The sequence below is a fragment of the Symphalangus syndactylus genome, chromosome 1, assembly GCF_028878055.3.
Source record: "Symphalangus syndactylus isolate Jambi chromosome 1, NHGRI_mSymSyn1-v2.1_pri, whole genome shotgun sequence".
NCBI classification, from domain to species: Eukaryota; Metazoa; Chordata; class Mammalia; order Primates; family Hylobatidae; genus Symphalangus; species Symphalangus syndactylus.
In genome coordinates this window covers 30,448,055-30,520,143 of record NC_072423.2, presented here as the reverse complement: position 1 = coordinate 30,520,143, position 72,089 = coordinate 30,448,055, and the positions used below count along the sequence as shown (strand labels likewise).

The 72,089-nt window shown below is 39.0% G+C and overlaps 3 long non-coding RNA genes and 1 other non-coding gene across 5 annotated transcripts in view; 1 reads left to right on the top strand and 3 right to left on the bottom strand.

Annotated features, from left to right (window-relative positions):
• LOC129492856 (uncharacterized) overlaps positions 1-4,368 on the bottom strand; it is a 12,226-nt gene extending 7,858 nt beyond the window's left edge. Inside the window, exons 1-2 of the long non-coding RNA XR_008660979.2 lie at positions 4,248-4,368; positions 3,224-3,334 (exon numbers count right to left, since the gene is read on the bottom strand). This is a non-coding gene — a long non-coding RNA (uncharacterized lncRNA). The remainder of the gene's footprint in view (positions 1-3,223; positions 3,335-4,247) is intronic.
• An 8,128-nt stretch (positions 4,369-12,496) lies between these two features.
• Positions 12,497-57,244, bottom strand: LOC129492851 (uncharacterized). Of its 2 annotated transcripts, XR_008660971.2 has the most exons (9): positions 57,129-57,244; positions 54,688-54,872; positions 44,715-44,792; positions 40,733-40,903; positions 34,359-34,421; positions 33,613-33,741; positions 32,570-32,678; positions 28,713-28,814; positions 12,497-12,669 (listed from the first exon to the last, which is right to left on the bottom strand). It is a non-coding gene; the product is annotated as an uncharacterized lncRNA (long non-coding RNA). The 2 variants fall into 2 exon arrangements; XR_010114763.1 differs by lacking the exons at positions 44,715-44,792; positions 57,129-57,244 and having other exon boundaries at positions 54,688-54,769.
• Positions 17,730-65,822, top strand: LOC129492860 (uncharacterized). Its single transcript, XR_008660983.1, has 4 exons — positions 17,730-17,796; positions 22,615-22,712; positions 57,909-58,077; positions 65,582-65,822. It is a non-coding gene; the product is annotated as an uncharacterized lncRNA (long non-coding RNA).
• Positions 48,873-49,073, bottom strand: LOC129461461 (small nucleolar RNA SNORA73 family). The gene has a single exon (XR_008650559.1). It is a non-coding gene; the product is annotated as a small nucleolar RNA SNORA73 family (small nucleolar RNA).
• Positions 65,823-72,089: the final 6,267 nt, after the last annotated feature.

Genomic DNA, 72,089 nt, shown 5'->3' with positions numbered 1-72,089 from the left:
GATCACCTGAGGTCAGGAGTTCGAGAGCAGCCTAGCCAACATGGTGAAACCCTGTCTCTGCTAAAAATACAAAAAGTAGCCGGGCATAGTGGCAGATGCTAATAATCCCAGCTACTCTGGAGGCTGAGACAGGAGAATTGCTTGAACCTGGGAGCGGAGGTTGCAGTGAGCTGAGATCACGCCACTTCACTTCAGCCTAAGTGACAGAGTGAAATTCCATCTTAAAAAAAAAAGGGGGGGGGAAAAGAGAAAAGGCAGCAAAGATAATTTTTTGGCAAGATTATTAGCCAATTTTAAGAGCTATTATTACATTTCGAATGTGATTTTAAATTCTCAAAGTTGGACAGATAGCCGGCAAAGAATGGTCACAGACCTTTTCCCTAATATTTTAAGTTGCTTCAAACCAGTTATTAAATCTTATATGTATTCTTTAAAGATTTATTCCACATGGGTTTGATTAATTTACACAGACTTCTTCCAAAACTGTATCTAAACCACATTGTTGATATCTAAGAAACTCTATGAGCTTCTTCAAAAGCCCTCTTAAAAATACAACAAAATCATGTTAGCAACTCCAGATTCCAAGTTGAAATCCTCCCACTTTAGTATAAGAACCATCAGTTTTGAATGAGTCTGGATACGAAAACTTATTTTCCCATTTTGAGGAGAAAATACCTTTTTAGAGACTCTTTCTTGAATGGATATTTGTTATAACATATTTGGGCTTAGGGCTAAAACCTTTGGTTTGTAAGCTGAGGTTTTCATTTGCACTTACCATCAACAGCGTATAAGCTGAAAAGAATCTCAGGTCTGGTTGCTATCCTGAGCTACTGCAAAGAAGAAACCACTGAGAACAAGAGCATTTAAATTATTGTACATCGCATTTGCTATTTGCTGCCATTATTCTTCTATTAAAGGAGGATAATCAACTGATATGATATTGTAGATCACAGTGCCTAGTGCATTGCAGGTCCTCAATATATGTTGATTCCTCTTTTCTTTACATATTTCTGAGGTACAGAAAGAAGTTCTTAAAATGGTTTTTATCTGTAATCATTTTGGAAAATTCGCTATGAAGATGGAAATTTGTGAACAAAGGAGAACTTGCAAATGCCATTTTACTGAGCATGTTACTGAATGGTTATATAAGGAGTAAATATTCTCTCAGCATTAATAAGTAAATATGAACCAATAAGAACACAGGTGAGGACTCTTTTCCTAACCAGGATAGATGGCTAAGGTTTATAGGGCAATAAATTAGACTATTTGTATCCAAAGCAATATTGTTGTCACCACCAATTGTAATAAGCATTTTTATAATTTATGCCTTTAATGTGTTTATTATGAAAAAGCTTCAAAGTATATTGCACAAGTGGTAGTCTGCTCCAGAAGTGGAAATTTGGGAAACTTGGTTTTTGGACTCAGCCTATTCACTATTATTTGGTTGATGGGTTTATTATTATTATTATTATTATTATTTAAAGGCCTGAGACAGTAGAGACTTTCTAATAAAATATGCTGCAGTGATGAAAATTATGCCATGTCTTTTGTCTTAATATCTATAAGAACACTGAAAATTGGCCTGACAATGAGTTACAGGATAATTTGTAAAAATGCATAGTGGGTTTACTATAAATATAGTTTACTTCAAAACCACAGAGATTGCTCACAATCATTGCTCTATGTAACTAGGCAAAGCAATTTAGCAGCAAATAGATGACAAGAGTCATGAAAAATATTTTTTGGACTTGTTAAGTGAGAGCAAAGAACAAACAGGGGGGATTTAAGTGAGTTAAGAAATGGTTTTCCAGTTCTTACATTAATTTATTCAGGATGTGAAAGTGAAAAAGCATTCAAAACCTTTGCATCTAAATCTTAATCTGGTGAAATTTCTTCTTTCAATTACAGTTCAAAGGCAGTTATTAACTACTCATTGTGTGAGGGACACAGGAAAAAGAGTATACAATCTTTAATGGGAATAAGCTTCCATTTTACTTACTTTGGAGGCAAAAATATGCAGAAACAGTTTAAGTACAATCTCCTAAGAATAAAAATGAATACAATATTTCCCAACATGAAGTTGTCAGGAAACAACTGATTCCAAGTATTACCTACCCGTCCCAGGTGTCATGTGAGGTCACACTTCCTTTGATGCCCAAATCACATTAGACTGAACTCCCACTATACCTCACCAAAGGATGCACAGGACCCGTCCTCCACATGTTTCTAAGGATCCCCAGGGAGTGCTTTCGGGATTCTGGTTTTTGCTGGATTTTGCTGTTTTTAAATTAATTCATTTGTTTATTTTGGTCGGGTGCATTTCCCTTTAGCACAATCCACTGGAACAAAATAATATATGACATCAATACATAACCCTAAATCTAGGTTATTCAGGATTCCAAAACACTGCAGAAGGACTTTAGCAGAACAGCAAGTGTTGCTTCCAGGCATCCCAGCAAGGACAGTGCCTCCCCCATAATATGAATTGGTAAATATATGCTTCCATGTCACAACTACAGCCTTCCAGTAACTATTGGACAGGGAGTGTTTAGTAAAGAACAAATATACATCTCTCAAGAAAAAAACTAATATTTATAAAACATCTTTCCAGAAAGAATTATGATCCATAGAGATGCAATTCTACCCACCAGACAAAACAAAACAAAAACAAAAAGCCTATCTTTTACACAATATGTGTAAAGAGTAAGACCTTTCAGTTTTACTTTTGGTGGACAAAAATGCCCATCAAATGATTTCCTACAAACCAAATAGCAGTTACCCCAAAGGTTAATTCAGATCTCTCTGGAGAAACTGAAACGAGCCTTAAAATGTGAATTTTCCTTTTTGATTTTGCAGTAATCAAGGTTTAAAAAACATTAGGGTTCAGATTCATCCAGAATATGCCATTCCCCAAGAAAACAAAGGGGTAGACACTCTAGAGGAAGATGGAAAATATTGTATCAGATGAGCAGGGTTAATCCCTTCCCAAGCCATTAACAATCTCCATGGGTCTGTGAATATCGCTCCACTGACCCCCAGTTTCCCCACTTGTACTTTAATAATAATCTTATTTTACAGGGTTTTATAAAAATTAAATGAGAAGAATGCATGTGAAAATGCCTAACATGGTGTTTGGCACTGTATCAGTCTGTTTTCGTGCTGTTTATAAAGACATACCCAAGACTGAGCAATTTACAAAAGAAAAAAGTTTAACTGGACTCACAGTTCCACGTGGCTCGGGAGGCCTCACAATCATGGCAGAAGGCGATGGAGGAGCAAGTCACATCTTAAGTGGATGGCAGCAGACAAAGAGAGAGCTCATGCAGAGAAACTCCTGTTTTCAAAAACCATCAAATCTTGTGAGACCCATTTACTATCAGAAGAACAGCACCAGAAAGACCAACCTCCATGATTCAATCATCTCCCACCAGGTCCCTCCCACAAATCCTGGGAATCATGGGAGCTACAAGATGAGATTTGGGTGGGGACATAGAGCCAAACTATATCAGGCACATAGCTGATGTTCTCCTTCTTTAATAGGGTAGAATACGGTGTATGTTGCATCATTCAGTACTGAAAGAGCTCAAAATGACATTGTTTAACCCATGGTATTTGCCACCTCCAATCCAAGGAGCCATATTCCAGAGTTACAAGAGAAAGAGAAAACATTTCAAGTTGATGCCTGCATTTCTAGGTAGAACCACATGATGACTTCCTTCCCGTTATTATAGCCCTGGCTCCCTGTTAGTCAGGGAAGATGAACCTAGAGGAAGTAGAAGGAAGAAGAGTGGCATGCAGGAAGCTTCCCTAGAAACATTCTCATTAGCCTTCGTTGGGTCGGTGCCTCAATACACCAGCCCATCATCATCATGATCATCAACACCATTATCATCATTATTGTGCTCTGTAGCAGCCACAGACCTGGCAGTTCTCGATGGCCATTTACAGAGTGCCCACATGTGCTGGGCTCTGTGAGAGACTATACAGACACCGGAAAATCAAGTGAAGAGTCATTCTGCTTGCAAATGGGCAGTGAAGAGAGTGCTTCCCATCCCTTCATATTTGCCTTCGATGGCTAAGAATGAGGTACATTGTTGCCTGTGGAGTTAGGAAAACAACTGCATGACCCACTTTCCCATATCTCTTAGCTATTGCAGGTCATACAATCTCAGGGCTGGAAAAGATCCTAGAAATGATCAGACTCACTTTGCAAAAGGACATGAAAGTCCAGAGAAGCTGTGACTCACCTGAAGTCAGGGTACTCATCAATGAGAACAGGAACAGGAGCGTGGGTTGCCTACTTTCAAGCCCAGCAGACTTTCCAGCATACCACCATGCCTCTCTTCTTGAATAATTTCCCAAAGTTCTAAGAAACATGAGTAAAATATACCTGATGCTAAAACAGTATAAGTATTTCTGGTAGAAGTAGTAAATTGCCTGTTTCTACATTAGAACATTGATTTTATAAAGGTTATTATTACTAAGAAGACAAAGAGAATATTTCCAAAATGTCGACAGTTGGTGTACTTTTCTGGAATTCCAATTTGCTTTCATGGTTAAATTTTGGAGTCTCAAATTTTATTATTAAATTATCATATCTTTAACTATTAAATGGTATCTAATTTCATGATTGAAGACAGTAAAGGTGCTAGGTATAAAAAGGCAGCATAATCTTTCTAATAGTGTCATGGAAGGGCCCTTTTGAAGCCAAAGTCTTCAAATGTAATTCAGCCAGAATGTACTATGGTATTATGTGTGCCTTTTCTTGATTTTTTTTCCCATTAAAGAATGTTGAATTTGAATGTTTTGTTTTAGACACTCCCAATTTTGGTGTGGGGGCATAGGACTTGAACAGACTGGCTCTAATTCTTTATAAGAAAAAGTAATGTATAACCTAGTAGAGAGCATAGGCTTTGGAGTCCAAAGATTTGAGTTCAAATTCCAAATTATTCAGTCTCTCTAGACTTTAGTGTGCCATATGATAAATGGTGATAAGAATTCTTTCTGTGGATACTATCTGGGATTAGTACATGTAAAGTGTCTGGGACACATGGGCTGTCATTAAATGATAGCTAATTTTAAAGCTGCTAAAGGAACATTTTATGTAGACCAAATGCTTCTGATATATTGTCTCACTTCACCTCACAGTTCCACAGCAAGGAAACTCAGGCTGAGAGAATTTGGGCCATTGGCCCAGAGCATCCCACAGGACCAGGTCATAAAATGGCAGGGACTAAATTAAGATGGGCCTGACTCTCAAATCTTGGGTATTTGTACTACTTTTGGAAACACTGAAATGGCTAAGAGGGTGGGAAGAGGAGGTATGGTAGTGAATGTCTGTAGGCCCTTAGCTTTGCAAAGACACAATCCCCTTCCTCCCCCATTCTTTTGTAATTCCAAGATAGAATACTTTGGAAATCTTTGTTCATCCAATGTGCATCCGCTTTTCCATATGACTCTGTATTTCTGAGCAGACTGTAAGTAACTCATTCCAAGCTCAAACCACACACCCTGAGAACAGCACTAAGAAGAATTCAATTGATTGCTGGGGACAGGGGTAGTCTTCCTGCTAACAGCCCCTCTCCCCTACCTTCCTGCCTGCTTGCTGGCTGTTAGCATGTTTGTCTTTTGCAAAGGCATCCAAGTTGACAGGTTGGTGAGGTAATAGGAGAGAGAGCAGATGATTATCACGGGCACAGAAGGCAAAGGTTATCACTACATGTTTTAACTTCTGTTAAAATTTTATGGGACCTGTAGGAGGAATGGTGAGTACAAAATAATTTGCTGGAAAATCCAGAACTAATTAATCTATTACCATATTCCATTATAATACATTTAAACAAGGCACCTACTTCCATTTGTAAAAGTCATGCATCCAATTCTAACAAGCTGTTGTCCCCTTTGCAATGTGAAAAAATTTTCTTTCTACTATGCTGAAAATTAAATTGGCCATGTGCACAAAAAATCAGACAATAAAGGCCTATGGCACTAAAATCTCATTAAGATTTTTTTTTGGTGACAGTGCACAAAATATTATAAAATAATGTGAAATCCAAGTATTCTTAAATAATCTAAAACTGAATGAGATGGAATAGACCCTTTCAGTACCAGAATTATACTTCCTTCAGAAATCCTCTGTTATGGTTAAATTTAGGACCAGGTTTGCCGCACATGTTGATCTAGGTTATATATTATAATTTGTGGAGCGTTCATTCAGTCATAAGAAATACAAAGCTACGTTAGCTTTCAGATAATACTAGTAACATTCAGAATATTGTCTTAAACAGTTAAATATCACTACAGAGTCTTCCAAAAAGACTTTTTTTTCCCTTGATTTATGCGACTCAAATGTGAAGAGCCCTAATGAGCCTTAGCCACATTTATTTGGCTAGTTAAAATACTCAGCTTGGTGAATGATCTGGGAGTGGTAACAAGATAAGAAACCAGCATTTTGTTTCATATTAACATTCAAAGGTTTGCCTTAAGGTCATCAATCTGATTTATTAAATTTCTTCATGAGAAAACCCAAGGCAATTCCACCTGCCATGCAGAATTGGCCTTACTCTTAGACAGAGTCAGTTTTTGCTATGAAATGATTTTTAAGTTAAGATGTTAGTTTTGTTAACATGGCAAGTGCTCCTCAGGCCTGTGAGCTTATGGGTTTATAGCTAAGATATCATCTTGATGAGCATTAGTTGTTTTGGGGGCACGTTGAGGCTTAAGTTTAGAATGCAGAGAAGAAGAAAGTTTCTTTGGAGACTAAAGTAGAGATCTGTTCTGCTCATCCAGAATCAATCCTTGGCCCTCTGATAACAGCTCCACTGTCCCCCTTTTGGGGATTCTTTCCCCCATTGCAAATACTCCTGGTGAAACTGTAAATTGAGATATTCTGCCCTTATCAGGCCAGGAATGGGCAAATAACATTAGCCAACATATAAGCCTCTTTCTGGAATTTGAACATTAAGCCGCATGACAATAATTTTTTTAAATTATTGCTATTGATTCATCCCAGTGGTGGCATACTGAAAAGACTGTCCCTTAGTTCCTGCCACTTAGATCTCTAGAGCTACTCATGATTCCAAGGTCTATTTTCTCCATTTTTTAAAATTTTATTTTAGGAACTACTCCATACCTTATCCATCAATTAAATTTCTTTCATTTAGAAGTAGTCACAGTTATTTTCTGTTGCTAACAACAAAGAATTGTAACCAGCACAGATATTCCTAAGGAGATGTACACAATATGGATCATTGAGAGCCTGAGAAGAAGCTCTACCCAGACAAGGGCAAGAGGTGCACAGTGAGGTGGCTGAAGACAGCAATATACAGCCTTCAGCCCTGCACAGGCTGGTCTACCTTTGATGAAGGTAAAGCCACTCTAATAACATAGACTTCTGCTTTTCACAACGTTCAGTGCCTTCTATAAACTTATCTTTTCTCATTTTTTTTAGAAAAGCCATAGACCATTTTCAAAGTCTACAGTGGAAATATTTCCTTTCTCAGAGACCTTGAAAGCCCAAATAAAATGAGTTTGAGTGTTCTGAATCCTCCAACTATGAGGGTCTAGAGGCAGGAAAAAGAGAAAAGACTTCATCTTCCTCATAACCGTAATCTTCCCAATTCCTAGGTGAATTTGTATCTACAGTAAATCTCAGGAGTTCTCTTAGATGTCCTGTCACCAGGAAAGTGATCTAGTTAAAACCTTGGGATAGTGTGTGTATTAGTCCTTCTCACACTGCTATGAAAAAATACCCAAGACTGGGTAATTTAGAAAGGAAAGAGGTTTAATTGATTCACAGTTCCACAGGGCTAGGGAGGCCTCAGGAAACTTACAATCATGGCAGAAGGGGAAGCAAACACAACCTTCTTCATGGGGCAGCAGGAGAGAAAAGTGCTGAGCAAAAGGAGGAAAAGTCCCTCATAAAACCATCTGATCTCGTCAGAACTCACTATCATGAGAACAGCTGCATGGGGTAACTCTCCCCATGATTCAATTACCTCCCACCAGGTCCCTCCCACAACACATGGGTATTATGGGAACTAAAATTCAAGATGAGATTTGGGTTGGGACACAGCCGAATCATATTCCACCCTGGCCCCTCCCAAATCTCATGTCCTCATATTTGAAAACACATTCATACCTTCCTAACAGTCCCTCAAAATCTTAACTGATTCCAGCATTAACCCAAAAGTCCAAGTCCAAAGTCTCATCTGAGACAAGGCAAATTCCTTCTGCCTCTAAGCCTGTAAAATTGAAAGCAAGTTAGTTACTTCCTAGATACAATGGGGATACAGGCATTAGGTAAATACACCCATTCCAAATGGGAGACATCGGTCAAAGCAAAGGGGCTACAGGCCCCATCCAAGTCCAAAATCCAGGGGGGCAATCATTAAACTTTAAAGTTACAGAACAATCTCCTTTGACTCCATGTCTCACATCCAGGGCACCCTGATGCAAGAGGTGGGCTCCCATGGCCTTGGGAAGCTCTGGTCCTTTGCCTTTGCAGAGTACAACCCCAATCCCCCCTTCTTTCATGGGCTAGTGTTGAGTGCCAGTGGCTTTTCTAGGCTCATGGTGCAAGCTGTCAGTGGATCTACCATTCTGGAGCCTGGAGGATGATGGCTCTATTCCCACAGCTCCACTCGGCAGTACCCCAGTGGGAACTCTCTGTAGGGGCTCCAACCCCACATTTCTCTTCTGCACTGCCCTAGCAGAGGTTCTTCATGAGGGCTCTGCCCCTGCAGCAAACTTCTGCCTGGACATCCAGGCATTTCCATACATCCTCTGAAAGCTAGGCAGAGTTTGCAAACCTCAATTCCTGCAGGACCAACACCAGATGGAAGCTGCAAAGGCTTGGGGCTTGCACCCTCTGAAGTAATGGCCCGAGCTGTATGTTGGCCCCTTTTAGCCATAGCTGGATCTGAAGCAGCAGGGACACGGGGCACCATGTCCTGTGGCTGCACAGAGCAGAGGGGCATTAGGCCCAGTACACAACAGCACTTTTTCCTCCTAGGTCTCCATGCCTCTCATGGAAGGGGCTGCTATGAAGGTGTCTGACATGCCCTGGAGACATTTTCCCCATTGTCTTGGTGATTAACATTTAGCCCCTTATTACTGGCACAGACTTCTGCAGCTGGCTTGAATTTCTCTCTGGAAAATGGGCTTTTCTTTTCTATCACACTTCAGGCTGCAAATTTTCTGAACTTTTATTCTCTGCTTCCTCTTTAACACTTTGCCACTTAGAAATTTCTTCTGCCAGATACCCTAAATCATCTCCCTCAAGTTCAAAGCTCCACAGATCTCTAGGGCAGGGGCAAAATGCCGCCAGTCCCTTTGCACAGCAAGAGTGACCTTTACTCCAGTTCCCAACAAGTTTCTCATCTTTATCTGAGACCACCTCAGCCTGGATTTTGTTGTCCCTATTTTTATCAGCATTTTGGTCCAAGCTATTCAACAAGTCTCTAGGAAGTTCCAAACTTTCCCTCATCTTCCTCTCTTCTGAGCCCTCCAAGTCTCTAGGAATTCCAAACTTTCCCACATTTTTCTGTCTTCTTCTGACAGAAGTCGCTTCCACATTTTTGTGGACTATGTTACCCAGTTCCAAAGTCGCTTCCACATTTTTGTGGAATATGTCTTATATATCTTAATAGCTGGGCCCCACTCTCTATGGTACCAATTTATTGTATTAGTCTGTTCTCACACTGCTAATAAAGACATACCTGAGAGTGGACAATTTACAAAGAAAAGAGATTTAATCAACTCACAGTTCTACAGGGCTGTGAAGGCATCAGGAAACTTACAATCATGGCAGACAGGGAAACAAACATGTCCTTTTTCACATGGTGGTAGGAGAGAAAAGTGCTGAGCAAAAGTGGGGAAGGCCCCTTATAAAACCATCAGATCTTTTGAGAATGAATTCACTATCAGGAGAACAGCAGCATGGGGGTGCCCCCATGATTCAATTATCTCCCACCAGGTTCCTCCTACGACACATAAGGATTATGGGAACTACAATTCAAGATGAGATTTGGGTGGGGACACAACCAAACTATATCAGTGTGGCTCAGTGTTTCCCAGACATTAGACTTCACATGCCAGTAAAGGTTAAAAAAATTAGACTGACTTGCAATTGCTATTTTTTTGTTATACCATGTAAGAATATTAAACTAAAAGAAATCACCAAATACCATTACCACTGATACTTAAAGATAAATTTAAAAATAAAAAGCAAGCAGTATATACATTCACACACACACACACACACACACGCACGCACACACCACACAAAATCAATTAAATGAGCTCTAGGAAAATCCTGATTTATATTGTCCTTATTTCCCTAAGTTCACTGTATAAAAACAAGCCCTGGCTCAAGAAATGGCCAATAGTTGCATGCCTCTGAGCAGCACCCTTGAGGCAGAAGTCTCTCACCTTGAGATTAACCAGATGATACACAAAAGTTTAGCTTTCTTCTTTTCAGACTCACTTTTTCTGGAGACTGACCACAACTATCATCACTGATCCAAGGGCTGAGAAAGATTTTGTTTATGTAAACACGTAATCATGCTGGACTGATTAGGGACTGAACTGGCTTGGTGTTCTTAACAGAAACTTCCACACCCAAGGGCAAAACCATGAGCATATTATACAATGCCCTGGGGTCAAGGCTGGAGAGTCCCTAGGAAACTCTCTTGGCACCCTTTTCCAGCTCCTTCTGGCCTCTGGTCTCTAGTTTCTCTTTCATATCTGACCTTCACCCCTCTGCTCAGTGTGTTTAAATAGGTGCTTGGTTTTATCCCTAGATAGAGCCCCAAGCCATGGTTCTATCTGCTGTAGATCTTTAGCCAACTCAGCAATACCCTTAACCCTATCCTAAGTTCCAGGAACCTCTGCCCATTTCTGTTATGCCCAGGCCTACATTTTCAGAAGGGATTTTGGACAATCCCTTCTGGCCATGACAGATTGTGAGCTCAATTTGATTGTCTTAGTCCATTTGGGTTGCTATAACAAAATACCATAGACCGAGTAATTTATAAACAACAAAAATTTATTGCTAACAGTTCTGGAGCCTGGGAAGGCCAAGGCACTGGCAGATTCAGTATCTGGTAAGAGCTTTGTAGATGGTGACTTGTTGTTTTGGTCTCACATGGGGGAAGGGCAAGGCAGCTTCTAGAATCTCTTTTATATGGGATTAGTGCTTTCTCCTCATAACCTAGTCAACTCCCAAAGCCTTACCTCTTGATAACTTCACATTGGTGGTTAAGATTTCAACATATGAATTTAGGGGGAACACACACATTCAGACATAACAATGACCATACTACCACCATGCTCTATTCATGTATTCTAGTTTAAGTCAGCTAATCCTTCATATTAGGTCTCTGAATCCTTTCCTTATGGGAGTCAGGAGGGAAAAAGACTGCTAAGCAAATACTGGAAGCATGCATAGGTGGTCACACAGGTAGGAGAAAAGGTATACACCAGTAGCTTTAAATGCAAGAGTAATGTCAGATGAATGCTTGTTGCAAACTTCTGTAGGTCAATTCAAGGAAGCATGTGCAAGCAGAAGAGAAGAGCCAAGAGTAGCAGAAACTAGCAGAAACTAAAGACCAACCCTCTTATCATTACTTGTTCAGAATACTGGGTTGCCATTGCCTATGTTAAAGTAGTCAGAATTTAAAAGTCTATATTATCTTAAACATGAGCTATGATTTATATTAGCCATCTTAAATTATTCTGCAGTAATAAATTATCCCCTAATCTTTGTGGCTGACAACAGTAACAGTTTAATTCTTCTCCTATTACATCGTCATTGCATGTTGGCTGCAGCTCTGCTTTATGTGTCTTCATTCCAGGACCCAGATTGATACAGCAGCCCCTATCTGGTATATTATTGGTCTCATGGCAGAAAGAACATGGCAGAATCACACAGTGGCTTTTAAAGCTCATGCTGGGAATTGGCATGTGACACTTCCACTCACATTTCATTGGCCAACCACATCACATGGCCAAGCCTAATGTCAATGAGGTAGGGTCAAAGCATGTTTTTAATAATACAATAGACCCCGTGAGTACTCTGTTTTATCTTTCTCATTAAATATCTCCTAACAAGTGCCAACAGTCTCCACAAATCCTATTACTCTGAAATTATCAGTAGCACGATATCCAGACCACACTCTTCATAACTCCTTAAGTCTCCGAATCTCTTCCAAGTATACTGCCAATCTTTCAGTGCTCCTCTGTTCTTCAGGGGAGCCTGCTTACAAAATGGCAGACATGCTCAAATGTCTGTCAGTGTTTAGAGCTGATAATGCAAGCACAGCATTTCACCACAGCCCTGGTGGCTGAGTTGCAAAATTATTTATGGCTTTCCCATTTATGGCATGCTGCTCAGTTTCCCATGAGTTGCTAGGAAAAATTCCTGATAGCTACTATGAGCCATTGAAACCTATGAGACTTCATTTATTATGGCATAATATACACATTACCTCACTTGTGTTAGACCATATGGAGAGCTCTCTGTTGAATTTGGCATGGTTACTGGGGTGAAACGGGAACGGATTCTGTTCCTAGTCCTCTTCAGTTATGCTGTATGTTGGATCAGGCAGCCAACTTCAACAGACATCTGGGCATAGCAATCAGTCCTCAGGACAACATCACTGCCTTCACCTATGCCAATGAAGAATAATAAATGTGACATTGAAGAGTGTCTGAGTGGCAGAGAATAGCAAGATCCCAAGAGTGGATCAATAGGGTGCCCTGCTGAAAGCCTTTGTGTGTGGGAGTTGAAGAAGCAGGGCACCCCTTTGTCACTCATTCTGGGACAGGATTTGGAAGGAGAGGCAAGAAGCTCAAGAAAACCTGAAAAGCATAGCTAGTTCTAAGCCCAAATGAGCAACTAGCCACAATTCCTTAAATGGAGAAAGGTCCACCCGTGGGTAAAGCCGTAGTACACAATCTGCCATGCCAATTTTCCTCTTGCTTAAATAAAGGAACAAATGAACACTTGGTCTCTGTAGGCATTGAGGGAGGGAATGTTAATCCCCATAATGTAGATTTAAGGAGGAAAGTGGCCAATATGTGGATATTTTCATGTATTTTTGGCAAATCTGGGGCTGGTTTATATGATCCACAGTAGGCTTTGTTTGTTTTGTTGTACACATGATTGGAATTCCTTTGGGAGGCCTTTTCTACTTGGATGGTAGGGGGAACACTAACCGTTTTAGTAATTGATCAGACATTTTACTAATTATTACAATGATTTATCTAATGTAAAAGCAACCACATAAAAATTGGTCTGGAAATTAATATGATAACCTGTGAAAACAATCCTAATAATTTTCTCCTTTTACAATTAAAATCTTAAAAATTGTTCTGCACTTTTCCTGTTTACATTGTCACTCCATCTGTCTATGTCTGTGAATCTCTCTGTCTTTCGCTCTCTCTTTCTCCCTCAAACACACACATTGACCTAAAAGGCAAAGCAAAACTCTTCAATAAGTAAGAAGAGTTAGCAAGTACTTTAAGAGACTTAGTGTGTAACCACAATCCTTCCCCATCTTTCTTTTTCCACATGGCATCTCCTATGCTTCTCATCTTTATTGAAATGGAACATTAATACTTGAAGAGTTCCCATTGCAAGATATTATCACTAATAATGAGCTGTGGGTGAAACAGACCCCTCGCTTCCAAAGACAGTTCTAACTTTGCTGATGGTTGGGTATTTGAAATAAAACCAAAAGATTGGTGCCCATCCCCCCAAAAAAGTCTAATTAGTGTTCGTCTATTGGAGAGGAAGCTGAGCATGCTGCTCCACCACTGCCAAATGAAATTAAGGCCCAATTATTGATAAATGAAGAGTGGTTTGTGCTGGAGCCTGGCCTGGAGTCGCAGAAATACATCTGTCATTTGGCCTGCGCAGGAGTCATTCATGTGTGACATAGCATCCTGTGCATTTATCACGCATCTGTAGATTTTTGTTTTAATTCAGTTAGCTGTCTAACTAGATTCGGTGCTGGATGCCTCGAATGGAGTCAGGATTTGGACTGACAGATGCAATTCTAGTCTGAAATGGTGTGTGACAGGACTAGCTATCCTGCATATTAATTATTATTGAAACCATTATAGGCAGCGCTTTTGCACAAATGGTCCATTCGGTTATCTGTTTTGTGGCTTCTATAGTTAACAATTGCCCAGTTGCTCCAGGGCAGGTAGGAGACATGCTGGATCAATGAACCATTGTTGTTAAGTGCACTTACTATTACCATGAAAATTAGAATGGAGGTGTTTGAAAGGCAAGACTGAAAATGCCCCTGTCTTACCATTATGCAAATTACAAATTCTATAAATGAGATAAGTGGGGAGAGAAACACTTTTCATAAATCTTAACTAGGTAAAAGAGTTTATTAAGTCCATTGTCAAAAACAAATTGAAAACAAACATTTGTTAAATTGATAAAAAAAGAAAAAAGAAAAAAAGGGAAAGCAAGAAAAGAAACATCTGCCGGGCTATTCCCAACCCAGCCCCTCTACACAATGCTTAGTTTGGTAGCATGCTAAGGTTTAATTTAAAGTTCTTGTCATTTTATCATTCAGTTGCATAAAATGTTGGAAATAACCATTACCTTCAAAAAGAAGCCAGTAATGCAATTCTTATCCAAAGTTCTGAGAAAATATTGTCTGAGGAGGACTTTAATGAGACCAGTTCCAAGGAAGGACAACCATCCTGTCTCAACCTCCGTGGTTTTCCTTTGTTTTTTACATATTTTACATATATCCTAGTTATTCCCCCAACTCTTTCTTATTTCAGTCATCCAGTGAACTTTGATAAGCCCTGCAAAAAACATTCCCATCACAGAGGATTGATTGAGGTAAATGTTGCTGAAACATACAGTGTTCCTTGCCATTTGCTTATCAACCTCATGTATATGAATTATGTGATCGCAAACTGTGAGTTCTGTTTCTGGCACAGCACAAATTACACACTTTCACTCCTTAAAGAACTTATAAAGTTGCTGAGGATTTTGATAGAGCAAAATACAAAATGGTAGCATAATGAAATGTACTATTTTGCATTAAAGTGAAAATTAATGGTGGAGTTAAACTAAGAATGATGAATTTGCATCTTTTAAAAAAAATTCATATTTGTTAAGGGACATTTCATTTTGGTATTTCAGGTCCAAAGAAGCTTCTACTTTCTTAAATAATTAAAAATTTGCATCGTAGAATAAATGCTTTTTCATCTGATGTTTAAAACTGAGGTGCTTAAAAAGAACCTGGCTTCAATTTAAAAGTTCAATGGCTTGATTATGATACTGGGTTACAAGATTTTCGCTGTTAAAGATCATCTTGAATAAAAGAGCAAATTAGAAAGCAATGATATATCTTGGTATAAATAGATCTTAAAATATTAATAGTCATAATCAGGAAATATAAGTAAATTTTGACTACAGTTTGGAAGCTATTATCATTTTTGTGTGATTAGCTACTGCAACTTATAATGTTTGCTTCACTGCTTTATTTCTTTCAATAGCTTTTTTTTTTAATGAGACTCCAAAAACTTAATTATGGCTTATGCAAATATCATTTGAGGGAAAAGAGGGTAATATTAAATCTTTAAAAGCATTGTTAGGTTAAATGCTAGGAAATTCGTTGTAGGTATTAAATGGCATTCAGAGGGAAAATTGAATGGAGGTGAGGGGGGCTTCTGGAGAGCTTCCTCATCCTTGCTTAAAATCACCTATGTGGATCAGTTCTTTCCAACTTTTGTTTTTTTTGTTTTTTTGAGATGGAGTCTTGCTCTGTCACCGAGGCTGGAGTGCAGTGGTGTGATATCAGCTCATTGCAAGCTCCGCCTCCCGTGTTCACGCCATTCTCCTGCCTCAGCCTCCCGAGTAGCTGGGACTATAGGCGCCCGCCACCGAGCCCGGCTAATTTTTTTTTTTGTATTTTTAGTAGAGACGGGGTTTCACCATGGTCTCGATCTCTTGACCTCGTGATCCACCCGCCTCGGCCTCCCAAAGTGCTGAGATTACAGGCGTGAGCCACCGCGCCCGGTCAGTTCTTTCCAACTTTTTAATCAAAGATTAATATTTTCCAAACCTGGAGGGAAAAAAAGAGTTAAAAGAGAGTTTTTGCCTGTGACTTATGTGCAGATCAGAAGTCAAATTAAGCCCATTCTTTGCCAAAACTGCTGTAAATGAATACTTGAAGTATGTGGCTACTCTTTTAACAGGCATAATGCAAAACTTCTTTCTATTCTTTTATTGAATCATCTACTTTTTTTCTATATTGACTGGATCTCCAATAGTGTGTAAAACCTACAGAAAAATACACAGGTGAATTGGAGTAACCATCAGGTTTAACTAAGATGCTAAAATTAAAATGTTTTTCTGGGAAGATATGAAGTTAAAAATCCGCTACGTATTTTTAAAGTACCCATAGCCTACTGAGCACTGCACTTGAAGAATGCTTAATATTATGAAGTTGCCAAATGATACAAATAAAAATAATGTTTGAGAAGGATGGGAATAAAATGGCAGGAAGAAGGGGATGACAGAGTCAGGAAGGAAGCAGACAGAAAAGGACAGATTGGATTATATGCCTCTAGAGCAGTGATTCCCCAGCTGTCTGACTTTGGACCACTACTAGCCTATGAGCATTCACTGGCCTGCTGCTAAAAGAAATAAAAGTTTGGAGAAGGAAAAACTTTTTCTCTACTTTCTTAAGTTCAGTATCTGGAGGCCTGTGAATTAAACTTACAAAAGACAAATTAATAGGAGAAAAAGAACACAATTTGTATTAATATTTACAGGCATGAGAGTTCACATACAAAAAAAAAATGCAAAGAAGTGATTAGACTCGGGAGCTTATATACCATTTTAACAAAGGAAAGGAGTGTGAGCCTCAAGTGACATTAAGTTGTGGAGAAGTGACTAGGAAACATGGGGAGGAACTAATGGAAGATAAGATTTTAGTAAGATCTGTTTGTGTAAACTCACCTTAATGTTAACTCTGGTCTTTCATGTTAAGAGCTGCTATTCTTTCTATTGGGTAAGAGAGAACCTTCTTCAAAGGGAAATTTACGTACAGCTTTTAGGCAGAAAAGGAGAGGACAGTAAGCTCTTCCTGCACTTCTTGATTCTTACTTGGCTTCAGCTCACAATAATCCTTATGCCAAAGTGGCATATTTGAGGGTGAGATATTCTGATCTCCTTCAAAATATAATATTCTGTTTTAAAAAATGATGATAAATACTTTCAGTTAAGTTAGCTGTCTTTTAGTCTCAGAGTTTGTTTTCTACATTTTCAGCTTTTAAAAAACCTTTCTTTCATGGAAACGTGTCTGTAATCAGTGGTATTCTTTTTCTCTAATGTTTTTACTAGGCAAGGTAAAACCCTGGTGACTTTAATACATTCCTTTGATTTATTTTATTTTATTTTATTTTTTATTTCAATAGTCCATGATTTCTCAAACAGTTGGTGCAATGGTTTAAATGTTTGTCCTCTCTCTAACACACGTTAAAATTTAATTGCCATTGTCACAGTGTTAAGAGAAAGGACCTTTAACAAGTGATTAGGCCATGGGGGTTCTTCTCTCATTAATAGATCAATGCTATTATCCTGGAAGTGGGTTTGTTATTGCAGGAGTAGGTTCCTTACAAAAGGATGAGTTCAGCCCCCTTTTGCCTCTTTCTCTCCCTCACTCTCTTTTTGCCCTTCTTTCATGGGATGATGCAGCAAGAAGGCCCTTGCCAGATGCCAGCACCTTGATATTGAACTTCTCATCCTCCAGAACAGTGAGTCAATAAATGCCTGTTCATTATGAATTACTCAGCCTGTGGTATTCTGTTATAACAGCACAAAATGGATGGAGACACTTGGAAACAGTGTTCTAAGGCAGTGTCTCCAGAGGAAATATTAATAATAGCCATCTTTATTGAGTCCTTGCTATGCTTCAGACAATATGCAGAGAGTTCCATGTATTCTCTTTAACATTAATACTGATCCTAACAGATAGACAGTGTTGTCCTGATTTAATAAATGAAGAAAGCATGGCTGACAGAAGTTAAGTTGCTTGCCCATGGTGACATAACCATAGGATGACCTTATAATCTACCATTTAAACTGCACACCTTTTAAAGTGAAAGAGGGCAATATTAACAATTACACCAGGATAACAGATATAGCAAGGTCTTTCCAGGACAACATAGCACATACGGTCATCCTACAGAGCTACCGTATAAGCCAGAATTTAAATCAGATTGCATCTAAAGCCCATAGTGCTCTTCCCATGTTTTAATCTGCCTCTGGAAGTTTCTGTATTTAAATAAAAAAAATAAAGAGACCTATTTTGAAGAAACTGAATTCATAGAACTTTATGATACCAAGATACACAAAATAATAATTCAGTCAACAATCCAAGATGATTTGTACCACAGAATGTCTACCACCAATGGTGGTTTTACGGGTGGTGTAAGAATGAAAGGAGGTAATGTGTGTGGGACACGGGCTTGTATCAGAACTATGTGTTAATGCCTGCTCTTAAGAGAGGAATTCATTTTCCATATGCAGAAGTTAAATGAATGTAATGGTTTTGTGAGATTCTGACTTCATCTAATGGTGCAGCCAGGACAAAGATAGGGATAGATTCCCTGATGGTGAGTTACAGCAGCCAGCAACGCAACCCCAGAAATGGGTCTGGGACTAAAAGAGTCTAGCACTATCAAAAAGAAATAGAAAGTTTGGCAATTATTTGCCTTGAATAGGAGCCCTAATATATACTGTAGTTCATACTGTGTTCTTAACTTTCCCTCTGTTATCTGTGAAAAATGCAGGCAAAAACTGTGTGTCCCAAATAGATCAAGATGATTGTTGGCAACAGAGCTTAATTCCACTAAATCAAAATGATGCCTCATCATTTCCATCTCCGCAATGTTGTAATGAATGAGTGCCATTAAACTTCGAGGTCTACTCCCAATTCTCCCACCTGCACTGTGACCTATAACTTTTTAATTTTGAGAGAAAGTCTCTTCCCTTGCCAGAAAGTGCTTTCTGTTTGTGAAAGAGTATGTAAAACAGCACCAGGTGAAGAACGACTTTTTCACCCAGTCTTGAAACCATCACAAAGAGACAAATTTTGCTGCTTTTGCTTGGTGTGTGAATTTTTTTTTCCACACAGCTCTATTCATTGCCTAAAACAATGGGGCCAGTGTTGGCCAGCAAAGAATAGTGCTATTCATGCACCCTGTACCCTGCACAGTGCCTACACTTGTTAGTCTTGGCTGCCCTGTGCGGCTGGCTGCTGGCAAGAAAGTCGGGTCTATGTTGTTGGATGGCGTAGCAGATCAGAGAACGAACACTGGCAGCCAGATTCCCAGATAACCTCAGCTCCTCTAGAAAACTCTTGTTGACATAAGCCTGTGCTTTGAGGGGTGTCTTGGAATTCCAAGAACTTGGGCCAGGTGTGAGGCCAGGTGGTTGTGGTCCCATTCCAGCCATTCCCATCCTCCTGCTACAACCAAAGCAATTTCGTTAGGGGTCAAATGCCTGGTTTACGAATCAGACACCTGACTTGAATTCTGGCTCCAGGGCTGACTGGCAATAGGACCATAAGCAAGTCTCTTAACTTCTCTGAATCTCTATTCCATCATCTACAGAGAGGGCATATCAATGCCACCTACCTCATGGGGTACCGTGAAATTCAATGACATAGTATTATGCTATGATTAACATGCAATAAATGTTAGCTATTATTGTCATTAATAAGAGACTGATGTAGTGAATACTGTCACTAATGAAAGATTGGTTTAGGGCATCCTCTGTCTTGGTGGAAAATTAACCACTGTGAAATCATGGGCAACATCACTGAAGTGATGAGTGAATGGAGGGAGGGGAGAAAGAAGACGAGCCTCAGAAGCAGGCTGCGCTTGTAGTGCCAAAGTAAAATGTTTTACACAGAGAAGAAAGTGTACACTGGCAGAGGCCACTCTGTTTGTCTCAAGGATTGAACAGAACACTAATTTGCTTTCATGTAGCTTATTCCAGAAGGACAGTTCCATAAATGTATGCTAGAGATGGTCTCATCAGCCTCTTCTCTATCTTTCCAACCTAGAGTGAGTGCAGCAGAAAACCTGGACCCTATCCTTTGTGTGTGTGTGTGTGTGTGTGTGTGTGTGTGTGTGTGTGTGTGTGTTTTAAGTGAGAAAGTCTCATAGCTCCTGTTTGATTTCTGTGGGGAGGCACACTGCCAAATTCAGGCAACCTGTGGAAAACTTGCAGAGGCTATGGTAGATTCTGGGATCGTCAAGGGCAGGATGCCTGCCTACCCTTCTCTAGAATCACCCCAATGCAGAGCCTGGCAGACTGCTGGAATTGAAATGTGTTATCAAGATTAGTGCTGCAAAGGAAATGCAATTCCAAATCAAATAAAGTCTAAGAGGGATGTAGGGCTGGAAAGAGACCATCTTTCAAGTTCTTTCCAACCCAAGATGTTGTGATTTTTGAAGCTTTCCTTGCAATAGATGTTGTTTAACTACCTTGTGTCTCCTGTGAAGTTGCCACCATGAAAGCTGGACATGTTTGGCACCCATTTCCCTTGGCACAGTTTATATACTTGTTATAGTATCAGCGCTCTAGATTCTGTTAATGCATGATAGGAAGCATAAAGATACTAATCACAAGGGCAATTTTCCAGGTTGTATGTACTATAGAGAAAAGATCATATATACTTGGTAATTATCTTTTCTCCATAGCATGTATAACCTGGAAAATATATACTTGGTAATCTAAAATATATACTTGTTAATTTTAGACATTTTAACCATTACTTCTATGAACAGCAGACTTCACTTGTTATAATCACATAATTAGAAGACATTATTGCAGTTCATAAATGAAATTAATTATAATTTTAATTAATTTTTCAAAAGATAATCTAATAAAAGTAGGATTGATTAGAAAATTATCAATGAATTTAAAGATTCATTTAAGACATTTGTCTCTGTCACTTTTAAATTTCATTGAAATCTGTTAAAAGCGATGGTAGGTATGCCCACAGTAACATTTCAATAGTCACCATATTGTTTCAAGGGGTAAACAATACCTAAGATGTGTCTTGGTATCTTTCACTGAGTAGTGAATTTTATCAGTCAACTCCTTTGAACATTGCCTTGAAATAAATTGACAGAAAAATAAGACCTGTCCATTGTTCATTTTGAAATCAAAGTCTTGTCTATTTGGCCAATTACATTTTTCTTGAAAATGGATTTGGATTTCAGATCAAATGTATGGCTGAGGTAAATTTATTGATGGCCTATTTGAGGGTCAGTCACGAAACTGATATAGAGCAATTCTAAATCCTAGCAGAAGCTGAAAAATGTGTGCAACATTTGTGTCTAAAATAAAAGCTTTGGGGCAGGAAGAAGACCTAGTACACATGCTGGATCTGTTGCTTACAAAATGTGGTTAATATTTACATTAGACCCACTTTAGCGGTAGCAGCAAAACTTGCATAGTTTTCATAGTGTTTGATAATTTTCATTTCCCAAATGGAAATAACATCATCAAGAAGGAGGGCCTGTAAATCATGCATTCATTCATTCACTCATTCATTTATTCCACGAATACAAAGCGAGACCCTCTATGCAGGATTTGGTTATAAAAGTTATGAAATAGAGTGATAAGATATAAAACTAAGATGACACTAAAATGTTGGACCAAATAGCATGTAAGAAGGAGGGGATGGTCAGAGTTAAAGTGCTCTAAAGTACTTGCCATATTAGAGCAGAATAAAAAGATCGGTTAAACTTAGACCTTGTTAGGTCAGGAGACATGTTAAAAAATTAGAAATAATAACTAAAATAATGGAAATAGAATGTATCTCTTCAAAACCAGTAGAGGAAAACATGATAATAAAGAAAACTCAATCACTTCAAAATAAGTTAGAAAAGAAAAAAGGAATAATATAATATGATAAGAATGCAAAAAATAAAGTAGAAAAATATGAAATACATGTGCAATTATAGTAAATCTAAACTGAGCAGTGGCAGAAAAATATACTTAATCTGAAAAATTAGGGGATAGCTAGATTAGATAGTCAGCTAACGCAGTAGATTAGAAGGCCCCTGACAAGTGTAAAATTTATCATTATATATTTTTATGTGTCTATATGAACATTTATATTAATATCTAATATTTGTTTATATATTTTATGCAAATTAAGCAGGCACTAGATGTTACCATTTCTCAGTGTGGGAAATCAATGTGTCCTAAGGATATGGGTCTGCAGAAAGATTAGCCCAGCAGTAAGTTGGCCCAACCACCGGTAGAGGGTCCTTCAATGTAGAAATCAATGTAAAAACAGTTTGAGATGTTGACTAGGAGTACAACTTATTAGAACTGCACATTTTAAAGAAACAGAAGAATAGGGAGATGAGTCGAGGTCAAAGCAGTAAAACAAATAAACAAACAGACAAATAAACTAAGAAGTGCCTATAAAAGAGAGAGGAGTTTCACCTTCAGAAGAGCTCTGGGTAGAAAAATGCATCAACAGTGCCCTGTATCTCTTTTTCCAATCCAGAGACATTTTGGAAATACTTTGAAATCTGTTTCCCCAGGTTTGTTTTTCCTCTCTGTTATACCTCAAGAGGAACACAAAGAATGATGGCCTGTCACTCTGATGCCTCTCTCTACTCAAATGGCAGAAACCAACCAGGTGAGTTGTCATAACTTAGATGAGGCTGGGATAAAAATACACCTTGGAGAGCTAGCTTACTGATGACAGACTGAGAGTTGCTCTTTTTGATTTGAGTGAATTGGAGCTTAAATTCTGTGCCAGCCCATACGAGTGTCTCAAGATGCTTGGGTTAGAAAAGAGATTGTATCAGGATTATAAGGTCTTTTGCCTGTCTTCCCTCAGAATTGTCTTTGATTGATAGATGAGTGACCCTGTCCAGCATACTGATTTAAAACTGTAAGTGAAAAAAACAAAACAAAACAAACAACCAAACAAAAAAAGTTGAATCTTTCATTCAGTATTCACTTTGGATTTACCTATAAAGCAGCTCAACCATTGCAGAGTTAAACCTCCTAGTTAATTACATCGTCTGAGAATGCAGCTATTTCATGCATTAATTTAATCTTTTTGTTTTTCATTAAAAGTCAAAAACCCTTCCTTGGTTTCAAAACATAACAATTTTAAAATCCTTAATCCTAAACCTCAGATCTTGATCTTCAATTGGAGTAACTTATACAAACTACTTTGTAGGGTAGGTCTCTCAGCCTAGCCTCTCCCAACCTGCTCAAAGAGGCCCTCCAGCAGGCAATTGGGGTATACTACAGAGCCAACCAACAGAAACGCAAAGCTGTCTCCACCGTGCTACAAATGATATCACAATGAAGCATGCATCTGCTTTGCTGAGGATATCTGTGATTGTTAATAAAGTAAGTGGTAGGAGTGGGGCAGTTTTTCTCTACCTTTTATGGTATCTTTCAGTAATAATGACATTGAGCTCCTCACAGGTCATGTCTGTTCACGGCTGACGTTTGTTGTTCTGTTCTGATTGGATGATAACCTTGTCTCAGTTTATAAAAGTTTTGAAAATCATCCTAGTCTGAGAAATATTGATGTAATACTATTGTTTTGTTTGTTTTCAATTTTCAGCAAAGCAACTATTTGAGTTTTATTTATAGCTTTATTTATTTATAGCTTCCCCTCACCCCAAGACCAAGGAGTGAGTCCACGGGATTGATTATAAAGTAGATTTGAGTGATTTAAAATCATTTCCTCCTGGCCGGGCACGGTGGCTCATGCTTGTAATCCCAGCACTTTGGGAGGCCGAGGCGGGCGGATCACGAGGTCAGGAGATCGAGACCACAGTGAAACCCCATCTCTACTAAAAAATACAAAAAATTAGCTGGGCGTGGTGGCGGGTGCCTGTAGTCCCAGCTACTCGGAGAGGCTGAGGCAGGAGAATGGCGTGAACCCGGGAGGTGGAGCTTGCAGTGAGCCGAAATTGCGCCACTGCACTCCAGCCTGGGCGACAGAGCAAGACTCCGTCTCCAAAAAAAAAAAAAAAAAAAGATCATTTCCTCCTGAAGTCATGAAACCTTTTACTTTCTTACTTTCTTTTAATGGTGTTCAATGCATTGTTCTGATCTCATTCTTACCTTAGAATGAACAATTTCCCTGGATACTTTATATTTCCCATAAGGGTGACTTTACTCAACATTTTGCCACATATACATAATCATGTCTGTATCTCAGCTTTGGCTCAAGCAAAGACTTTGAAACACTAATGAAAAATATTAATAAGTGCCTATTGTATGCTGAGCACTTGCTATTTCATGTAATTCTTACAAGACATCTTTTACAGGAGAATATCACACAGTGCTCAGATTCAAACTGAAGTCGAAGGCATCCAAAAGCCCGAGCACTATCTTCATACTCTCTAGACAGATTCTCTCCTTCTTCTTGGATGAGGCTGTCAAAGGACTGGGGAGTTGGGGGATATTCAGACCACATCTTTCACGTTCACGAGAATATCTTCACGTTTTGGAGTGTTAAGATGGATAGCATCACTTCTAGCCATGGAACTCTTCCAGAAGTTTGAGAACCTGTGAGATTCTTGAGCGACTTGGGACACTCAGAAGGGCCAGGATGAGGTTCAGGGTTGAGCCACTGAGAGCTGGCTGTTCTGAGCTTGATTTTAAGGGAAAGAAGGAGTTGAATTCAAGGTTGCCAAGACCTGGTTTCTTCTGTATTCTATCTGCTTTCAATTTGTCCATCTTTATTTATGTAGTGACTAGAGTTATCCTTTTTAGAAACAAACGTAATCATACTATTTTCACACTTAATGACTTCTTTTTGAAGTCCTTACTCTGATCTTGAATGTTCAGCTGAACTGGCTTCTTTAGCTTTAGCCCCAGTCATTCTTCTTCCCCTCCAACCTCCAACATGCCTTCAGAACTCTGAACATATCTAGAACTTCCATGCCTTGGGGTCACTGCATGTGACATGTCTTCTGCACACCATTTTCCCCCACTATTCTGTCTCACTATATTATCCTGGACATTTTTTACACCATGTTTCTACAATGTATAATTGCTTATTTATTTTCCATTTCCTCCATCAACTGCAAGCTACATAGGACAGAGACCATTACTCCTTAATTCATCATGCTTACCCAGAGGCTGCACTGTGCTCGGCACGTTGTGAACACTCAGTAAAAACTTGTTGATTGTGTAAGCTAATGAGCTATGCTTAAGAACACTGGTGTCCACAGTTGGACCAAGGTGCAAGGGTCAAATAGAATTGAGCTTTCCAAGTTTTCACAAACATGCCAATATTAATAAGTAAACTGATTTCCATTCTGAGTTTTATCTAATTTTTCATAAACCACTGCTCCCTGTTAATACCTATCTATTCTGGAGTTTATTGCCAGATGATATGTTATTTAATATGAAGTTGATATTTGTTTATCATAGGTATAATAAATGAATCAATATTAAAAAAATATCTCATAGTGTTCCATAAAGACATGGCGACTTCTTTCTGTCCCTCCACCTGAAGAATTTTGAGAACTGCTGGCCTGTGTCACTCATCTGTTACTCCATCACTTCACGCTTTACAATAGCTTAAGTGTTTATTCTTATTTTGTTTAAATTTTGTCTAATGGCCTTAAGCACACAACTTGATAGTAAGCATCTTGAAGTGAAAAGTCACAGCTAGCTTTTCTTCCGTCCTCTGAATCCCCCACAGTACCATCCCAGTATCTTGTCATGGAAGACGTTTCACGAATGGGCATTGATTGATTACTTCTCCTTTTCATAATCAGAACATTGTGGCTTGGCTGGGAAGCACAGTGGAACACCGCCCTCTGTCATTTATTTTTTGTGAGGCAAAATTTATATGACATAAAATAAAAGATTTTAAAGATAGCAATGCAATGACTTTCAGCACATTCACAATGTTGTATGATCATTACCTGCTTTCCCTTCCAAAACATTTCCATTATCCCAAAAGGAAACGCCTTGCCAATTACCCAGTCACTCCCTTCAGTTCTTGTCAACCACTAGTCTGCTTTCTGTCTCTATGGATTGCCCTATTCTGGATACTTCAGGTAAATGGGGTCATACAGTATGTGACCTTTTGAGTCTGACTTCCTTCACTTAGCATAATGTCTTCAAGGTTTGTCTGCATTGTAGCAGGTGCCAATACTTCATTCATTGCTATGGCTGAATAATATTTCATTGTATGAATATACCGCATTTTGTTTATCCACTCATCTTGATGAACATTGGAGTTGCATCCAGCTTCTGTCTATTTTGCACTTTCTGTCTTCATCCACCCTACTCTTTTCCATTTGTACTGGAGTTACCTCAGGGAGCAAAACCCTGCAGAAGTCTGGGAGCTATGAATGCTGTCTGCGAACAGACTTCAAATGCTTCCTGAAATTGTAGTGCTTTTTAATTATCAAAAACATAGTGCTTATCAATTTTAGTACTTATTCAGGCTGATACCCTTCTGGAAAAGCCAACCTAAGAAATGAGTTCATTAATGACTTCCACATATACTTTACTTCATCTGCTTCTATGCTACCCCTAAAATAGTCCTAAGAGATGAAGTAAGTGTTACTATTGCATAGGTAACAATTCCCTAGAGTAAGGCCAGGCCTAAGGACAGTTAGTTAAACTTGGCCTCATGGGGACAGGCTACACTCTCACATATATAGACTTATATTCTGGAAATGTTCAAACATGCATACAAATATAAAGGCTAGTTCAATAGACTCCCACACATCTGTCACCTAGTTTCAATAATCCGCATCTGCTGTTCTTATTTTATCGATGCCCTACCATCACATTTTAAAAAATTGTATTTGTTGTTCTTATTTATTTATTTATTTATTTATTTATTTATTTATTTATTTGTTGCTGGGATATTTTAAAGTTAATTCTAGACATACTATCATTTCACTCATATGTATTTCAGTCTAAATATCATATGTATTTCAGTCTAAATATCTAGTTTTATTTTTTGAACATAATCACAAAATCATTATCAAGGCCTTCAAACCTCGACAATTCCCCAGTATCATCAATTTGTGTTCAATTTTTCATGATTGTCCCAATCATATCCTTTTTTAATTGTTGGTTTGTGCAGTTCAGAATCCAGACAAGATTCTAGGAATATTGCCTATGGTTAACATGTTCTTATATTTCCTTTAATTTGCAACTGTTTCCTCTGTTTGGTACATTTATAGAAGAAATTGAGAAATGGGCCTATTGTCTTGTAGAATGATTGGTTTTGCCTGATTACATCTTTTTAGTGTCATTTAATATGTTTCTCTATCCCTACAAAAATCAGTAGTTAGAACTAGAGGCCTGATTAGATTAAAGTTGATTTGGTGGTGTGGGGTAGAGGGATTTCATAGGTGGTATTGCCTCATATTCTAGTCATCTCATATAAAGGCATATCAGGGATCATGTATTTATCCCATTTTCCTTAATATTAAGATTACTCCATTATTTAGTGTTGTGGGTAGTTGAAAAATGGTCCCCCAAACCAAAAGATATCCACATTTTAATCCCTAAAACCTACAAATATTAACTTATATGGAGAAAAGGAGGCTGAGTCTTTGTAGTTGTGACTAAATTAAGGGTTTTGAGATGCAGAGATTATCCTGCATTATCTGGATACCAGATCTGGGACTCAGAGGTCATCACCTGTGTCCTTTGTGAAAGGAAAATATCTTGGGCCCCTGCAAGCTGGGAACCGCACAGGGCAAATCTGCCTCCCATTCTACTCAAAGTCATCCCTCTGCTCACAGAGATAGACGCATATTCTGATTGCCTCTTTTGGAAAGACTTATAAGAAACTTAAAAGAATGCAACCATCTGTCTCTCACCTACCTGTGACCTGAAAGTCCCCAGTGGGGGGGACTTGCTTTGAGTTGACTCCACCTTTCTGCATGGAACTACTGTACTTCTTACATATGTTGATTGATGTCTCATGTCTCCCTAAAATCTATAAAAGCAAGCTGTGCCCTGACCACCTTGGGCACCTGTCATCACGACTTCCTGAGGTTGTGTCATGGGTGTGTCCTCAACTTGGCAAAATAAACTTTCTAAATTAACTGAGACTTGTCTCAGATTTTCTGGTTTCACAACTTGTAAGTGGGAGGCAGAGGGAGATTACAAAGACACACAGAAGAGAAGACAGTGTGACCACTGAGGCAGAGATTACAGTGATGCAGCCACAAACGGAGGGAAGCCTGCAGCCAGCAGCAAATGAAAGAGTGGAGGGAACACCCAGAGGGAATGCAGCCCTGTCAGCACCTTGATGAAGCTGAGTGAAACTGATCTTGGATGTCTGGCCTCCAGAACTGTGAGAAAATAAACTGCTGTTCAAAGCCGCCATGTCTGTGGTAATTTGTTATAGACGCTGTAGGAAACTAGAGTTGACCCTTGAACAATGCAGGAATTGGGGCGCTAACCCCTCTGCACTTGAAAATCCAAGTCTACAACTTTTAACTCTCTAAATACTTAATTACTAAGAGCCCACTGTTGAAATTATTAAGAACCCATATTAAGAACCCAAATATATAAATAGCCCATTTACACATATTTTGTATGTTACATGTATTATATACTCTATTCTTATAGTAAAGACAATTTTATTATGAAAATGATAAGAAAGTGAAAATATATTTACTGTTCATTAAGTGGAAATGGATCATCATGAAGGTCTTCATCCTTGATGTCTTCATGTGGAGTAGGCGATGAGGAGGAGAGGGAAGAGGAGGGATTGGTTTTCCTGTCAGGGTTGGCAGAGGCAGAAGAAAATCTTAGTATAAATGAACCTGCACAGTTCAAATCTGTGTTATTCAAGAGTCACTTTAATACAAGTATGAGCTAACTGCCTGATTCATCAATTAAAATGTCCCCATCAGGTTTTTCAATACAATAGTACTCCCCAACCCCGCCCCGCAACTTATTCTCTGGGGATATGTTCCAAGACCCACAGTGGGTGCCTGAAGCCATAGATAGTACTGAACCCTATATATACTATGTCTTTTCCTGTGAATACATACCTTTGATAAAGTTTAATTAATAAATTAGACACAGTAAGAGATTAACAACAATAGGACAATTATAATAATATACTTGTAATTAAAGTTATGTGAATGTGAGCGGGGCACGGTGGCTTACACCTGTAATCCCAGTACTTTGGGATGCCAAGACGGTCAGATTGCTTGAGCCCAGGAGTTTGAGACCAGCCTGGGCAACATGGCAAAACCCTGTCTCTACAAAAAAAATACAAAAATTAGCCAGGTGTGGTGGCACGCACCTGCAGTCCCAGCTACTTGGGAGATTAAGGTAGGAGGATCAAATGAGGCTGGGAAGTCAAGGCTGCATTGAGCTATGATTGGGCCACTGCACTCCAGCCAGGGCAACAGAGTAAGACCCTGTTTCAAAAAAAAAAAAAAAAAGTTATGTGAATGTGGTCTCTCTCTCAAAATATCTTATTGTACTGTGTGCATGGGTACCTGAAATTCACAAAGCGAAACTGCAGGTAAGGGGGGACTACTGTAATAATTTTAGCTGCCATTGATTACTGTTGTCTAGGTTCATTATTTCATTAGCGAGTGGAAAATAGTGATTTTCTAATTCTATAATTTTTCCTGCATTTATTATGCATTATTCTTCTATATAAAGAACAACTGTATTCCTCATCAACTAGCTGATTAGCCTGAGTTCTAGTCCAAGTAGGGAAAGACAAGAGGAATGCTTGAGATTTTTCCCTTAATTGATACACTTTCAGAATAATGAGTTGGTTCCCTAGCAACCTCCAAGGTGATCAATGAGATTTTTTGTTTGTTTATTTTTGAAGTATCATTATGAACTCATCAATTTTCATATATTTGATAAGTTTCAATTCATTATAGTCATTATCATTTTGGATGCTTAAACTGTCCCATCTGTAATCTCACGGGAGACACTCCAGGCTTGATCTGCTTTAGAAAAATCGGATAATGGCCGGGCTTGGTGGCTCACGCCTGTAATCCCAGCACTTTGGGAGGCCAAGGCAGGCAGATCACGAGGTCAGGAGATTGAGACCATCCTGGCTAACACGGTGAAACCCCGTGTCTACTAAAAAAAAAAAAAAAATCCAAAAAATTAGCCGGGCGTGGTGGCAGGCACCTGTAGTCCCAGCTACTTGGGAGGCTGACGCAAGAGAATGGCGTGAACCTGGGAGGTGGAGCTTGCAGTGAGCCAAGATCGTGCCACGGCACTCCAGCTTGGGCAACAGAGCGAGACTCTGTCTCAAGAAAAAAAAAAAGAAAAGTCGAATAACCCTGGCAACTGAGTAAAGATGGGGCACTGTGGATTTGAAGGGTAACAATCGATGATGGAATGCTGATCTTCTTCCTGGTCTCCTTTGTGTGAGTGTCATACACACCGTAAAAAGCCATGAAGTATGAAGATACTTAGTAAGTCTAACATCTTCCCATTTCTTAATATAGTAACTCTCAACCCTAACTTCACAGTAGAATCCTCTGGGGAACTTCTAAAAAATGCTTCTGTCGGGAATCTACCCCATGAGGTTGAGATTCACTCCTCTAGGTTAGGGCATTGATATGCTTCAAAAACTGCCCAGGTGATTCTAGTGTGTAGCCAAGACTGAGAACCACTGTCTAATGCATCTATCATACCTCTGAGATGTTTACTTTTAAAAAAAAACAAGCCCTGGTCTTTTGCCTTCTGCAGGTAAGAGCCTAACATTGATCACACATGGCGCAGGATTAAAAGGGTGCCTCATCATATGTTTTCTTGCCCCCAGATTCAACGAGGATTCTGCCATTAACCACATTACCAGAACTGAATTAAAAAGCAAAACTGGCAGAGTGCGGTGGCTCGCGCCTGTAACCCCAGCACTTTGGGAGGCTGAGGTGGGTGGATCACTTGAGGTCAAAAGCTCGAGACCAGCCTGGCCAACATGGTGAAACCCTATCTATGCTAAAAATACAAAAATTAGCCTGGCCTGGGGGCATGGTAGTGCGTGTCTGTAATCCCAGCTACTGGGGAAGATGAGGCAGAAGAACAGGAGAATCGCTTGAACCCGGGAGGCAGAGGTTGCAGTTAGCCAAGATCACTAGAGACACTGTCTCAACAACAAAAAAGCAAAGCTACCATCCTACCTTAACCCTAATGTCTTTGTTATCTGTAGTCCACATCCAGCCTTACCTTCCTGGCCTTGCTTCCTTCTCCAGACTTCGTTTACCACTTTATAACATTTGTCTACAGGAAAATCTCCCTCAATAGATTGTATGAGGTGTTGCGTCTTATCCACCCTTGTAGTCTTACATTCTCATAATGAAATGGAATGGAGATTTAAATACGGTTAACATTTAGTAAAGTTTTCTTTGGATAATTCTGTTTTATTTTCTACTCTTCCCCCTCATCCCTTCGGCCTGTTGAAGTCTATTGGATAAGTAAATAATTTATAAATTTCCATGCTTTTTATCTACATATGATTTATATAAATATTCATTTTGCTTCAGTTTGTTCAGTAAAGGCCTCTGGGTAAAGAATTCCAAATTGTATAAAGACATATAAGATTTAACATGCATCTCAACTTATAAAAGTTTCTCTTTTTGAATATATCTAGTGATGATAAAGGTAAACAGGTGTTTGAAAACATACTGTTGTGAAGTACCAACCTGGCAGAAAACCTGTAGCATTTATAACGAGAACATAATCCAATTGAATTTGTAATTAGCACTTTTGAAATGTGCTCATTATTATTGTTATTATTAGCTACAAAACGATGCAGCTTTGGCTCACACCCATTGGAATTTTAGGGTGTGATTCTAGCCAAAAAGCAGTCAGTACAGAACCCAATAAAAGAACTACGTTGCAGATTTTATAGAAGTCTTTTCATGTTAAATATCCAATGGGAGCTATCAATTAGATGTAAATTATTTACTGTGTCAAAGAAAATTTTCACTTTTGGAGATGCAGATTTTTATGAGACATAACCTAATGATTTGAGAAAAGTTAATATACCCATGCATGGAATCTACTTGGGAAGTAATCCTGGAAAAAAGGAATAGTCATGGTTGAAGAGACATATCACAATGGAGTGGAGAGAATTTTTGAATTCAGAGACTTGTTTTTATTGAACATCTAAAGGAAGCTACTCCCAGCATTTCTCAGGCCATAGAAGGGTCTGACCAGCTTTATCCCTGGAAACTCCCATAGGAAAAGATTGGATTCCCAACCAGATTGTAGTTCCCTTCATTAACAAACATTTATTGAATCACAGTGCACTGCATTCAGGGCTGATGAAGAAATGGGAATGATTTAGTAAATTGGATATATAAAAATAGGAGGGGATCTTGGAGACAATTACAAAGCAACATGTTAAGAGAAAAAGCAATAATTTTGAGCTCAGTGCTAATTATTAAGGGAAGGACCCAGAAAAGGTAATAAGGTATGGGCCAGCTAGTGAGGAAGAGATTTATGGAGAAGGTTCATTTTGATTCAGATTCAAAATAACACCTTTACCTTATTGGAAGGATGGTTAGGAGATGCTCTTTCAATAAGAGAACTGACACAAGTAAGGCATGGACCTGTTACCATCTGAGCCTCGGGTAGGGATGTCCAATCTGTTGATCTGATTAGAAAAGAAGAACTTGCTAGGCACTGTGCTTGGCACACAGTCAGTAAGTGTTTGTAGGTGCCCAATAATAGTAGATACTCAAAAAGTATTTGAAGGTGCTCAATAAATATTAGAGAGTCAATGACTTTGACCTTCCTGTCACTCATATGCCAGGAGGGTGTATAAATAACACACTAAGAAAATCTGACTTAACTCTTCACAATGATTTAGTCCAACTTCAGACAAGATGTACCCGTTTAGTTGCAGTCCTCCATGGACCTTACTCCAGTCCAACTCTGCTCACTTATATTACCTAGTTGACTCTGTATGTCTTTGATTGTATGATTCTGGTCTGGGTAGAGTAGACAGAATGTATGATCTAAGCTTACCCATATGATCATAAGCCTAGATGTTGGGAATACAGTGAGTTTCAAAAGAAAATAAAATAAGCAGTTATGGAGGCTGCCTTGCCTTTCAGATAACCTCTTGAAACCAACCCAGGAGTCCCATAGGCAGTTTTTTTCTTTTCCTATAGTAACATAGAAATGGACCCTTCGGGTCTTAAAGCTTGAAACTCACATTGGTTTTATCTGAGTTTCTTTGTAAGGAAAGGGCCTTCAGGCCTTTCAAAAAGTGTCAAAGAACAGAAACTTATCATATAACCGCATCCAGCCAATGGGACGTCAGACCCCTCATTCATCATGATTGCCTCATGACCCCTCCCTCGTTCCTGTTTTCCCATGCATAGTTACATTTCTTCCCTGCTGTAGAACCTCTACTTCTAGTTGTTCAGGGAGATGGATTTGAAACTGATCTCCCATTTCCTTGGCTGCAGCACTTGATGAAAGCCTTCTTCTTTGGCAATGCTCATTGTGTCAGTCATTGGCTTTCCGTGCCAGGGAAAAGCAGGACCTAGATTCAACCCCTGGTGTTTCAGGCACACTCTTACCTCAGTCTCAGAGGAGGTCCCCTGGATGCCATATCTCTGCAGAGTGATTTTTGTCTCTCATCTGACCCACCATAGTTCTTTTCTTTCTTCAACAAACAGGTATTGAACTCCTATTTACCAAGTGCATTCCTAGAAAATAAACAAGACAATGGAAGCTTCAAGGATATCAGAGTTTTAAGAGGTGAGCCAGTGGAGGGATCATGTCTGTGAAGAGCTTGCTTGTACACAGATCTCTCCCCAAAGATTCTAATTTAATTGGCCTGATGTGGGGCAGGCTGCTTACATTTGTTCCCCATAGCAGGTGTTTGTAATTTGCAGCCACAGTAGAGAATCACTGTGGTTCTCAAGAGTGGTCTTCAGACCAGCAGCAACAGCATCTCCTGATAATTTGTTAGAAATGGAGATTCTCAGGCCCCACCCCAGACCTGATGAATCAGAAGCTCTGGTGCAGCAGGGGGAAATAAAAAACAGTGCTATGTATTTCAAGAGGACTTGCAGGTGATTCTGTTGAACACTGAAGTTTCAGGATTACTGAGCTACGGAAACTGGCTCTGTATTGAGATACTAAAGAAGACTTCCAGGTACCCTCTCTCATACCATTTTCTCCATGAAATCCTAATCTCATTCCTATTTTAATGATCTCTTTAGAACACAATTTATTTCCTATTTTTTCCCTCTTATTTATTTCCATACTATACATATATTAAGGGCCTGTAGGATGCCAACTTAATTCAATCCCAACTCACCAAGTATTCACGTGTGAACCCAATCTTGTCATAGGCACATGATGGGACTGTGGTTACTGAAGGCTGAGAAGGGTAGGAGAGAGGAAAGGATAGAATGAGGCTGGTTAAAAGACACACAATTACAGCTAGATCGGGAGAAAAAGCTTTAGTGTTTTATAGCACTGTAAGGTGACTATGGTGAACAATAATTTAGTGTATATTTTCACTTAGCTAGAAGAGAGGATTTTGAATGTTCCCAGTGCAAAACAATGATAAATATTTGAGGTGACAGAAAGGCTAATTATCCTGATTTGATTGTTACACATTGTGTGTATCAAAATACTACTCTGTAGCCCATAAATATTTGCAATTATTATATGTCAATTAAAAATATTTTTAAAAGACAGCTCAAAAAAGTGAAAGTACAAGACAGAGTTCCTGGAGGCTTTGAGGAGCTAGGAAATGGAAACCAGGGCACTGTCACAGGCAATGTGCTGGTAGGCGCTGCAGGAGCTCGAGGGAAGGATGGAAACTCTATGGGAAATATGGGAAAAGCAATCCTGGACAGCTTCAAAGAGCAAGGCAAACTTGAGCTGAGCCTTCAAGCCTGGGTAGAATTTGGACTCAAGGAAGGACAGAGGGAATATTAAAAGCAAAGAAGTTCTTTATGACTACCAATGAAGACATTAACCTGACCAGAGAGGAGGATACAGAGCTGAGAGATGGATCGGCCTTCCCCATGGAGCACTCTGAGACATGTCATAGCTCACTGACATCTCGCAATACAGGTCAAAAAGGTAGATTTTTATTTCACTTACTGTAAATGTGAGTTAGAGCAAATAGGCTCCTGATGGTTAGCCGGGCTGTCTACTTCAGCCTTGCAGGAGGCAGTGTATTACAATGGCAGTAGATGTTTGGGAGTCAGGTGTATAATTTTGGCTTCACTACCTACTGGGTGTGAGGCTTAACCTCTCTGAGTTTTAGTTTCCTCTTCTGTACAGTAGGGTTAATACATTTTCCCTAGGTCATTTCTAACTTTTATATAAGCTCACAAACGTAAAACAAAAAACTGTATAGTAGGATATCTCTAGGCAAATCAATGTATATTATGGTCCCTCTTGTTCTTCTTTGACTTAAATGGAATCAATTATTGCATTGGATAAGAAGGGAAGCAGTACTGGTTAAGAGTGAACACTGTGAATTTGGAGGATGTGTGCTGGACCTCAGCCATACCTCTAACACATTGGCTAACCTTGGACACACAACGTGACCTCACAGAACTCCAGTTCCCTCTGTCATAATCTGGAATGATGATATCAATTAAGTGAAGCAGCTATCACAGGGTCTGGAACATAGTAAGCCCTCAATAAGTTCTAGCAATTATTAAAAAAGGAAAGGCTGTCTGCTCATAAGATACAGTGCAAACAGGTGATCTCAGAAGGGGGTTTGTGCCTCTCCATGAAGGAAGTCTCATTGTGGACATCTGGGAGCAGGTCAAGTTCTTCACCTCTGCTTCTTTCGAAGCACCCCACCCGCATACTTCCCATTAGAAACTCTGCAATCTGTTTTTCAGAAGAGCGGTCAATTATTGACTCAATATTAGAAATGCTGCTCAGAGTACATAATGGCTGACCTGGGAATATCTCTTTAGTTAAATTAACACCTACAAAAGGCTCCAGGCTTGCCACCAAACCAATATTTTAATTTTCTTTCTAACACCCAGGCCTGTGAAAAAGGAAAATAGTCAGAAGTCAAAAGATAAATCTCATCTCCAAAGTGTCCCCTCTTTCCACCCACCCCCAAATCTCTCGTATAGCCCCAATCCTCATTTTGATTATATCCAAAACCTTAAATGGAAGAATCCAATTAGCTGTCACATTTTACAGCTAATTTACAAATCTCTTAAAAGTTCCAAGTTTAGCTTTCACATTGTTCCTTGTACACCATAAAAATAAAGGCACTGAGAAGCCTTTGGATCCTTGCTCTGCTGAAGCACTTCCTTTCCATATTTTTTGCTTCTCATTTTACCTCATTACTTTACACGAAGCTGCAGCTCTCAGGACGACTGCATACCCACTGTAAACCTCTATTATTGATCATGTACTTACATGGTTGGTGGCGTTTTATGTAAGAGGAATAAATGATATAGTTGTTTCTATCCATTAAACTATACTGTTATCAAGGGATTGAGAAACTGCCCTGAACATGGCAATTATTTTCAGAGGTTCTGTAATGTTTAAATACAATTGCCTAGTAATCTTATATTTACTGTGTGGTGGCAAAGTGCAGCTAGCTTCACATTTGCACCTTATAAAACGTAAGGACATTTAACGTGCTTAATTCTCTGTTGTCTTCCTTCTCCTGGCCTTTCTCTTTCCCAATGCTACATCCCCAGGCATTGGACTATGAGACTTCTAGATACTTCCCAAGTACTGTAATTTTTTTTTTCCATACTAACTCATCCTTGGAGATCAGTAATTTCTTACTTAGTATGATGTGGGGCTTCCCAAGCTCTGGCCGTGGGGAAAGGAGAGCTGGGGGTCTCTGAGGCACAAAAGACTTTGCATGATTAGTAGAGCTCTGAGAATCGAGGAAATATGCCTGGCGAGCAAACACCCCAGCCCAGAGGAAGCTTAATTATAGTCAAGGGAAAGTAGTCCTTCCTTAGTGGCAGTCGCCTCTGCCCACGTGCTTGCACATGCGTGTGCACAGGCAAGCACGAGCAAACTCTCATGCATCGTCCATATGTGAATTCTTTTTGGAAGCTCATTTGCTTCCTCTCACTTCCTCCCCTTACTGGGTCCTAACACGGACACATTTAAACCCTATCCTTTCTATCTTCAGCTCCCCAGACAAGCCTAATCTGACCTTGCTTTAATTTTTTAAGCCATTGGTGGAGAAAGCCTTGAAACTTTTCAAGACCAAATATAACCAAATGATACAAATAAAATAACTGGGAGCTTGCTAAAATGAGGCCAGGAGCCTTTTATACTTTTTACTGAAGTAGAATAGAGCCCAGGATTTTTAGACGTTTTCTGTTTCTCTTTGAAGTTGCCAGGAATTTGCCAGTGAGGTTTTAAATGTGCTTCTACTACTGACTCGCAGGAAGAGATTTCTAGGCTTCTCATGCTACCTCTGATGATTGCAATATAGAATCCAAATGTTTGATTCTTTCTTTCTATAGGATTTGACTTTTCCAACCTGTGAAGGGGGAAAAAACGGGAATAATATCTTGTTCTATTCCCGTAAACAAGATACACAAGGGGAGCCCAGAAGATTTGGTTTGGCTTAGGAGAAAGTCGGTTTAGGCTTCAGTGCATTTTAGAGCATCCTAAGGGTGCAGTCTTGTGCCTGCTTTTCCTCATTTGAGATTCAAGGTGTTCTGCCTGGCTGGCTTTCCAGCCCCAGGGAGGCCGTCTGCTGCTGTTGGCCCACAGTCAGAGCACACGTACCTTCATTAGCCAAATCTTTGTTCCCCTTTGTGCTTCTCTTCCTCCAACTTAGTAGAAAGCAGCTTTGGAATTTGCTTCTGTTTTTCACGTGCGACTTACAGGAGCAAGACAGGGTCCTGGGTAAGCATATGGACTCTGGAGTCAGCTGCTTGGGTTCCCGACCCGGCTCCTTTTTTTTTTTTTTTTTTTTGAGACGGAGTATAACTTCACTGTGTCGCCCAGTCTGGAATGCAGTGGTGTGATCTTGGCTCACTGCAACCTCTGCCTCCTGGGTTCAAGCAATTCACTTGCCTCAGTCTCCCAAGTAGCTGGGATTACAGGTGTGCACCACCATGCCTGGTTAATTTTTGTATTTTTAGTAGAGACAGGGTTTTGCCATGTTGGCCAGGCTGGTCTCAAACTCCTGACCTCAGGCTCCTTTCTTTACTGAACACTTTATTGTAGAAAAGCCCCTTATCTTCTCTGTGTCTTAGCTTTCTCATTTGAATGTTGAGGGTCCTGAAAACAGTGACTTCTAAGGGCTATTTCTTGTGTGAGTTGATTGAATCAATGTGTGGGAAAGGCTCAGAACACCACTTGCTCTGATTCCTGAAAGTCTTTTTTAGACTGTCCTTGGCTCACCATGTCTAGATGGATTCCATCTCCACTTATCCATTCTTTTGATCTTGGTGACTGCCTCTCTTCATAAGCCTTATCTTCTCTGTGCGAAAACGATTGATTGAATCATAATAATGACAAGCATAAAAGCAGTGAAGCCTTCTCCCTTAGCACTGGGGAGGTGGAGGGGCCAAACCAAGTGGTCACTTGCTTGCATTTTTCACATTATTAGTGATCTTACATGGATTTGGGTTGGTTTTTCAGAGTTGCCTTTCCTAGCTACCACTCGGTTTTCTTTTTTTTCCCCTATGCAACCGTTACCCCCTAAGGAGTTTCTTACCATGAAGCTCCACTACAGTAGGGCAGACCTGGAAACACATGCTTTTGTTCAACAGTCCCCCACTTTTATTTTTGCTTTCAGAGAGTCTGTGAACATTTTCCAGGCAAATCCACCCACCCTGGTAGAGACCCTCAAAGGACCAGGAACACAGGATCCAAGGATAGGGCAGGAAAATTCCACCTCAATCCCTCTCCCACAGTTCCCTATTTCTCCTCCCCTCTGTTCTAACTGTAGGTCTGCTGAGGCCCCAGGGGTGGGATACTGCACTTAAAGCCTTTAAACCCATCAAGATTAAGGTTATTTATTTATTTTTTTTTTTTTTTTGCTGGTCAGCTGAATTTTTCTTATTCTGTTTATGGGGTGGTGGTAGGGGGAAAGAGGCTGTTTTCTAAAGGAGTGAAGGAATAAAAGAACAAGAGTGGGTATGGGAGAGTAAGGATAATTTCACTGTTGTCTCAGAGGGTTGAGTCTCAGGGCTGGTAAATTCTCAAATTCGACACTGTATTATGACATAGATCAGCTGTTATTTTTTCAGTCTCAGAGGAAACCTTGAGGAATCTCATTCCTGCAATTGTATTAAATTATCTGCCAATATTGTCTTTTCCACTCAAAGTACTTTCATTGAAACATTTGGCATGGGCTGCAGAAACAGCAAAATCTCTTTAAAAGCTATTGTTTCTTTGAATGTTTGGTTTACCTTTTGGTTCCACAATAAAATAACTTAATAAATGAAGGGTGAGTGGAATTGTTACTATGGCAATCCCCATAGTAACATCAAAATGCCACACACACTTGTGCTGCAAGCCCTGGGCTTTCTCCTAGTCCTCCCACATTTCAGGTTCAGCTTCCCAGGTTAAGCTCTGATGGCTTAAGATATAAGGATATTATATTAAATCCATTTTATTTCCATCCCCAAGAGTTAATAGACTCACAAAATACCAAGAATTTTTATCCACTTCTATCCTTTGCAGAAAAGTCAGAAGTGAATTTTCTATGAGCTTGACAGTATGTACAAACTGCTTGCATTTGAGTTGCTCTTCCAATTTTAGGTCTGTCCGTAAAAACAATAACAACAATAATCCCAGTCAAGGCGTGAATTGCTCTTTGTTGATTTCCATAGTCTTACATAACTTACATGGGGCAGGACTAGGAGAGGAAACATCTTCAGAATGCAGCACTGTGGGAACACACATGTTTTTAATCTCCTATTTTCCAGAAGATAGTCAGAAGGGATCCCCAAGAGGTCACTTGGAAAAGCCTTTTGCCACCTGGTAGAGTTATAAATTGATACTCTAAGATTGCTGTTATTAGGTTGAATGAATGACTGAGAGGCTATGGAAAAATTTAATGGGAGGCAAAAGCTGATTTTGAACATCATGTCATATCTTTATATAATAGGTGGTCATGCATACACGTAAATATGTATATCACTGTTTGTGCTTATTTAGCACAAACTTATAAACCAGATGCTGAATATCAAATAGTAGATCTGCGTATCCTGTTTCTTAGCTCATTGTATCTTGAATATTAATACTCTTACCCTAAAGGCAGAAACTACAATTGGAAAGTGATTGTGTTAAATTCAGAACCGGTGGGGCTATAAAGTTATGCAGCCCGGAAAACTCAGTGAGCTTATTTCCCAAGAAGAAAGCTTCACTAGATAGAGAGGAAGAAAATAAAAAATAAAGTACAAGCCATAAAGAACAGGCAATTCATAAAAGAAGAAATATGATCATTAGTAAACACGTGAAAAACATCCAATGTTACTACTAAGCAAAGAAATAGAAATAAAAACAAGCATAGTAGGATGTGGAGGGGGGCTTCTACTGCTGCTCTGGAGTCAGCACTAGGCCCACAGCCAAAAACAACAGGTGCTAAGTGCTCGACGTGTAAAAGAACAGCCAGACCCCAACCCCGCATCATCATTATATAGCAGAGGACTGGAAAGGGCATGAGGGACAGGATCAACCCTGGGAGTGGTTAGGCAGTGTGGAACTGTTACTCACCCGAGGTCACTCCCTTTTCTCCCAATGGGCAAGGGAGAGGCTGCCCACTCTCCCCCAGCAGAGGAGCTTCACGGATAGGCACCCATTGAGGTTGAAGTTGCAGACTGGTATTCACTTTCCTGGCTAGAACTCTGCTTCTGGATGAACAGGCTTTCTGATCTGCTGCTGTGCCTATCCAATTAGGGATGAGAAATGCAAGAAAGTTACAAGATGGGGTGGCCGAGGAGTGGCCTGCACTTCCACTAGTGGGTATCCCCAAGGATGCACACATTTCTGGTGAGTCATGAGGACACCAGAAACTGTAGCTAGTATTCACATGCTCAAAAAGCCTGCCCAATGGGTGAGATGATTCCAGTGATGGAGACTGAGAGGAGATACAGAGATTGAGATTAAGCCTGTTTTCCCAGAGCAGGGAAGTGTGTCAATGGGAGCTCTAAAAGGCCAAAAAGACTACATCACTCCTTGGAAGAACCAGAACCTGAATGCCTGCCATGCAGAGATATCAATGTCTGGTTAGTCTAAATAAGAAAAGTAGTAACACCCCACAGGAAAAATATTGCTATTGTGTCCATATAAGTAGAATGTACTGGCCGTATTCCCTCACACTCCCTTTCTCTGATACAGTTGCTTCATGGATATACCTACATTGAATTGAGATTGCTCAACTAACCTGTCATATAATGATGAGGTATTGTTTGCCTACTGAGCTGTCATTAACTCTTTAAATACCTAGATTTGTGAGGATGTAGTGAAGGAAGACACACCTGCTGGTTAAAGTGTACCTTGGTTCATGTGTTCTGGAGGGAATTTTGTCAATTATATATTTAAAAACTCTTAAAATTTGGCATGCTATTTGATGTAGTGACTCCTCTTCTATGAATAGATCACTAAAGATCTAATCAGATCTAATCAGAAAGAAGCACAAATATATTTAAACGAAAAATATTCATTGCATCCTTATTTATAAGAGTAAAAAGAGGAAACCTGAATTTCGAGTTGGAAATGACTACATAAGTTGTGGTGTATCCAAATAGTAAAATACATGCAACCATTAAAATTGTGCTTCAAAGACCATTTAATATTTTTGTGCAATGCTCATAGAGTGTTTAGTAAAAATCAAATAGGATAAAATCTGTCATACATAAGAAATAGAAAGGAAGAGTAAAAACATATCTAGTAGCAGAAGACATGTATATATCTGGAAATCCCAAAAAACTCAATGGAAAAAGTACCACAAGTGATAGAAGAATTTAGTAAAGTAGTGGATAGAAAAAAAAGATTATCATAAACAACCTTCATATATACAAACTAAAAGTAGTTAGAGGATATATAGAAGATTTATTTAAGATAGTAGTAATGATAAACCTAAGCATAAAAAGAAACAAAAATTGTACAAAATCTATGTGAAGAAAACTAAAAACACTCCTGAAGAATGTAAATGTTGACTTGAAGAAATGGAAAATCATACCACTTTTGTGGATAGACAACAGTCAGTTCTCCTTTAATTTATAAATGTAACATCATTCAAAAATACCATTTAGAAGAAAAAATAAGCCAGAGTAGTCAGGAATTCTTGCAAAAGAAGAGCAACGAGTTTGGGAAGGGTTGGCTATATCAGATATTTAAATACATTATAAAGCCTTTATACTTAATACAGAAGGATATACACACACGAATAGATAGATCAATGAATAGAAATTCCAGAAATAGACCCAATTGCATATGGAAATTTAATACAAAATAAAGGTGACATTTCAAATTGGTGGTGAAAAGATGGACTTTTAAATAAGTGGTGTTGGGATAAGTGAATAGCCATATGGAAAAAGATAAAATTGGATCCATTTCTCACATTGTAAGCCAGGATAAATTCCAAAAGACTCGGAGATCTAAATGTGAAATAAATGAAACTATACATGTTTGAAGAGAAGACATGGATATTTTCCTCCAGTAGCTAGGATGAGGAAAACTGTCTCAACTACTTATCAAAATCCAGAAGCATTAAGGAAAAAGTTAAACTTGATGGCATTAAAAAAATACGTTTGCACGGAGAAAATACTCTAAGCAATGTAAAGAAAAATGACGAATGGGAAAAACTGCAACTTTTATCACAAAGGTTGAACATGTCTAATATATAAAGAGCTTCTAAAAATAGAGAAGAAAATGACTGCAACTTGGTAGATAAATGGGCTAGGGAAATGAACAGACTGTTTCTTAAAAAAGAAAAGCAAATGGCTCCTAATTATAATATGCTCAGCCTTGCTCCTAATAAGAGAAAAGCAAAATATAATATCCTGTCCATTTCTTACATACCAGATTGGCAAAAATCCAGAAGTTTGGAAAATATACTCAGTTGGCAAAGTTGTGGGAGAGCAGGCACTGTCTTACACTGCTAGTGGGAAGCAAAATGATACCACATCTGTGGAAGGGAATTTGGCAATATCTAGCCAACTTACATTTACTCACTTCTGAGACTCTATCATAAGGACACACTGGCAGACGTGAAAAGAGAAATGTCGCCCAGATGCATTCTATATTCACTGCAGCCCAATTGTAATAGTAAAATATCAGAAATAAACCAAATATTCACCCAGAGGGACCTGTTTAAATAAACAATTGGTAAATCCACATGATAAAATACTATGCAGTTGTAAAGAGGATTTAAAAATCTCTACAAAACTGCATTGGAACAATCCCAAGGGAAAAAGCAAGGAGGAGAAAGTGTTTATGTTATAAAACCACTTATCAAAGAAAGAGGAAATGCTAATATAGACACATATTTGAATAATTGTATTTAAGAAAATTAATGAGAGAATAAACTTTAAAAGGTATTTATAAGGAAAGTAAGCGAACAAGGTAGAGGTGGCTGGATATGAGCTTGGCTTATCTGATTATATCTTGTTTTGTTAAGGGGGACTTTTGGAAACTTAAAGTATTTTTACACAATTATAGAGAAGTGTTTTTAAAAAGTGATCATTTAAAATCTAAAGCAAAAAACAAATTGTTTTTGAGTTGGTAGCCTAAATATATGAAAAGGAATTATTTCAAATGATGTTAAAACTCAAGAATGTATTTGGTCATCCCTAGGGTGATACTGTTAGAGAAGAAGAACAGCAAAAGAATATTAAACTGTTTTATGTAATTATGTTAGTGATGATAACATTGATACTATTTTTCTGTGACTGTATTTTGTGTGCTTACAGGATAAAGTATGCTATTGACCAAATTATCATTGCTGTATTTTCTCTTAAAAATATTTTCCAGGTCTGTATGATAAAAAGTACTAGAAGTAATGTCAACACAATAGCAATTGGTACCCTTAACACACAGATTGTGGTTTCTAAATATCATACTGAAATAAACAGAACACGATTTCATGTCTAGGGTAGAAAATAAACAGTATGGATCTGGAACATTTTGTCATTCTGGAGAGCAATGATGCGATCAAGGATAATGGTCATGTTAAAAGGACTCAGGAGACAACTTCAAGAGATTCCTCTGGCCAAACATGGGGCAGTTTAGCATCACTAAGAATAATAGATGCAACCCATTGAAAACACACAAAACTGTATTTACATCTATAAGTTCACAATGATATTAAACACAAAACAGAAGAAAACAAAAATTCATTTGAATACCCCTTTGGAGGATTCTATGGAGTCAGCTCAATATGTTGAAAACTGAAAAATGAAAGGAAAGAATCAAGCATTTATCTTGCTTTCCTAAATGAAATTCATCTCAAAGTCATTAGAGAGTTGATTAGAATGTTTTCTTTTAAAGAAGCATTTAAACTATATATAAAAAATAAATTATAAAATTAGAATATCACCATTCTGTAACCATTAATGGATTGGGTAATGATCATCAATGGTCACTAATATTACAAAAATAAATAAATAAATAGAAACAAGACGTTATATGCCTCTCCATAAGAGTGCTGCACAATTCTTCCTATAAAGGGTTTTAGACAAAAATCAGAACTCACATAGGATCAAGACTCAGGGATTCTTCACTCTTCTGTGCTCCAAACGGCTTGGGCAGGCTAGTGAGTCCAATTGAACCCCTTTGATAATAATATTTTAAAGACATAAAATAAAACACAAAAGTTGTTAAGTGTATTAGTCCATTTCACACTGCTAAAAGGAATATTCAAAACCGGGTAATGTACAAAAGGAAGAGGTTGAATTGACTCACAGTTCCATCTGACTGGGGAGGCCTCAGGAAACTTACGATCATGACAGAAGGTGAGGAAGAAGCAAGTACCTTCTTCACAAGGTAGCAGGAGAGAGAGAGAGAGTTTCTTCACAAGGTAGCAGGAAAGAGAGAGAGAGAGAAGGAGGAACTACCAAACACTATTAAACCATCAGATCTCATGAGAACTCACTCAGTATCATGAGAACAGGATGGGGGAATCTGCCCCCATGATCCAATCACCTCCCACTAGGTCCCTCCCTCGACACCTGGGGATTATGGGGATTACAATTCGAGATGAGATTTGGGTGGGAACACAGAGCCAAACCCTGTCAGTAACTAAACTCAATTATGTTAAATACAGTTACTCAAATAATAGAAATTTGAGTTCTGGGTGGGTAGTGAAACATAAAAGGGAAAAAATTCTAAATTTAAAAATATCATTAGCAGCCACAAAATCAACAACTCCCATCACCTCAAAGGCATCCTTGCTAAAACAGGCTAAGATCCTTATGCAAAATACTACCAATTGCCTGTAAGTAAATAATCAGTCCTGTACATGACAGAGGTGTGATTGCTCTGAAATAATAGACTGTCCTCTGGAAGTGGTCAGGAGCAGGACCACTGGGAATAGAGACCCACGTCATGGGACTAGATGGGTACTTGGTGACTTTCTGCCCAGCAATGGAGCTTCTGCTTCTTCTGTTGGCTTCTTCTGGGGTTGAAATCACTGGCTGCTTAGAGCGCAAAGTGGAGACTGGGACAGATTGGGCTGGGGAGGGAAATAACACAGGTATGAGAAGCAGGACAGAGATACATGATGCTCTATATCCAGAAACACTAGCACTCTTATCATAACATATTAAAGTGTTAAATGGACCTAGTTTAACAAGTATTTATGGAGTGCTTCCCTTATGCCAAGCCCTGTTCTAGGCTCCAGGGATGTAGTGATGAGCAATATAGCCAAAAATTCTCATCCTTCTGGTGCTTACCTTCTAGATTACTTCTTTACTGTTTAGTTGTAATTTTGCCACCAAGTCTTGGAAATATGCTAGAACTCAACCCAATTACCCATGAGGCTCACCTGAGGACTGCAATTGCTTCTTTGGTGACATAATTACGAAACTGTGACAAAATACTAAATTAGGATTAAAATGCTCTAGAACTTAAAGTTGGCCCCATAGCAAATGGCTGACTTTTTTGGCTCCACCCTTGTAAGTCAAGTATCTGTCATCATTGGCCACATTCACTTTGTAAACTTGTCAGTTTTCAATTTATACATGTGCAAAACCAACATTCTCATAGGCATAGGTTGTGTGCATTTTCTTTGTTTGTTAACCTTGCCTACATTGGGAAGGGGTCAAGCTGATTATTTTCCAACCTGTTTGCATACACTGATGTGCTGGGATGCAACATGCCAAGTCTCATCCAGTATCAGATGCTCACAAAGTCCCCTGGGAAGCCAGAGTCCTGTGTTTATAACAGGAAGCATTGACCGCAAATACACTGAAGTCACACTACAAACATCCTCAGAGCTGTCCTCAGGGTTCTTGTTAGAGCTTTTGTATAAAGAAGATTGCCTTATAATTATCTCCTTTACTTCCAGAAATAATCATGAGGCCCAAAATACTTCCTGAATGAGAGAGAACCTGCATTGAATTTTGTTCTGTGGTGCATGGTATGGTTGCAGTATATTAGGATCTGGCGGAAATTGCAGAATTTATTGCCTATTTTTGTTTTGCTGCTTAATGGGATGTTTTGCACATAATAGGTTGAGTCAAAGAATATATAAATATAGTAGATCCTTATTATTCATGATAGTTATAAAGTCCACAAACAATGAATCAGCAAATACCAAGTCATTGCTCTTAGGGGAAATACAGGGTTAGGTTCCTGCAAGCTACTGTTTACAACATTTTTGTCCACCAGTCAATACATAACCTTGTTTCATGTGTGTTTCTGTTTAAAGATACCTTATTTAATATATGTTGTTGATTCATTAATATTGAACATATGGCCAATAGCATTATAACTCATTCCTAAATGATGCTTATCTAACACATATTTTCTTCATTATGTACATCCCAGCCTTCTTGCACATAGAAACACTGCACAGCACTTCAGCTGTATGCTTGGGGGCCATTTTAAACAGCAAAATCATCAACAGGAAGCAGAAAATTGTAAAAATTGTGGCACTAAATAGACCATGTAAAGGACACATGTTTGCAATAAAAAAGCTGAAACAAGAAGGGGGAGTGTCACCTTATTTGATTCAGCTAGAAACGTGAGTGTGAGAATTCAAATTTTTCACTGCTCTGACCATGTTCATGAGTAATTGCAAAAGTACTTCTGGTATTGATTTTGGGATTAGAAATAAATTTTAGCTAGTAGGCAAATCCCCAAATAGGAAATCCCTGATTCATGAGGATCAGCTGCCTGTAAATGTAGGTGACTTCTACCTCACAACACTTAAGGGCAGGGAATGGCACACGTGGAGTTTCTAGTCCTTATTAAATTAAATTTGCCCTGTGCACCCACATATCTGACTAGTGAAACTAGTTTCATTAACCCTTTAAAAAGATATTGATTTTGTGTGTGTGCTGGGAGAAAAATTAAGGGACATTTCCTTCCTTAGAGTCACCATTATTTCTGTTGTCCCTTTAGTCAAGTGCTGGTATTCCAGCAACACTCAGTCGGCTGCTCCAGGAGGCTGCAGAGGGGTTCTTCTCAGCCGTCAACAAAACTGGCTATAGTCATGCCCATTGGGAAACTCATTGCTGCCTTCAAGGTCAGTGCTGTGCATGTGTCCAGTGTCTCCCTCCCAGCACTCCATAGCAGTTCCTCACTGGAGTGTGGCCCACAATGTGGCCCATTGCTGGAAAGTCTATGGCTTCTCTGTGCTGGAGGAATTCTAAGGAATCTCTCTCTTTCTGGTGGATCCAGTTGTTCCTACGTCTTCACCCCCAAATCGCCAAAGTTCTGCCTCTCCTTACCCAACTTAATGACACTCAAGGTCCGAAGGAGAGTGGGATGAGAAGGATAAAGTCATGAAAGGAAGTTTCCATTTCCCCTACAGACATGGGAGTAAGGACAACTTGGACATTTAGAGATACAATGCTAACTTCTTCTACCCAGAATGGGAGTAGGGAAAGAAAATGCTTACGCCAATTACTTTTTTTCTTGATAACTCGTGCTGGTGTAATTAATGAATGTTAGAAATTGCTTATTTTTAACTTGGTAAAATATTTCCATGTTTGAGCTCTTAGGTGGAAGTTAAAGTCATCACAGTTCTTTCATGAAAGGGGAAAACTTCTACATAGAAGATGAGAAGCTTCTTTGGGGCAGAGACTATAGTTAGTATTTCTTTAGCACTGTTCATAATGTTAGGATAGGAATAAGCAGAGGTGGTATGCAATAGATGCATTTATCAACACCCAAATACTCTCTAAAGTATCTTCTCATTTATGTGATGCATCCCAGAAAAATGACCTGACCATAACATTTTTGAGAATTGTATCATATAAAATGGGGAATTGGCTATTCAGATGAAGAATGAATGATTTAATCAGTAATCTTTCCTTATTTCTATTTTTTATTAGTTTAAATTTCACTATATGCCCTCTACTTTTAATATAAACTATTACAATGATGAACAAGTCAGGGAATATTTTTAGATCTGAGAGAAAACTAGTAACAATTACTCTGATTATTGAATTACTCACATGGTCTAATTTTATGTTTTTGGAACACATCACTCAAACTATGATCTTAAGTTTTGTCTTCTGAGAGATGAGAATAATAATAATACCTACTTCAAAGAGCAGTTGTGATGATAGATCAGATATTATACATGAAATTTCATGATAAATTACAAAATAGCATCTAAATATAAAGAGTTGCTATGAATGTTATTCTTCCCTCCTTTAATTCTTTTAGTTTTATTTTATACTAGACACATTTCCTGCATGGTTTGTCTCCTCTATCATTGTCCACAGGACTCAGAAGCTGTAGGAATATTCAGGCACAGACACCAGGCCCAGCTTCATCTCTAACTTATGGCAAAGGACTGTACATCCTGGGATGGGACCCTATGCTCCCCTATGCCATTTAGACAGAGCCTGGGGAGAGTGACTTCCCAGGGTATCCATGTTGGAATCTCTCATTTGATTCTTATTCAAATGTAAGTCATTCTCCGAGGCCCACATAAAGTCAACCTCATCCTGGAAGCTTTGGGTTTTATTTCTTTAATGTGCTTTGTGTGTACATTAATACTTAAAATTAAAATCTGGACAAAATAAACTGTGTTTCTTATAATGTGGTGATTCAGATATAATAGGTTCTTGGTACTTACTGAATGATGAATGATTGAATCAACTGACGGATGGATGGATGGATGGATGGACGGATGAATAGATATGTTGTCATCGTTCTGTTCATCCAGCTGTCTCAGCATGGCTAAAAGTTACCTGCATGTCAGGAGCCTGTTATTTCCCTTTTCTTCACTATCCAAATGAAATGGCTCAAGCCTCTACCCATGTCCTCCACACTCTTCCTGAAACCTTTGAGGATTCCCAGGGGAAGGCTGTTGTTCTCCAGGGTTGGTCATTGGGCAGCCTGCCCTAAATTATCTGTCTCAGCTCCCATAACCAGCATCCTCTTTCTACACTGCTTTGACCCAGGCTAAGTAATGGTCCACTCTCTCCCAACACCCAACATTATCTCTGGGCAGATCTTAACTAAAGCTTTAAAGATAGAAATGAATGGCTTCAGCACAGCTCAGAATAGGAAACATTGACAACTGAATATTAATCACCACTACTCTTAAAAGCCCCTCAGCTATCCACTCCACCTGGACGTCTGCATGGCTGTCTTTTCTTTCTAGGCTTCTTGCCAGCTTCTTGCCAAGTTGCTCAGCCCTCTCCAACCACCAATGAGGCATCAGTGACCAGTTCCCATATTCCAGTTAATTTTTTATATACTGCAGCTTAGCTCTCTCTCTCTCATTTTTTTCATCCTATCTTTTAAGATAGCAAGGGCATCGTTTACAAAAAAAAAAAAAAAAAAAAAAAAAAAAAAAAAAAAAAAGCGCATCACAGTATTTTCCTAAACAAAAAGCTATCTTCTCTGAGATCAATAATTCCACTTCTCTGCCAGGCAAAAGTAATGAAAAGTCAGTGTTTTGTTTGAAATAGTAAATATTTCCTGAATTCGTCATTTTAAAAGTTTTTTTACTTGAGATTTCCAGAATCCTGGGAGTTAAACTTATCTCCTCAGTAGCCTTCTCTCTGGTAATTGAATACCCTCAGGACTATTCATTCCGTCTATCTCCAGAAGCCATCACCAAAAATTAACTTCTCACCTTCTTGGAATGCCACATTTTAATGGACATTAACAATGACATAAAGTTTGTTCCATCTTAAACATATTCAGTAACTTATTAATGCATACCAGACACTTGAGTGCAGACTTTTTTTCACATCATAAACACTGATTGTAAGAAAAGCTTGAATTATCACCAAACTTTGAGCTCACCAGTTAGTCTCCATCTGTTATTGTTATTTAGGCTTTAGGACAAGAAGTTCAGCAACGTATACGTTGGGTCTACCAAGTCTTCAATCTTAAACTGCTTATTTTTTCCCCATTTTCTGCTTTCTATATGATCCAGCTCCTCCATTGTCTTTCATATGAAGTTTTGTGTTGTAACTAATCCCACAGCCCTTTTTCCTTGAAATTGAATGCCCTATCTGCCTATATGCAGTTACTACCATTCTACTCCAGATTTTACAATGCCTCTGCTATGTGATATCCTGGCTCCACAAACAAATTATACAATTTTTATTAGTGGGAGGCAGGTCTCACATTTATTTATGAATTCATCCTGGTGCCTACCACTGTGCTAAGCACCATAGAAAATACTCAACAAACACTGTTTAACATCTAAATAAAATAAAGAATTGCTAAAAGTCTTTTTACCATTTAAGAGTGTAATATAGAAGCTTAAAGCAGGAAGAAACTTAGACCTCCCTCTTATGCCAAGTAGAGAATTTGATTAACTTGGTTATTAGTCAATGAATATTAAGCTCTATTGGCAAACAGCTGTCTGTTAAGCACTATGGGAGACACATATGGTAGATAAAGCAAGTTCTTGCTCTCATGAAAGTTAAGATTTCTATTAAATATTTTCCTTTTGCTTCATTGAAAAGACATTTAATTTGTCATACATTTATAAGATATGGGTCAGGAAACACCAACACATTTAAACTCAGGTAACTATATGGTAAACAAAGGTGGGAAAAAGAGGTAGCTTCCATTGAAACATCTAATAATTACTAGTTCTTTCAAGGCTAAAAACAGTTTGTCTCCATGAAGTCATTTTAATCTAGTCCAATTGTTAGACAAAAACATTTTACAATGCAGACATTTTTGGAAGGCAATTGACCATGTATAAAAAAATCTGTATTTTTCAAGCAAGATAGTGGAGTGTTAAATTTTCTGTTGAGGTCAGCTCTCCAGCAGTGTATTTGGTGATTTCATTGACATCCTGCTGCAGTTTCTTTTAAGGTCTGGTAATTTGAAGTTTTTGGTTTCTCTTTTTAAATTTTCATCACCTCTGTTAGAGACAAAAATATGGGTTCCCCTTACAAGTGATTATTTAAAAATATGAAAGTCAAACAAGCCATTAGTGTCCTACCAGATTGTCAGTACTAATGGTTATGAGAATTGGAATGGTGACCCCAGGACAAGCAGTCTTTTTGGAAACATTTGCAGGGATGGCCTGGAAAATGTGAGGTTAAGAGAATATGAGAGGTAATCTTCTATGGCAGGAGAGCCTGCTTGGAATCTTCCTAAAAAAATAAGCAAAATCAAAGGCCAATCCTATAAAATTTCCAAAACCCTTCACTGGAGTGGAATATTGCAATCATAAAGAAAGTCCAAATAGAGAAAAAAAAAAAAAACATAAAGCATCAAATCTTATCCAACTTTTTGACAGCTAATCACAGCCATGTTAAATGTTACTGGGACTATGAGCTTGAATGGTGTCAATGTTTTGGCCTATGAAATGTTGGCAGATAATTTATGTATTTCATATGCAATGAAGCAAACCATCATACCACCCTACCTAAGGATGTTCTTCTATGAAATCACCTAAGAATTAGATGCAGACGACGCCAAGGCTTTCTGGATACTGGCAAAATCAAGTTTTTTTCTATGCAATGTCTGTCCTCCCAGTCTTGCCCACAGTAAACTCTTCAGCCTCACTTAGGTATAAGCCAATCAGGGTTAATCCAACTATCCCAAGGAGGGCACAGTAAAAAAATGCCTCATTTGCCAACTTCTGCCCTCATTTGGTTTATTTTGGGCACTTCATTAAAAATAAAATGTATTATCACCTCTTCATTTATCTTCCCTATCCAGAAGGTTTGGCTGAAAGATTGATCTGATTCCAGATACTAAGGAAGTATCACTTTGCAGCCAATCACTCTGGGTTTTCTGGTATCCTAACCCAATGCTTTTAATAGAGATGTGTTTTCCAATGCAGACTCTCCAAATGCTATTTCCTACTAGTGTGCAGAGAGAGGCAATGCTGACAATATTTCTACTCATCTTTTAAGTTACTGGAAGGTGATTCTATAGCATATGGCTGTTAAGTTTAACAAAGGTAGGGGGAGGAGGAGAGAGGCCTGGCCATGAACATTCAGGAAGCTGGACCAGTGCCACCTGAAGGAGCCAGGAGGCCAGGAGGCCGGATGTGCACAGATCCCTGGGAGGAAAAAGAAGCCAGAACAGCTTAAATGGTCAAAGAATCAAATGTAAAGTGAGCTGCAAGGGTCAGATCTGGATGGAAGCCCAAATTCTGAGTCTCCGCATCCGTCCGGGGATAAACTTGGCTCCCAATCAGGGCTGACAATTAGGCCGTACAGTTAATATTTTTACAGCTGTTTTATTAATAACACATACAGTGCATCCAGCCAGGATTTGTTGGAGACACCTCAGGAAAACGAATGATGTAAATAACAGATGGATGTAGAATATCCCTACAAACAGGCATAAAGATATTCCCTTCTTGTTTAAAAAGAATTTAAATAGACAGATTGTAGATAAACAGGCAGACAGAAAGGGGGAGAGAGAGGATTTATGATATTTGAGGTGGTGGTTGCATGCGTTCACATGGCGAAAGACATGGACGTAAACATATACACTCTCTATATGGGAGGAGATGCTCAAAGCTTTGGCTTCTGGAAAAAAAAAGGTTCATGGTGCAAGGGCTGAGCACCACAGCCTGGGGGCCCACAGAAGCAGGTGTGCTGATGTGGCTCCTCAAATAGCTCCTCTGATACGTGGTTCAAGTCCAGAGACAACTTGCATGGCTTGACCAGGCATGCCTGAGCCCAGCCTTGAACCCCAGGCTGTCCTGGGGCATGCTTTCCTCTTTCTCCTTGTCAATCAGCCATTTGAAGACCCAGTGCACTCTTTTCAACTTTGCATCAGAACTAGGAGCAGTGATATTTCAATCTCAAAAGAGAAATTAAAAATTCAGGATCTTCATGTCTTTTGTTTTCACTCCTACTATTTTTTTTTTTTGTACTGCTTTTTCATGTGCCTGCTGCACTGTGCTCCTACCATACTTTGCAACCAGATGGCTCAGGAACGAAGAACAAAGGCCACTAAAAAGTGGGCGGGGAGAAAAGGAGAAAGAAGCAGAGGACTGAAAGTCAAGGCGAAATCAGAGATGGGAGCAAAGCTCAATTGCTTTAATCACTGATACATTTTGGTTGAATTATGAACCTAGAACAGACACTCTTCCCAATGATCCTGTATGTGTGCTGTGTGTGTATTGTGGTGTGTGTGTCTGTACCACACGCAGCCACATCTCCAGTCTTTTATTTCACTCGTAGGCATTAAAGCCAGAATCCTATATTCTTTGATGTATCTCTGTGTTCCCTGACATGTGTCAAAAGTGGCATGAGATGTCTTTTTCCAGAGAGAGAATGGTTGAACTCAGATCTGGGCACTGAGAATGAGCCCATCTGCCTGGGAAGAAAGTGTGGTTGATTCAGAAGGGCTCAGGAGTTGTATGACCTGCCATTTCACAGTGGGTGACCTCGGGCCAGTCACATCCCTTCTCTCCTTAGTTTCCTCTTCCAGAAATATCTACCCCAAGGGATGCTGGGAGTGTTAAATAGAATAACATGTTATAAACTGGGAAGCACTTTATGAAAAGATTGTGATTATTCTGGAGTATTGCAACCTCTTGCAAAATTTTACAAGTGGCTAAGAGTTGTCTTCGATGCTTTTCTGTCACCCTCCCCACTGCATTTCATGCTTTACTTAGACCCCCAACCAAGCCTGTCTCTCCAGATCATGCCGTACACTGTGAATCTTACCCATGGCTCCCAATTGAACTTATTGTTTGTGTATCCTTGGAATTTTATTCGATTATAGAATGACCTAATCGTCATTTAGGCGATTAACTACTTTGCTCGCGAACCATAGAAAGGTTTAATTTTTAATCAGGAATTTCTGCAGACCCAAAGCCTTCAAGCAAAAGGAATGACTAATGGTGAAATTTCATATAGATCAATGGGACTCAATAACTTTAGAAAGAAAATATTTGTTTTACTTCTAGTCAAGAATACACACAGAAGCCTATTCTGACTCCTGGTAAAGTTAAGCCAGCATCCATGCGTTAATGGGGGTATGAGCTAGGAAAAAAGAAAGACTTCATGTGGGGTTCATGAGTGCTTCTGCTGAAACCTTACTTGTACCTTTACATCCTCCAATCGAGCTGAAGTTTTCTTCTCACTGCAGTGTGCGTAGCTACACTCTTCTTCTCAGCCTCAGAGAGTGTGCGGATACTTGTGAAAATGACACTCCTTGATATTTTCATTTTAAATGAAGCCACGTGTATGGATTATGCCTTCTCTGATACTCATGAAGACTCTGGAAGACACTGAGGGAAATTTGATTTACAGATGAGTAAAATGAAATGCAAAGAGATAAAGCGACCCCCTTATCTCCCCGGGCTAGGCAGGCTTTTGAAATGTACAATGCACCTTCCCCTAGTCAAGAGGAAGGGAAATGATTGGTCATCCTCCTTCACATGGAAATTCAGGCAAAAGACCTGCGCCCATCTGTACCAGAGGCCCAGTTACTAACTGATGCTCAGAATCTCACATGTTTGGCAGCAAATCATAAGAAAAATTAAAGACTTGGGAGTCAGCCTGTAAGTTTCAAATCTTGGCTCTCCTGCTAACTATATGTTCTGAACGTCTCCAAGATTGCTTAATTTCCTCAGTCCTTGTAAAACAGCATCATGATTACCTAACACATAGGGTTGTTGGGAGTGTTCAATGAGATGATGCATGGAAAGCAATTGACACGGTGCCTGGAAACGTAGTAAGTGCTAAAAAATGTTACATGAGAGTATTATTATTACGGCGCAGTGAGCAGGTCCCTTCTATCTTTGGGAATCATAGAATATTAGAGCTGGACAGAAACTTAAGAGGGGTGTTTTTTAAACCTCTTGACCAAAATCTTTATTAAGAAAAACACTTTATTGTATAACCTAGTACAGAAAAATATATTACTTGCCAGTAAAATGGAAAGTTAATGTTTTTCAGAAATTGTTAAAAACTGAGGCTTGTTTGTGATTGCTTCTGACATTTACCTCTGTATGTTTTTTCATTTTTAAAAGTTAATAAGCATGTTATAGAGGAACAAAACAATTTCAATACACACATGTATTGAAACAGAAATTTCCTAAAACAAGGCCTACTTTTCGCTACCTGTAATACACTCTGATATTTTCTCTTTGGTTTGATTCTGTTTCGTTTTCTTCTAAAATATTGGTATGACCCACTAAATTGTCTTTAAAACCTCTTAATGAGTCACTGCTAATGGTTTGACAAAGCATTTCTTTTTATAGATAAAGGGCTAGGGCTCAATGTGGTTTGTCCAATATCTTTTATATGACTAGGCACAGAAGTTGGTCTTGGACCAAGGTCTCTGGGCTTCCAATCTTGAGAGACCTAGAGTCACTAAAGGGCACCAAGATGCAAGGCCTTGCTTTTGATGCTTTTGTATCCTGAAAATCTGGAGCAAGAGCTTCTCCGTGAATTCACTGCCACTCAGAACATCCCAACAGATGTGTGCGGGTCACTCTGACACACTTGAAAATTTCCCGAACCTTAAGAAAGATCTGTTTTCCTCACTGCATTGGCAACACAGTTGGAAAGTTACTTGAATGTTTTTCAAAAATTGTTTATAGATTTGAAAACTGTTTTGGATTTGTGATTGCTTCTGTTGTTTGCCTCTTTGTATCATCTCGTTTTTGAAAATTTAATAAACACTTTGCAGAGGAGCAAAATAATTGGTCACACACTTGTGGGTTCCCAGATTTGTTTTACATGTGTATGCAATACAGAGTAACTCAAAACATGTTCAAACCCAATGCGTCAAATCATTTCTGATGCTGTGGTCAAGACCAAAGCAGAATGTGAGTGAGCACCCACAGCCCTAGACCACATCACTCACTGGGCCTCTGACCACAGTGCTCAGGGGACAGATCCTAGTCCCAGTGACACATGTGGCACCATTACGGCCCACTGCTGAAAGCTGCTGTGAAAGGCTCCCTCTGAAAGCTGGAGCACAATCTGGGGTCCCTTAGTGTTGGAGGATTTGCCCAATTTGTGACATCGAAGGAAGCAACAGCCACTCTAGGAAGCCCTGCAAGGTGGGAACATCTCCACTCAACTCCATTCACTCAGCTTAGCCTCATCCACAAGAGGCTGCTAAGCAGGGGTTGTCTTTGGCCAGTTTGTAAAGCAGGTGGAGGTTGATAGATCACCTTTCTTTCTTTGTCTGGCATCTCCAGGAGCTTCTTCCTGTATCTTGTGAACTCTATGAGCCCCATTGTTCTTAGGAAGAGGGTTGAAAGCCCTGTGGGTTTACTGTTCCTTCCAAATCCTTTGTAGAGCATTCTCTATAGAGATCATTGATCTGCTCTTGTTATCTTGGATTATTCAGGTCTTGAATGCTGACATTTGTAAGATGATTTCAGAACAACCTTCCACTTCCATCCCACCTCACTTTCCTTGCAACAATTTGTACCTAATAAGACCTGGTTAACTTGAAGGCATTTTCATTGCTTTTACTTTCCCATGAAGAAGAAATCAGTTGAGAAGGTTTTGTGAAAATTCCAACAGACCTTTAAGTGGTGACAATCTGGTTCTCAGAGAAGCCAAGAGATATGTAAGCAGCCTGAATGTAGGATCAATGTAGGCAAAGCATTTGAGTCATTCAAGCTCCAAATCTGGATTCACCTGAAATCTGTAACAAAAATGGATCAGATATTCACTTTCTAAATTATTCATTCATCTATACATTTATGTCAGATATTTTATTTAACAACACAGTTTAAGTTGTCACTGTACTTCACACTAGACTCAGATTCAGGTTTACACTGATAAAGTGGATTAGCCTAAGATATTTCCGGTTCACATGGGGGTATTTTTATGGTTTTGCCACAGAGCAAAGGTTCAGAAATCCAAGTCCTGTTGCTCATGGTATCTATCAGTTGTCCATGGGGAATCATGGCAGCAGATATTTTCTTCATCTTATACTAGGCTGGAAGATTTTGTACACACGGCTAGCTAAAAGCTTGATGTGCAACATCTCCAAAACAGTGTCAAATTAAGAAAAAAAATTTATCAGTTTGGTACAAATAAACTTTTAAACCAATTTGGCTACACTGGTTTGGTTAATGGTTTGATTATCTTAGTCCATGGCTATAGTTACATACATATAGGCACTGTGTGAATGGTTTGGCCACACATGCTCCTTACATGTAACTGCCAACTCCTTCACCCCTCACTCATTGTGCAGTGATTTAGTTACTGTCTCTCATTCCATACCTGGCCTTCTATGATCTGTTCTGTGATACTGCAACCAGGACTCTGAAAACTATTTTTCCTTTATTTCCAGTTAGGTTCTGCCAATAGAAAATACTAGAGAAATAAAGCCAGGAGAAGAAAAGAGACTACTTCCTTTAAGGTCTAAGCTGTTCCAATAGCATTATTCTGCGAATGGCATCTCCCACTCCTTCTAGCACAAAGAACCAGCTTCCTCATACCCCGTCAAGGAACTGCAGCATCCAGGTACTTTCTCTGCCTCAAAGGTCTGCATCCCATTCTCTATTTGGCCCCTCCTTTGAACTACCAGATCTCTGGCTGGATTGCCTTTTTGTTCTGGAATTTTCTAAATTCCTCCATTAAATTTCCCAGTTGAAATTCCCAATGTGGTTTTATTTCTCTCATGGACCCTGAATGTACAGTACTTATATCAGGAGAAGTCACAGAAGAGAGGTCCTCCAAATAGAGTTATGGGATTGGTTTAAATCCCCGGGCTTTAGTGCAATGTTGCACACTGCTAATGGAAATGAAATAGTAGTATTTTATGGCATGCAGTGGCATCTTGACTAATTATGACTAATTGTGATAAAGTGCCAATTGAACCAGTGTCTTAGGGGACCAAATAGCTGCTGAACTTGGCCTTCATGGTAGTAGTGATGGCAGTGATGATGATTTCAAGAACTATGAGGTATGAGGGCTGCTTTGAATGAACTGGGGGACTTATTGGAGGACAATGACAAGTTCAAGGCTTTAAACTGTCTGCTCAAATTATAGTAAGAGAACTATAAAGCTTTTGCTATGGCAGTTCCTAAAGATTCTCTTCCTATAACCATAGAGCTGACCTAATTGAGAATCAAACTCAGATTCTTATTATGTGGATTGCAAAGTCACACAGACTCACCAACCTTCTTATGTGAAATTTAGGGTATTGACTGGGGAGAAGTGGGACCTTGACTCTTTGGATGTGGCATCTGGACTAATTGAGTCAAAGCTGAGAATCTTGAATCCCCAAATGGCTATGAGCCTCCCTTCCCAGTAGAAGCAGCTCATTCCCCTCAGTTCGAGAAAACTAGTTTCCCTTTGCTTGAAGACCCTGTAATAACCTCACTTGGGGCAGCTGCCTTGCAAGAGAATGCCTATTCTCCTTAAAACTTACCCCAACTACTGCTTACTATCTCTAGACCTATAACCAGGATCGTTTCTTAGCAAGTGCCAGGGGTACAAAGTCTGATCTGGGAAGAGCTTGCTTCCACTAAACAAAAACAAGTAAAATTTTGTTAATTTATAATGATAGAAGCCTAGCATGTGTGTGGGAATGACTTCTAAGAATTAGATGATGGAATGTAACATTGGATTGAATTGAATTTCTTGATATGGATGCACTTAACAGAGTCTGGATTTGCAAATATTCAATCGTCTTTTTGGTGCCATTTATACTGTCTTACTTCACTTCCCTCTTACTCTCACTTCCCTCTTACTTTATATAGATTCACCACCAGCACTACTCTAACTATTTTTCTTCTTGAGAAAGAGAAGGAGAGGTCGCTTTAGGTCAGCTCTATGGTTATAGGAAGAGAATCTTTAGGAGCCACCATAGCAAAAGCTTTCTAGTTCTCTTACTATAATTTGAGCAGAGAGTTTAAAGCCTTGAACTTGTCATTGTCTTCCAATAAGTCCCCCAGTTCATTCAAAGCAGCCCTCATACCTCATAGTTCTTGAAATCATCATCACTGCCATCACTACTACTATGAAGGCCAAGTTCAGCAGCTATTTGGTCCCCTAAGACACTGGTTCATGTGTATCCTCAATTTCTCCAACTACCACCTCCATCTTTTCTTGTTCCTCAACTCATCACAGACTCTTCTACTTGACCATGTTTTTATCCATTTCTCTTTCTCTTCCTCTTCCTTGCTTTCCCTCTCCTTCTCTTTCTCAGGAAGAAAAGTAATTAGAGTAGTGCTGGTGGTGAATCTATATCAAGAGAAAGGAATTTATACATTTTGAAGGGAAATTAAACAAAATAAAAGCCCATATCATCAAATTCCAAGTGTATTCATGTACCCTAAACTCCCCCTTCAGATTTCCCACCACAATTTCCATTTACTTCCTTATTCTCATCTAATTCGGATCTTAGGGACAGCTAGGATCTTTCACAAATAAGATAACTGAGGGCTAGAAATGTTCAATCGTCTTCATGGTGTCATTTATACTATCTTCTATGGTACTTTTCTTCTTTAGCATTACAAATATATAATATTTTATTTCCATGAAAGGTTTGATTTTTATTTATATGTTTGTTTTTTGTTAATAACCTGGAATAGATTTATTGTTTTGGTAGCACAATTTTGGGATAAAATAAATTCAAAGTGGCAAATCAACAATTTCAAAGGGAATTTTAAAATAGAACCTATTTTTAAGCTGAATATTGCCTGTATAATCCTTCAGATAAGAAATGAGGAAGGAAACCAGTAATTAGACTAAACAGTTAAGATCATAGACTTTGGGGTCAGACTGCCTGGGTTCAGATCCCAGTTCTGCCACTTACTAGCCGTGAGACTTTAAGCAAATTATAAGAAATCTCTCTAAGGCTTGGTTTCCTCATTTGTAAAATAGGATCAAGCACATAGTGTTGTTGTGAGAATTAAATGAGCTAATAGGTGTAAAAAGTAGAATAGTACTTGGCACATAGTAAGCTATATATGTGTGAGCTTTATTCTTAATAGCCTGCTGAGGCCTTTTTTAATCCTGATTTTATAGATAGGACACTTTCAACTAACATGCTCCAACAGCATGGCTGGTAAATGAAAGAGCTGAGATTTGAAACCCCTCCACTGGATTCTAAAGCCCATGCCCTATCTCTTATACCATGTGGCTTTGCTTTTAATAGTCAAACATACGGGAATGCATGCACCACATCGTAGAACCCACAGAATAAATAACTTCCAATGTATGAGAGTTTCATTCACAAAAGTAGCTTTTTTTTTTTTTTTTTAATTTAGAAGGCATTTTTCTAACCAGTAATGGTGTAAATAAGATTAAATAGTTTTGGACAAAAAAAGATTGAGTTATTGACTGTATATAAGAAAAGAAGAAGAAAAGTGACAAAGTTGGCCTTTCTTCTAGGATGACCCTCCAAAATAAGCCACAAAACTTCCTGATGTAATCTCATCCTTTTTTACTTTTAGACTCAGAAGTGGTCCCTTGTTGATGTTCTAATCTCTGCCATTTCATCTCGTGTTTTGGGGAAAGAGGAAAAAACTCCATTCTTCCATCTAATTTATAACTTATACAAAAAAGAAGGCTTTAAATGTTATGAATTTTTAATTTTTTTTCATTTAGTTGATTCTCTTGCTGAGAAAAGTGACTGCCAAAGAACCGTGCCTAGTATGAGCAATAAACATCAACACTATCTGCTGCATTAATAATTTAAGCATAAATAATCAAACAAAATAATCTGGCAGGTCCCACAGGTGAATCATACAGAGTTTAAAAAATGCTGGTATGTTTAAACCAAGCAACTTTTAAATGAAAATTTACTCCAGTGTGGACAGAGATGTGTTAGAGAGGCCACTGATAATATCCATTGATCTTATTGTTTTTACCAGAATACATTCATACCTAACATCTCAATAGATGACATGTTATCCATGGAATCGAATTCAAAGCCCTCTGTAACGTGGCTATATCCCATCTACTCTGAGCTGATGTTCAGCAGGTACTTTTGTTTGGTTGGGCATTCATTCTGACTGGTCAGTAGCCATATCTTATTTTTTTTTATTACTTGTTTTAAATAGCATTATATTTGTTTTCTGTTGCTGCAGTAAGACATTGTCAAAAGCTTAGTTGCTCAAAACAACACACAGTAAGTATCTTACAGTTCTATAGGTATGAAGTCAAACACGGATCTCCCTGGGCTAAAATCAAGGTTTGGGCAGAGAGGTGTTCCCTACAGAGGCTACAGGGAAGGAAGAATCCATTTCCTGCCGTGTTCCTATTTTAGAAGCTGCTCACATTTCTCATTTTGTGGTGCCGTTCCTCCATCCTCAAAGCCAGAGCTGCAAAGCAAAGCTTCAAAGCATGTTGCTGCAAACTTCTCTTTTGACTCCTCTTCTGCTTATAGAACCCTTGTAACACACTGGGCCCAACAGCATAAACTAGGATAATCCCTCTATTTTAAGGTCATTTGGTTAGCAATCTTAATTCCATCTGCAACCTTAATTCCTCTTTGTCTTGTATCCTAACATATTCATAGATCTTGGAGATTAGGACACAGACTCCTTTACGGGCCATTATTCTGTCTACTACAGCTATTCATGCAATTCTCCCTGCATGCTTTCTACTGATCTCCCAAACATGTCCTTTTCTGACATCAAGCTGAGCTCCTTTTTGATCCTCAAGGTGAATGTTTTTTTTCCATCTCTATGCCTTTCCTAATTCACTTCTTCCTTCCAACTAAGTCCTTTTCCTTTTCTTCAAAATCTGTCCACACGTTTAGGTCCAGCTCAAGTTTCACCTCCTACATGGAGCTTTTCCCATTGTAGAGTGCTCATCTTGTTTTTGTTTCTGTTTTTCCCTTCTTTTCTTATGTTCCATTAGAATTCAATTACACTAACCCACATGAAATTGCCAATAGTTTTTTTAACTTATGAAAAGAGAAATTGCATATGATTTAACCTAATACTTAATTGTCCACTATTTATCATTTAGTTGTTCCTGAATTAATTTATTTCTATCCATATTTGTTTTTTCTTTCTATTTGAATTGCAATCTCTTTTAAACCAGAACTATGTCTCATGCTTTATTGAATTACCTTCTACCTTCCAATTCTCACTTGCACAAAAGATAGTTGTTCATTCAGTGTTGATGCAGCTGAGCAATGTTTTATCTGCTACGGTTACTTTGTTGAAAGCCATAGAATAACAATATGGCCCAATTTAAGGGAAAGAATTAACTTGTTAGAAAGACAGTGAACTTAAAACTCCCACAATTAAAGTAAGAGTCAAGCAACGGAACATAGAGAGCTAAAATCGCTTCTGAGATACGTATAATATTGACCATGAGTGAGTTAGTATCAGTAGATTTGGTCCTGTGACAAAATTCTAGAATAGAGATTATCCTGGCTTAGGCCATGTCATGTCCCTACTTTGTGAATGGAAGATGTAGCTAGCAGGACACTGTGATTGACAAGTCCATTAGGAGGACCACATAAAACGTAGGGATAGTAATTTCTCAAAAGACAGCTAGAATGCTCATACCAAAGAAAAGATGTAGAAATACTGGGTAGACAAAATGACCAATGCACATGAATGAAATCTAAAATGAAATTTCTGTGCTAAGTGGTATTGTCAATACAAAACCAATAAAGGCAATAGAAAAAAGGGTAAAACAAAACATGAGTAAGGATAGCTTTTAATTTGCTGTAGGCTACATCAAAACACTGAATTGTAAAAAAATCTTCCTTATGTAGTAGCAACACCAACAGCTAATATTTATGGAGCATATATTATAACTCAGGCACTGCGCTAAAATGGTGCATGCATTTTCTCATTGAATCCTTGTTGTAAGAAGTCCCTGGGTTGAGTTCTGTTCTGTTACTCTTCTCATTTAATGATAAAGGAAGTGAAGCATAGAGAAATTATGCAAGTTACCCACATTTTATATCTGCTAACTGCAAAGGAGAAGCAGTAATGAGGTGAGGCAGAAGAGGTACAAAGAGAGAGATACACCTATATTATTTGGACATCAGTGACACTTGAGACAACCAGGGTTAAGGGAGAGGTTTCAATTGATGATGCATGTAACTAGGCACTGTGTCAGCCTGTGCTGGAGGCCAGAAAGGAGCAGAGGAAAGAATGTCTACTGTCCAGTTGAGAAGGCTGACACTTGGACAAATAATTCCAATTCAATGTAAGAAGCCCTACACTAGAATTCCCTATAATGGTTCAGAAAGAACTCAGAGCGACCCATGACTCGGGACAACAGAAAGGAGAAGACTGGGAGAGTTTCTCCGAGAGGAGGTAGATCTTGAAGAATACACATAAAAAGGTCATGTTCAAGAAAGCAATCCTCAGGAAATGCATCAAGATGAATGAAAATCCAGAATATTTAGGGAGCTACCAGCAGTGAAGGATGATTTAAGTTATGCAAGTCATGATGAGAATCTGGGAATGAGAGTGATGGGCGACGAGACTGAAAACATAGGTTAGAGCCAGTTTTTAAAGAGCTTTGAGTGCCATACAAGACATCTGCTTTTTAAACTGCAAGCAATGGAGAAGCCCTGGATGTGTTTAAAGCCTGTGTGTTAATGATAAGATCAGATTTGCTTGGGAGAGGAGAGGCAGTTGAAAGCTGAATTGGAGTTGGGGAGGACTTGTGGGTTTCTGATTTAGGTAACTGGGCAAATAAAGTGCCATTCAGGACAGGATTCTTGAAGGAGGAAAAAATTGAGGGGAAATAAAATGGGTTTGCTTTGGGAACTTCCTCATGGCAGTGTCCAGCAAACATGTGAAAATGTAAGACAGAACCCAGGAGGCATCAACATTTGTAGAACAGGAACTCATAATGATTAGAAGATTAGAGAGAGAATAGTGGATGAGATAAGCCAAAGAGAGTATGTAAAATAAGAAGAGGGATAAGAACAGGAATTCTGGAGGCACCAACGTTTAAAGGGAGGAGGAGGAGGAAGATAAACCAGGCAAGAAGACTCAGAAAGAATCAAAGAGTTAAGAGAAATACAAAGGAGCAGTTGTAATAAATCAGGAGAGAAGAAAGTATCAAGAATGCAAGTTGTGACACAGCCTTCAAGTAAGAGGAGAACTCAATATTTTCCTTAAGATTTGGCTATTGAAAGGTTATGGATGATCCCACTGGTTAAACTGGGTACGGCATGGTGGAGCCAAATTCAGATTGCAGAGAGTTAAGTGTAAAAGGCAGTGGAAACCTAGGGGCATGAGGGTGTTTTAATGTGAATAAAGAAGAGACATAGGTGGTGGTGGGTTGATAAAGAGTCAGATTTTTAGTGTGCAAGAGGGAAAGAAACAAGTGGAGAAAAGAGGTTGGAATATGAATGAAGGGAGAAGTTGCTGTCCCAGTAGGAAGGGACAGATAAAGGCCCAGGTGGAATTCTGGAAGAGGTGTCGTAGCTCTTTCCTTGAGACAGAAATATTCATTTAGCTTCCCCATCATCCTTTCTTCTTCTCTCTTTTTCTTAACTTCTGTAGCCTTTTAAAATTCAATCCTAATATGGGGATTGGAACTGAAATTGGTATACAAAGCACCTGGCACTGTACTGGTTACATAACAGAAGCTTAAAAAATGTTATATCCCTCTCTCCTTTATTTTCCCCTCTTTGGGTTGGACTTTTCCCCTTTCCATTCTCCCTTTGCTCATGAAGGGGATGAATCTTCCCAGAACTCAGCTGCTGAGACTGACATATCAAATAGCTGTGGTACACTGATTGGAAGAAAGGCTTAAGAAATCTTTGGCTATGGCTCCTAAATTTCACCTGTGACAATGAACTCCTATGGAAAACATCTTCATAATGGGGTACACAGAGTTAGCCTGACCACCAGATATTTTTCCTTCTCTCTTTTGCAGTCCCATTGTTTCAGGTCAGAAGTGAACAGACAGTGGGTGAGACATGAAGCTCTAGCCAGAAAGGGCTAATGTAAGTACAGGCCAGCCTCTGATGAAATAAACGAGGACTGTAATTCTGAGTTGGTCTGTTCCATTTGCCTTTCTCCAATTCCAGGTGATGGCCACAGTGGCAGAACCTAGGAAGCCAAGAAGAAACCAGAGAATGGAGACATATGGCAGCAATGGCAAGTCATCAGACCCAGGATTTCCCAAAGAACACTGGTCCAGGACGATGCTCTGTGAAAAAGTGTTCCTTGGTCAGAGAAACTTGTGAAACACTTTGCATAATACTTAAAATAATGTATGGCACATCAAAGGTAATATGCGATAAAAGAATTCATTTTTTTAAAACCAAGCATATGCACAACTTATTTAACTATGGATTCAATTTTTAGATTCATATTTTCTGGCCCATATTTGTGGAGCCACATCCATAGAACAGATTTGACCATGATTATGGTTATCATTAAAAAATTTTAAAAATTCAGATTGATTTTGGAATTGGTTTCCCATCATAATTCAAGGAGATACAGTCCCAAACAATCTGAAATCAAGAAATTAGCAAATGGGCTTGTTGTTTGTGGATTTGAATGGATTGAATTCCTATAGCATTGAAGAAAGATATATTTTAAAGCCTGTTTTTGGAAAATACTCTTAGTTGGGTATTTCATTTGATTTGGTACACAGTAGTCATAAATTACTATCTTTTTTTGCTGTACTTCATCCTAAATATATTCCATGGTATGTTTTCATAATTAATATGCAAATAGATGTATAGTTTATAATTAATTTCAACTGGGCACAGTGAAAAACTTGAAAACCTCAGCATGGAGGCATCTTTTTTGGTAGAAATTCAATGAAATCCCCAAATGTCTTTGGTTTTGCAATCCATAATTTGCAGATTATTAATACAATAAATCCTTGTTGTCTGTGAGAGTTGGCATCATACCCATGAACTCCTGTGTAGAAAGCCTACAAACTAAAAATCCAAATGGAAAGAAAAAACCACGTGGTTTCTGTGTATGCTCATTACCTGTGTCTGAAACCATAATATCTCGGCCTTTTATAGATCTTATAACAGTCTCCGCAGGAAGCAGCTGCAGTCATTAGCCATAGGACAGACTAAACACACAATCTGCATGGAAGGAGGCCTGGATCAGCTTGGTCTTTCAAATCTCTAATCTCAGGCACAGGAAAGCACCATCAACAGCACCCTTTGTATATATTCATAAAGGTAACATATTTTATCATTTAAAGGGATTTGAGAAATTGAAGAGGCCCAACTCTTTTTCTGCCTTCTTTGGTTTGAGGCTGAGATTGCTTAAGGGGCTTGCCCAAGATCACATATCTAGTAAGAGACAGAGCAAGGATTCAAAGCCAGTTCTGGCTTCTGTGTCTCCATTCTTTCCATTCCCCTACAGTGGCTCTTTTGGGAACCTGAGGGAGGAACAGCAGCAGAATTGGGTAGCACCTGCCCATGCCCATCATGCACTGAGCATCTTCAGGTCTGGCCATGGACCCCTTAATTCCTAATCCAGAATTCCTCCCATCACTGTTTGCTGAGAAAAGCACTAAAATGGAGATATTTGTTCCAAAATCCCAAATTTTAATTCCATAGAGCAAGGTGTCTTCATTTTTAAATCACCCAACTCATCATAAATTCAGCTGGATTCGTTAAAGAATTGACAACACCAAACATTTTGTAACAGAAGTCACTGCTGCTTGAGTTAGGGTTCACCTTTTCCAGAGCTCTTCAGTGCCAACCCAGAACCAATATCCCAGCGTCGCTGGAGGGAATGATGGCGCCCTGCATTTCAGAGAAGATTTAAAACCGAGATCCTAACTGCTCATCATCATTAAAAATCTCCAGGCAGTTTTCATAAGAGCAAGGGGGTGGTTGCCTGAGGTTTTGGCTGACAGTCAACCCAACTAATTACATTCTGTCTACTGTGTCCTCCCGCAGTTTCAATTGGATATGTTATTTTTTTTTTTATTTCCTGTCCTAATCTGAATGTAGGGTTGCTATGTGTTCTTAAGCAGATGCTGCTGTTCTTGCTGGTAGAAGAGGCTTTTCAGATTTGTTTTTTCCTCACAGAAAGTTTTTGAGACTTTAAATAAAATAATTCTTCTAAATGTTCCTAAGATCCTGGCACCAAATACATTCTAAATGCAATGTGTGCAGGTAAAAATCTATTTATATTGTTATTTTCTCTCATCAAGTATTGACATGAGCAGACATGCTTAACCCTGAGGTGATAATGTCCTACTTATAGACAGTCAGGTCACAGCAGTGCCCCTTAGCATTCTCATCTCCTCTTCTTAGTGATTACACGTTCTCCTGTTGCTCCCATTACAGGTGGATTTCATGAACAACTCACACATTCTGAGGCACAGTTGCAATGGGAAAGTCTTAAGTTAGTGTTCTATCTATCTATCTATCTATCTATCTATCTATCTATCATCTATCTATCATCTTCTATCTATCTCTATCTCTATCTATCTATGGTGCTGGAAGTCTAAAGAAGAAGGAGAAAAATTGTTAATATCATGATATTTTCTGGTCAAATTCCTCTGTGAATTTCATCAGATGTGGCCATCAATAGCACAAGATAGAGTTCTTTGGTGGAAAGTCAGGAATCTAGAGGGATGAATTTTATTTCTGCCCTCCCACCCACCTTGACTTCAGCTTTGTGACCTTCAACATGAGCTCCCACCTTCCTGAGACACACAGTGAGGAGAGTAGAGGATCTCTAAGCCTCTTGGAACCTGTAATTTTATATACCTTTGCCCGTGTTTGAGAGAGAGATGATATGGGCTTGCACATAAAACATTCAAAACAAAGTTTAATAATGGGCTTTCTTTTTTTTGCTAAAAAAATTATCAAAAATTGTCAGATTTTTTAGTTGATCAGATTAGAAAACAGTGATAATGTTTTGAAAGGCTTGTACTATATACCAGGCATGGATCTGGGCCTTTTATTTCTGTTAACACAGCTGATCCTCTCTATAACCCTTGTTTGTATTCTCATTAGTCTCACATTAAAGATGAAGGAACGGAGACATAAAAATGGTGATTACCCCAACATAAGAAGTGAGAGAGCCAGGATTCACAACCCAGCAGTCCAATTCAAGAGTCCACACTCTTCACAGTTCTGCAGCACTGCCTCTGTTGGGGACAGGCACTTTATAAATTTCATCTTGCTTCACACATTCATTCATTGTCACAGAAGTAAAAAATGTGGTTCCTTCCCACCTTCATCCTCAAACAAAGATTTAAAAGAGAGAAAAATAAAATGTCTTCTGAAAGTTAAATTCTAAATCTACACTTCAAGAAACAAAGCAAAGATATTCAGAGTAATTAAGAAAAAATAGGAGATGTCCAAATTTGCTCTTTTCAGTCCAGCATGAACCTGATATTTTTAATCACTCTCCCACTTTTCAGCAGGACATTGGTCAAGACTTGAGTCTCCTTTGCCTTAGGGTTCACCCACATTCTCTCTGCTTCCTGGGTGGGATGCCAGGAGAGAATTAACTATCTAGAGGCTAACTTATCTTAAGAAAAAAAAAATGCATCAGTCAGAAGAGGTTTTGTTGACTTTCAGAAACATTGAAGGTGTGTCCTTGAATCAAATGCCACCAGAATCCAAGCCAAAGGGGAGGATCATAAGGGGCAGAATTCCACTTGGTTGTTATGGGTGGCATGTGTGTCCCTGTCAAGGGAATGCATGTCTTGGGCTTTTTGGCTGGAAAGCAGTCCATCTTTAGACTATATATCTATTTCCCTTCACACTTTCTTCAAGCCTATTAAATTCCCTTCTGATGACTACCTAGCCTGTTATAGCAATGCCGATGGGGGATAAGATGCTGCCCTGCCAACTGCTCCGCTTCTCCTTGCAAACAAGTTATAGGCATAGCCTCGGGAGCTGCAGACATGTGAGTCTGTCTCTGACACCACTCCCCATGAGTGTGATTGCAAAGCTCAAATCCTGAGCCCCAACACTGAGGGCCACACCTGACCCCCAACACTGAGGGCCACACCTGACCCCATAGTAGGTCCATTATGCAAATGCCCCCTCTCAAAAGTTTCTTTGGTTTCACTTGATGCTACACCTCTGTCTGTTGGAAATTCACACATATGCCTTTAAACTCCCTCATCAATGTTATGAAGTTTTCTAGGACTCCAGTAGAAAGTTGCCACAGATGTGTTTCTCAATCACAGCTTTACACCCTCAGTACAATGAGCTGCAGTTTTCAGTAGGGATGAGCATAGTCATGCACATTTATTCCCATGGGTGCTTCTTGGTGTTTAGATTCATGTGTGTGCCCCTATTTGCGAGACAAAAAGAAGTATAAAATATGAAATTGCAGCAAAATTCAGAGTGCGGAATTTCTATTTATCAGAATGTGATAAATGTCAGGATAATAAGCCTCTCGAGGGAACAAACAGTTTCCTTGAGCATTGCTGCGAGGGCTATTATGAACAGACATTGCCAGGCCATGTGTGAGGCACAGAGCGAAATCCCCCCGCCTCTTCTTAGGCTGAGCATCACTAGTGATTTAAAATTCAGAACATCATGACACCAGTGACAAAGGGATCGCTAGAAAGAAGTCCTCAGTGCATTTGAGATGTTTCCAGTTCATTGTAAAGAGGAAAATGAATAGACGGCAATTAAAACCAAACTTTATATATCCCAGCTATTGTGTGAAGTATGTATGGAATTGTGATCAGAGAAAAGACAAAAATAAACCCAGCTTGAATTATGTTACATATTTTAAGAAAAGGATGTGTTTTGAAGTAACTGACATTTCAAAGCTTAGGAATAATTAGTCTTGATGTCACCTTTATTTAAATCAAATTTAGTACAAATCAGAAATTAAAATGTTAACCAACTAGCTTGATTGTCTGTTTTGAGTTAAGCAATAAGTATTTAAGTGAAGTCTGAGGATCGAGCACTGTGCTGGTGGGTGAGTGGGTGGTGTATAAAGGTGGTCCCCGCCTGTGAATTCTCAGCGTCTAGTAAAATAGATAAAGTTTACACACAAGAAAGTGCTAGAATAAGCAACTTCTATATCCAATATCAGGTTACATCAGTGATTCTCAGTCAGGGGCCATCATGCCTTCTAGGGGACATTTGGCAAAATCTGGAGACATTTTTGGGTGTTTCAGCTGAGGGTGTGCTGTTGGCATCTAGTGGGTAGAGGCCAGGCTTGCTGCTAAACACCCTACAATGCACTCGACAGAATTATCCACATCCACTTAACTGGCATCAAATGGCAGTTGGGCTGGGGCCACATGCACGTACCCTACACCACTCCAGCACTGATCTGTACTAGAGAAACAGAGCAAAAATATGTCAGCTGTGGTTGGTTGGTAAAGTCCCCAAAGAGTTGGGGCTTGAAGCTGGGAAGACCAAAACTGTCCACACTTGTGGGGCTAGAAAGCCCTCTTGTTTGACCACCAGAATTCCCAGCTGCTGCCGGACTCATGGCACTCAGCCTTCGGATGAGCCTCCTCTTCCTGTTTTGTACTGCCAGGTACATATCAAGGCTTGATTAACATTTAATTAAGCATTTATTATGTGCCAGGCCTGTATAACCACTTTACAGGTTTTAAATCATTTAGTACTTCTAACAATTTTTAAAGCAGATTCTATTGTTATCCCCATTTTAAAGATGAGACAACTGTCGCCCAGGAGACTAAGCAGGTTTTTCTTGTATCATACAACTGGTAGATGCAGAGTGGTTTAAATGCAGGTAGTTTAACCTCAACAACTATGCTATACCGCTTCTCTGTCATATGACTTTTTACCTCTACTAGCAGTAGTGATCCAATTTCTTTCAGATTCCTTTCATAAGTGTGCACCCACAGAAACTCATACTCAGAAGTATGCAGACGAGCAGCACATGTACCCGGAAAATCCTGAGAGTAGATGTGTACACCCTCCTGTCTTCTGGCTCCAGGAATCTCCCTTGTAATCCCAAGGAAAACTGTTGGCTGGAGGGAAGACTCTTCTCTCTTCATACCTGAGCCAAATGCTTGGTAGGAAGAACTGGACTATTATATTTGAAATCATAGAGCTTGAAATATAGTTGATAGAGCAAATTTCGGATTGTTAAAATAAATTACATACTACTCTACAGTGGAGTTATTTTTAAGCAGTTATATGTGGAATGTGTCCACAGCACATTGTTCATTAAAAACCAAAACCATTGTACACCAGTGCATATAATATAATCTTATTTTTATTAGGGTAAAATTATGCTATTATATGTATAAAAATAAGTCAAGAAGAATCCATGGAATCTGTCAACAGCAATGGTAGAATTGCAACTTTAGGAGGTGAATTAAAAGAAATTAAAGAACATAAAAGACAAAAAACTTCTTTCCCGAGTCCCAGAGGGAAGTTGACTGAGATACTTAAGGCTAACTTATCTTAAGAAAAAAAAAATGCATCAGTCAGAAGAGGTTTTGTTGACTTTCAGAAACATTGAAGGTGTGTCCTTGAATCAAATGTCTAAGTGTAGAGATCATTTCCTTGGAGAGCATGCTCAAAGCCAGTCCAGGGCAGAACTGGGGAGTGCAGAAAAATGTGTCTCCATGGAGCTCAGCTTTCACTTCACTGC